Source organism: Notamacropus eugenii, chromosome 5, assembly GCF_028372415.1.
Source record: "Notamacropus eugenii isolate mMacEug1 chromosome 5, mMacEug1.pri_v2, whole genome shotgun sequence".
NCBI classification, from domain to species: Eukaryota; Metazoa; Chordata; class Mammalia; order Diprotodontia; family Macropodidae; genus Notamacropus; species Notamacropus eugenii.
In genome coordinates this window covers 146,990,043-147,062,131 of record NC_092876.1, presented here as the reverse complement: position 1 = coordinate 147,062,131, position 72,089 = coordinate 146,990,043, and the positions used below count along the sequence as shown (strand labels likewise).

At 38.0% G+C, this 72,089-nt stretch overlaps 1 protein-coding gene and 1 long non-coding RNA gene across 2 annotated transcripts; one reads left to right on the top strand and one right to left on the bottom strand.

Moving 5' to 3' along the window:
- Positions 1–9,696: 9,696 nt before the first annotated feature.
- RAB39A (RAB39A, member RAS oncogene family) lies at positions 9,697–28,273 on the top strand. Its single transcript, XM_072611196.1, has 2 exons — positions 9,697–10,112; positions 27,436–28,273. The coding sequence occupies exons 1-2, from the start codon at positions 9,886–9,888 to the stop codon at positions 27,860–27,862; spliced, it is 654 nt and encodes a 217-aa protein (XP_072467297.1). The 5' UTR covers positions 9,697–9,885; the 3' UTR covers positions 27,863–28,273.
- Positions 28,274–43,464: 15,191 nt separating this feature from the next.
- On the bottom strand, positions 43,465–60,865 carry LOC140505325 (uncharacterized). The gene is made up of 3 exons (XR_011967449.1): positions 46,903–60,865; positions 46,168–46,368; positions 43,465–44,014 (listed from the first exon to the last, which is right to left on the bottom strand). It is a non-coding gene; the product is annotated as an uncharacterized lncRNA (long non-coding RNA).
- Between the last annotated feature and the right edge of the window lie 11,224 nt (positions 60,866–72,089).

The following is a 72,089-nucleotide window of genomic DNA, read 5'->3' as shown; positions in this document are numbered from 1 at the left end:
AGGAGAGAATAGAATAAATGGAAGATGGGACAGGATAGAGGAGAATATAATTAGTTTCTCATAGCATGACTGTTATGGAAGTGTTTTGATTGTATAACTATATCAAATTGCTTACCTTCTCAATGAGGGTGGGTGGGGAAGGGGGATGGGAGGGAATGTGGAACTCAAAGTTTTAAAAATGAACATTGGAGGTTGTTTTTACATGTAACTAGGAAATAAGATACATAGGCAATAGAGTATAGAAATCTATCTTGATCTACAGGAAAATAGAAGGAAAGGATATAGGGGAGGGGTGATAGAAGGGGGAGCAGATTGGTGGAAAGGGTAATCAGAATATACACTGTCCTGAGGTGGGGGGAGGAGGGAAATGGGGAGAAAATTTGAAATTCAAAATTTTATGAAAGTGAATGTTGAAAATTGAAAATAAATAAATAAAAAATTTGAAATGACAATAAAAAATAAAGTAAGATGTAATTTTGACTTTTTTTATTGGTTACTGGAGGTATAATAAGCTTCTCTTGGCTTGGCTACATCCTACTATTATGTAATTGCTGCATTTATTGAAACATGGCATTTCTCAAAAATCTGAATGCTATTGAATGTGTAATTGCTTGTTGTATGTTGATACATGAATGAGTCATGGGTACTGTGTTAAAAGGAAAACTCTTTGTTCAGCCTTTTGCCATGATTAACAAAGCAAAACTCAGGAGAAAAAAGAATTAAAAGTTCGTTAAAAAAATATATCAAAGCAATAACACATTTTTGACTGGGTGATCACTAGAGATCAGCCAGGGATTCAAGATGGAGCCAGCTTTTATTGATAACTTTCATAATAAGATAAAGACAATTCTGATGGGTCAACATCAACAAAAGGAGATAGGTCATTGCATCTTAGCTCCTCCCCAATTTCCCATCATAAGGAAATGAGATTATAGTTAAGGGGAATGATCTTCCATGTGTTGGATAATAGGAAGGGGATGACCTTCTATGTGCTGGAGAGCAGATAATACAAAAGTTGTAGGTTAGGTGACACCTCCCCCACAGATCCTCCCTCACCAGACCTTGTCCCAACATTGATTAACAAGTACCCAGAAAACCAACCAGAGTAGAGACAATGGAAATCCCCATAAAAATTTTGATAACTAACTCTTCTTGATTTGAATTCATGTCTTTTTCTGTATAGTTTAAGCAAAATATATTAATCCAATAGATCATCGTTGTTGTAATACTGTATATTTGTATTATTATTTTTGTATTAATGTGATCACACAGGGAGCTATCTCTAGAAAAGATGAGAGTTGAGATAATTGAGGGGTACTGTCTTGCTTTTTCAGCTGAAAATTACTAAATTATTTAGTACTGGTTAAAAATAGAGGGGTAGAACAATGAAACACAATAGATAAACAAGTGCCAGAAGGAATTGAACAAGGTAGTCCAGTAAACCCAAGAACTCAAACTGCAGCAGGAAAGAAGCCTTTATTCCACAAGAACTTCTGGGAAAAGTTAATTGGCAGTGCCAACCTCCAGAGTTTGGTCTAAGAAAGACAAACAGAATTAGATTGTATGTGTGTTTATTTTTCTCAAAGCAGCAGCAGGCATGTATGCACACATGCATGTGAAGCTGCAGTCATAACTGAGCTCACTTTGGGATTAGGCTGCACAGATTATAAAAATAAAGATAAACCCAAAGCTGGGTGGGAATGACCATGTTGTGGCCCAGTCAAATACAGCTACTGTGGATTTGAATTTCCCTACTGTGTCATGGTCCAATAAGGTACTGCCACATTCCCTTAGGTTCAGTTTTCATTTCCCATAGAGGGGCCATTTTAAGAGATCGTGAGAAACCCACATGGAACAAGAAAGAGGGTCAGGCTGAAAAGTCCCTACCTTGGAGGAACTAGGCTGCTTGAACTAGTTCTGTCCATTAGAGCTGTTATGAATCAGCTTAAGTCAGTTTCTGTGGTCGCCCAGCATGGTAGAGGGATTTCCAGGTTCAGCAAGCAAACACAGCAAAGGCTCTCTGTTATACCAAACTTAAAGGATGCTCAATCCGTCTCCTGATTGGCTGATTCTGATTCCCAGGTCAGTCTGGCCTTCTCTGGACAATAAGGAAGCTCAATTAAATCAAGGTGGTTAGTAAAGTCATTTTTCACATCAGAAACTAGTTTTAGACTAAAGTCTCGCATCTTATAACATAAATGAGTTCCAAGTGAATAACTGACCTAAAGGTAAAGTGATATCATAAAAAAATTAGGGAAGGAAAGGAGGTATTTTCACAACTGTGATTAGGAGGAAAATTCTTTTTATAAAATTTTATTTATTTGCTTATTTTTAGTTTTCAACATTCACTTCTATGAGATTTTAAGTTCTAAATTTTCTCCCCCTCCTTCTACTTCCCCTCTCCAAGGAGTGCAATATAATATAGGCCATACATGTTCAATCATATTAGATATTTCCACATCAGTCATGTTGTAAAGAAGATTTAGAACCAAAAGGGAAGACCACGAGAAAGAAGAAACACACACACACACAAAAGTGAAAATAGTATGCTTCAATCTGCATTCATATTCCATAGTTCTTTCTCTGGATGTGGATAGCATTTTCCATCATGAATCTTTTGGAATTGTCATGGATCACTGTATTGCTGAGAAAAACTAAGTCAGTTACTGTTGAACATCACACAAAGTTGTTATTATTGTGTTCAATGTTCTCCTGGCTCTGCTCGCTTCACTTAGCATCAGTTCATGTAAGACTTTAGGAGGAAAATTCTTAATCAAGTAAGAGATACAACTGATCATAACAGATGAAACATCTGATATTGATTACATAAAACTAAAAAGCTTTTGCACAAATGAAATGATTTTTGAGAATATGAAGAGAAAGTACAGAGTGAGAAGTTTTGTACTAAATATCTAAGATGTGTAGAATTGACACAGATATATTAGACCAAGAACCATTCCCCAACATGTGGTCAAATATTATGAATAAATATTTTTTAAAAGGATAATTATTTTTACAATGTTTTTGTTATTATAAAATTGTTCTCCTGATTCTAATAATTTTTATTAGTTTATCAGAGTCTTAAAGATTGTTTGTTTTTATAATATTGATGTTATAAATTGTTTTTCTGGTTCTGTTCATTTCACTCTATGTTAGGTTATAAAAGTTTTTCCATGTCTTTTTGAAATCGTCTCTTTCCACATTTCTTACAACACAACTATTGCATTCATATACCACAATTTGTTTGGTTATTCCCCAACTGATGGGCATTTGCTTAGCTTCCATTTTTTGTCACCATAAAAAGAGCTTCTACAAATATTTTTATGGAACTTTTTCCTCTTTTTTTAGATAGTTTTTGGGTGTAGATTTAAAGATGGTATAGCTAGGTCAAAAAGTATGAATTATTCAGAAACTTTTGGGATGTAATTCCAAATTGTTTTCTGAAATGTTTGGGCCAATTCTTTGAAAGCTGTAAGAATGTTAACCTATTGGATCCATGATTCCAGAGGACCAATGATGACCATGGATGCTATTTACCTCCTGATAGAGAGATGAAAGATTCGGGGGATAGAATGAGACTTTTTTTAACATGACCAATGAGGGGATCTGTTTTGCTTAACTATGCATATTTGATACAAGAAGTTTGTTTCCACTACCACCACCATCTAACCAATGGGGTAGGGATGTAGGGGGGAAGAGAAAAAAAGATTTCTATTTATTAAAAAGATTAAATTTAATTTAAAAATAAGAATTATATGCTATTTTCAACTACATGAAAACTATTTCAAATTACTTATTATAAGAGAAATGGAAATTAAACAATTCTGAGGTTTCATCTCACAAATGTGAAAAAATTATAAAATGCAGAAATCTCAGTGTTGGAGAGGCGGTAGAAGTCAATACACTTGGCTGAGCTGTGGATTTGTCTAGTCTTTCTGGAAAACAATTTGGAATTGTGTGAGAAAAGTTATCAAATTGTTTATATCTTTTGATCCAGAGATTCAAGAAAACCAAAGACAAAAACAAACACTCCACATCTATCAAAATACTCTGAGTAGCACTTTTGGTGGTAGCAAAAAACTGGAAACACAGTGTATACTCATAGATTATGGAACAGTTAAACAAATTACTCATATGAATGTGTGTGGGATGGCTCAGGTCCCTACATAAATCAATTACTTAGAGGCCTCTCAAAGTGATGACAGAAAAGAGATTTATTCGATTCTCGAGAAGCGGGGCTCACCTGTAGGAGTAGGAAAGCCGAAGACAAAGAAAAGGACAGTGATTTATATAGACCCTAACGCAAGTCCCTCCTCCCCCACTGACCATTATTCTCATTAGCTAAGAATATGATCTTACATTCTAGACACGAAATCTAACCAATACCTTTTGAAATGAAGACATTGAAGAATTAGGTAAACTTTATCCAATCATTGAGACCCTAATGTACTACATAGTTTTATATCCTTATATGGAATTATTCTGTTCTAAAAATATAGTAACCTTGAGCCTCTCAGTCTTACCTCACCCCTGGGAGAAGAATTACAATCTGAGAAGTCTTCACTAAACCTATCCCACTCAAATGTGAGGGAATGTTTTTGTACCATAAGAAATTATTATTATGAGGGATTCAGAGAAATATAGGAAGACATTTATGAACTAGTACAGAGTAGTTATTGGAACCAAAATATGCACAATGATTACAATAGTGTAAATGAAAATAACTCTCAAAGTTAAATATAAGCACTCTGAGAGCAGGACTGTCTCATTTTTGTATTTATATTCCTAGTGCCTTCTACAATTCCTGGCACATAATAGGAACTTAATAATTGCATTAAAAAGTGACAGTCAAATTCTGATTAACTGTAATGACTATTCAGATGATGAAATATCCTTTCCTCCTCCCAGAAGAAAGGTAAAGGACTATAAAACGTAGTATATCCTTCTCAGCCATGTTCATGTGGGAAATAAAGGAAAGAGTTCTGTTTCCACAGGGTAAATACTTCCCGCTTTGGTGGTGATAGTTAATCAGAGTTGTGACCTAGCATGGTCATGTAAAAAAGTCAGCAACCTGTGCACAGGCTTGATGAGGTGTTTGAGGGAAAGCTTATCAGAGAGGAAAACATGAAGTCCTGTGGCCAATGGATGGTGTGGCGGGAAGTCCAAATTGTGGAACAAAAGGGTTTGCATTGGTCTGAACAAATTGTAGTCTTCCTGTAGCCTTATTTGGAAGCTAGAATGAATGTAGAAGGCACTCCCTCCACCTGAAAAGAGGGGTGAGGTCCACTTTGGTCAAAGAGTTCAATTCCTCTGAACTCTGCTGCAATAAATTTTCCTTGATATCTTTTTGTGTGTCAAGCATGTTTCTAACTTTCGCATTTTGGAATGGCTTTGCTTACCTATTTTTTTTTTACAAGCTAGATATCAGCCTGGTTGCAGGTGTATATCAAAAAATTACTGCATTAAAAAAAATGGCACCAACAACTAAAATGAAAAATAGAAGAGGTGCCAAGAGACTAGGATGAGTTTCTAAAAGAAAGGAGGTAGGTACTTTAGGCTATTTCCCTGATAAAACTAGGATATTATTAAAGGGAAAGTTTAGAAAAGGAAGATTTCATCCCTAAGAACTAGCATTCAGAAAGGCATAATGAAATAAAACTTGAATTTGGAGTCAGAAGACTTTACTTCGGTTCTAAATCAGCTACTTATTTCCTATATTAGATGGGACAAATCACTGTGGTAACTTCTCTTGGCCTTAGCTTTTGAAGCTGCAAAATGATGGTGTTGGACTAAATGATTGTATTAGTAAGCACCCCAGCATACACAAGGGGGCCCTGCTATTACAGGTTCTTTGATCTGCATTTCTAAAAGGAAAGCAACTTTTGAGGGGTCAACAATCACTTTAATCAAATACATGTATCATTCACTTAGTTCAGGGGAAAAAGTCAGTACCCTGAACTTCAGCGAAAATACAGAGAAATCAAAGGTCAACAGACATGCTTCCAAATGTCTGACAGATCAACAGACAGATCCAACTATTTGACTATAGTTACCAGAGAGAGAAGAACCCAATACCTGGGTTTTCAAAGGTGGGGGAGGTCCCTTAGTGGCTTCCCAGAGCCTCTGTTTGGCCAGACAAACACTTCCAGTCAGTAAGCCCCAAAGCAAAATGTCACCCTCAGAGTATTTATGCATTTTTTAGAGCCACAGGGCATCACAACCCTTGAGAACCAGCACCTCATGAACAAAAGGTGTGGGCCTTCCTATAAATCTTCCCAACCCCAATAATGGGGTTCAATCACATTAAAATAATTAACAGTACAAATACATACACTGTTTCGAGTTAAAGAAACTCTTGCTTCTGTACTTTACTCCTTGTGAAGACTCTTGGTTGATAAAGGCAAAATTCAATCAGAGGCACGTTATACTAAAACAAAAACAGAAAAACTTTGCTTGCCTTTACAATGATATTTAATGTTCCTTCCAATTCCAAATTCTATAATCCATGTCAAATTAGCCAAATTTCTTCTTTTGACAGGGTTACTTAACTAGTGGATGAGAGAAATTCTCTGAGTATGTACTTGTAAACCAGATGGTGATTAAAAAGTTTGTTCAGTTAGGTGAATTTGGAGCTGCTTGGCTAAATAGATACAAATTGCATTGATTAAATAATGGATGTCAATATGTAGTAGAGGGCTCCAGAGCTCTATTCTTGGCCCTATTCTTTCAACACATCTATTCAAAGATATGGATAAAGGCATACTGCAATCTTTCAAGTTTGTTGATGGCACAAACATAGGAGGAGCAGCTGATAATACGTTAGAAGTCAAGATCAAAAAAATATTTCCAGCAGGCCTAAGTTGGGGTTAAGACTAGAAACATAAAATTTAATAGGGATAAATGTGAATATATTTTGTGAATAAAAGTGAATAAATTTTGATCCTGTACATGGGATCAAAAAAAAAAATCAGCACAAGTACTTTTCCTTCAAAGTTCAGATTAAGTACCACTTTCTAAATGAGGCCTTTCTTGATCTACATTCCTCTCCAACTTTAAGTACCTTCTTCCCTCACACATGCACACACACACACACACACACACACACACACACACAAAATTACCTCATATTTATTTTGTATATAGAGATGTATACTGGGTATGGGAGCACATTCTGGGGAAACATTTATATTGGTCTTTCTCCTTCCCCTTAGGGAAGCTGGTTCAGTCTTTATGCACACCAATACCTATACATATATCTATATCTATATGTGTGTATGAGCATGTCTGTAAACAGTATACAGACATATATATGTGTGCATATATGTGTGTGTGTGCATATTGTCTCCTCCAATAGAATGTGGAGTTTCTTGAGGACAAGGACTATCTTTTTTGTCTTTGAATACCCTGTTCCTAGCATGATGCCTGGCACATAGAAAGCATTTAATAAATGCTTTTCAATTGGTTGATTGGTTGGCATAAGGAAGGCATAGCCAGAAATCAGCTCATAGGAAAAAAGAACTGAGGGTTTTAAGTGTTTGGCAAGTTCAATCTGAGTAAACACAGCTATGTAGCAGACAAAAAAAGCTATGAGATCATAGTCTGCATTAGTAGAATTATCATGTGCAGAGTAAGGGAGGTAACTATTCTATTGTACTCTGTGCTTTTCTAGTGCATTCTATCCAATTCAGGGCACTGCATTTTACAAAGGAGCTGGAGCACACTCAGAGAAGGGTAAATAGGATGGTTAGGGGATTAGAAACCATTCTATATTAGGATCAGTTGAAAGACCTGGAGGAAACATAGTTTAAGGGGGATTTGATATTTGTCTCTTGAAGGGGATGTATATTTAATCTTCTTGGACCTAGAGGGCAGAACTAAGAAAAATGAGTGAAAGTCACTGGGAGGCAAATTGCAACTTAACATGCTGGCAACTTTTCTAATGCTAAAATCTGTCCCCAAATGGAATATGTGTCCTTGTAGGCAGCGAGGTGCCCATCATTAAGGATCTCCAGTAGAGGCTAGAATGCCCACTTTTGGAAGATTTGTAAACATCATTAATTTTTTGCATAGGAATTGGTGTAGATGGTTTCAGAGGTTCTGTTAAGTCAGATTCTGGGCTCTCAATATTTCATATTCTCTCTCCTCCCTTTCAGGGTAGTATTATCCCCCAGTGCAACTGGATCCACTAAGGCATACATGACTTTGACAAAGAAGAGTTTGAGGTAAGTTTGGAGAGAGTAGAAGAAAGGTTAAGAAATGGATCCGCTGAATAAATGATCATCTGCTGGGTAGCTAGCCATCTAGAAAATACATTCATTAGATACTTAGTTCCGGGCAATCCAACTCCAAATGCAAGTAATCAAGGCAGCCCTCAAGCAATTTTCTTTCTAAGCGAACGTAGAATAAAGTAGAGGAGGAGATGGGTGCAGGAGGTCAGAATTTGTAAATGTGGCCAGAAAGAAAGTGGAGAGATACTTTATGCCAACTAACACCTTGTTTTTCATCCTTCTAAAGCACTTTTTTTCCCTTCCCAAATCAGTGATCTTATTAGCAGGCAATTTCTGATGAGGTTGATACCTATTCTGCTGTTTACTGTCTTGACAAAGTTGACTGGATGTTGCATACGTCAGAGGGAGGATCTTGAACCAGGGGTCTTACTGTCTCCAGCGTGCTTTTTTTTTTTAGAACCAAAAACTTAAGTAAGTCCCCGGTGAGAAAGACCTTAAATAAGAAAGAAGGAAGGAAATTGGGACAAGAAGAAATGAAAAAGAGGAAGGAAATAAAATCAGGGTTAGAGAAATTTGTTGGGTACGCTTGCTCGGGGATCCGTGCAACAATTTTGTTCCTTATTTTGTTGACATACAGGACTTTAGTACCTAAGCTAGTGTGTGTGTGTGTGTGTGTGTGTGTGTGTGTGTGTGTGTCTATCCACTGTGTTTCCTGGGTACAGAACTTGGCGAGCTTCCCGTGTGTGTGTGTGTCTGTGTGTGTGTGCCTGTGTCTGTGTGTGTGTCTGTCTGTCTATCTCCTGTGCTTCCTGGGTACAGAACTTGGCGAGCTTCCCCTCTGTGTGTGTGTGTCTGTGTCTCTGTGTGTGTCTGTGTCTCTGTGTGTGTGTCTATCTATCCACTGTGTTTTCTGGATACAGAACTTGGCGAGCCTCCCCTCTGTGTGTCTGTGTGCCTGTGTGTGTGTGTGTGTGTGTGTGTGTGTGTGTGTGTGTGTGTGTGTGTGTGTGTCTATCTCTCTCCTGTGTTTCCTGGGCACAGAACTTGGCGAGCCTCCCCTCTCCAGCACGGCTCGCAATACAGCCTCGTCAGACCCTCAGGGCTGCGCCGCCGCTCTTGGCCAAGGCCTCCCAGAAGCCTCACTTTTCCCTGGCCCGGCTCTGCCTGGAGCCGCCGCCGCGGCCCGCTCCTCTTTGGTGATCCCCGCTGTCCATCTCCCGCCCACATCCAGGTCTCCGCCTCGGGCCCCTCCCGCTTCTCCCTCCCCGAAGGGGATGCCCGGTGTCTCGGATGGCGCGAGGTGAGCGGTCTCTCGCTTGGGGCGTCTCCCGGTCCAGCTCGGGCTCGGGCTCGGGCTCGGGCTCGGGCTCCCGCTCAGGCTCCCACGTCGCGCCCCGCCCCGAGAGGGTGTCCTAGCCGCCCCCTAGCGCCCGCCCCGCCCTCGCCTCGCCCAGGGCCCTCACCCCGCGTCTCCGGGGCGGAGACCCAGGCGGCGGAGCGGGGAGGAATGTGCTGGAAGGAGGCGGCGGGGAGGCAGTGAGGCGGTGCTGAAGGGACAGTTCCCGCGGGGAACCCTGCGCCCCCGGCCCAGGCCACGAGGCCACGCGCTCCAGTCCCGGAGCTCCGGAGCCTGGCCGGCACGAGCGGGATGTGAGCCATGGAGGCCATCTGGATCTACCAGTTCCGGCTGATCGTAATCGGCGACTCCACAGTGGGCAAGTCCTGCCTCCTGCACCGCTTCACGCAGGGCCGCTTTCCGGGGATGCTGTCCCCAGCCTGCGACCCCACGGTTGGCGTGGACTTCTTTTCCCGCCTGCTGGAGATCGAGCCCGGCAAGAGGATCAAGCTGCAGCTATGGGACACAGCCGGGCAGGAGAGGTTCAGGTACGGTCGCCCGTGCCAACCTCCCGGGCCGACCCTGCCCCGCCCGCCCCTCTTCCGCTTTCCCAAATTCCCCTGTCAACTTGCCGGGCCCCGCCCATGTCCCGGCCGTGCCCCGGCCATCCAAAAGCTTCTTCCCCTTTGCCCGCTCTCGCTTCCCTCCCCCATGTCCTTGCCTTTGCAAATGGGACCCGCCCCCCAGGGTCACTTCTTTCTTCCTCCACTCCCCACGCCCCAGACTCACTTCTCTCGTTTGCCCACCTTCCCGTCTCCCTCCTTGCTCTTCCACACCGCCCCCACCCCCACCCCAGCACTCTCGCCCACGAGCCCTGGCCCCGACTTGACCTTCCTAACCCTTCATCCCCTGCCCCCTTTCTCTTTCTCCCATATTGCCCATGAGTCATCTGCCAGTCTCCTCCATAGACATCATAGCCCAGTCCTTTGAGTACAGGAGGCTCGGATTTACAGCAAATGCTGTTCCAGCCCAGTTTGGTTGTATGAGATCATTGAGCATCGTCAGGAGGGAGATGAATGGGATGAGGGTAGCTAGGACTCCACTCAGGACTTCAGAAGGTGCTGTGCTGCGGTGAAAGGGGACAGAAGTGGGTTCATATCCTTCCGTAAGATACATGTCACATACATATCACATGTGTGACCCAGGGTAATTCACTTCACTTCTCTGGGTCTTAGTTTTGTCTTCTGTGGGATGAGGGGGTTGGGACTACACGAACTCCTGAGGTCCCTACCCGTTCTAGATCTATAAGCGTGCTGTGACCACCGGTATAGATCTGACTGCCCACTTCCTCAAAATTGGACAAAACATGAGAGACGGAACAGCATAGCCTGGAGCTTTTTAAAGGGGTGAATTCCCTTCAAAACTTTTCAAGCACTAAAGTGAGGTGCAGTATAGGGAAAGGAGAAATCCAGAGATTTCTCAGGAGTTGTTTTGTTGTTTACTTGTATTGAGTATTTAGTATTTAACTTTCTTGGGTAAGTGGTAGAGTGTTAAACCTGTATCCTCACTTATTATTATATAAAAGAAAGGATGAAGAAAAAACTGATTTTTCATGCTTACAATGAAAGATTTCAAAAAATAATGACCAACATTTATATAGTACCTACTCTGTGCTGGGCACTGTGCTGAGCTCTTTACAATTTATTGTCTCATTTCATCCTCACAACAACTCTGGGAGGTAGGTGCTATTATTATCCTCATTTGACAGATAATAAAACTGAGGCAAACAAGGGTTGAGTAATTTGCCCAGGGTCACACAGCTAAAATTCTCAGGAATTAAAAAGTAAACAAGATTTTATTTCTTTTCTTAATATTACAAAGTAATAAGGTTTTAGAATCATAAGAGACTTTAGAGTTGATCCAGTCTAACTTCCTTACTTTATGCACATGGTCCAGAAAGGTTAAATGTGTTGCCCAAGGTTACAGCTAGTTAGGGCAGCTAGGTAGAGCAAACAATCCTGGAGTCAGTAAAACCTGAGTTCAAATCTGCCCTCAGACACTTACTAGCTGTGTGACCCTAGGCAAGTCACTTAATCCTGTTTGCCTCAGTTTCCTCATCTGTAAAATGAGCTGGAGAAGAAAATGGCAAACCACTCCAGTATCTTTGCTCCAAATGGGGTCCTGAAGAGTCAAACTCTACTGAACAACAGTTAGTTAGGTAGAATCATAAACCAACTCTCCAGACCAATCAAGCAGCCCCCACCAACAAAGATTTTTCATATGCCTAAAGTAAGCCACTAGCTCTAGGATTCACTGAAAGGCCACACTGGGTAGGGGGATGCTTGTAAGAGAGAGATACCTTAATGTTGCTTTTTATAAATGTACTTTTTTAATGCCAGAAATTCCATTCATTGGGGCAAAAGTGCATCATGGTAGAGTGTTGGTGTATGTGGGGTATGACATCTTGGCTTTGAATAGTAGTTCTGCTACTTAATGATTGTATGACCTTAGGCGAGTCATTTTAGCCTATGTGGGTCTTAGTTTCCTCATCTTTGCAATGAGTGGATTGGACTGAATAATTAATAAACTTGCTTTCATCTTGAATATTCTTTATTACATTGAAGGTTCAAAACCTCCGATAGAGAGCAACAAACTAAAGGTGCAATTTTCTAAGCCTGCCTAGGGCTTTCTCCTATCTGAGCTTCTGACTCCTAATCCATAGCTCTTTGCATTGTACCATTCTACCACTTTAAACAAATGGACCAACATTTTTAACATTATTAGGATAAGGGATTTTTTTGAGAAGAAAGAAATGAAGAGAAATGGCTGGAAAGTTTGGGAAAGGGAAAGATAAAACATCATTGATTGAATTCATAAAAACAGATACTTTGTTGTGAGTATCATGTATTCAACTTCATAATACAGTTTGTAGGAGTGGAATTTTCCAATGATGTATTTTTTTTTTAACCTCCCTCCCAGTAGACCATCATCCTCTGGAGTTTTAAATGATGCCTTTTTTTTTAACCTCTTTCTACACCGTCATCCTCTATGCTCAGATGAGATCAGCTTCCATATGAGCACACTAGGCAATGATTCAAGGTTTTGCTTTATATTCTCCATTCTGAGGCTGAAATGTAGAATATATACATTACTCCTGCTTCATACGCTCTGCACAATAGCCAAATTGACCTACTTGCTCTTTCTCAAAGTTTGCATTCTATCTCTGTCACCTAGAGTGCACTATCCTCACTTCTGCCTCTTAGAATCTGTAGTTTCATCTAATGGTTAGCTCAGGTGTTCCAACCTACAGGATGCCTTTCCTGATTCCCAGCTTCCCAACCCCACCACCTCCCCATATTCTCCCCGGCTTCACACTCCTCATATTTTGCATTTACATGTTGTATCCCCAAATACAATGCATACTCCTTAAAGGTAAAAACTGCTTTTATTTTTGTACCCACAGTGCCTTGCACTTGGGAAGTGCTATTGAATTGAAATGAATATGTGTGCATTTTAGGTATATACGTAGGACTATACATATATATACGTATATTTGTGTGTGTAAATATGTGTATATATGCACACACATATATATGAATATGTGTTTGTTGTTCAGTTGTTTCAGTCCTCCATGACTTGATTTTAGAGGTTTTTTGACAAAGATACTGGAGTGGTTTGCCATTTCCTTTTCCAGCTCATTTTACAGACAAGGAAACTAAGGTAAACAAGATTAAGTGACTTGCCCAGAGTCACATAGCTAGTAAATGTCTGATTTGAATTCAGGAAGATGAGTCTTCCTAACTCCAAGCCCATGCCCTAACTACTGGGCCACCTAGCTTAGTCTTTACCCTGCATAAATGCCAGACCTTTGGCAGGACTTTCTAAGCAAAGAATACTGACCTAGGTGGCAGGAGATCTACATTCTAGTTCTAGTCTAAAGCATTTGGCTTTACCACTCTGAGCCTCATTATAGGATTTTTAATATTTCTTCCATTTCTAACCTGCTATAAATTATTAGGAGTGATTTATGCAGTGCTAATAACTCATTGGAAGAAGTGTTACAGCCTTTTCAGCACCAGTTTCTCAGTAGTTGACATGGTAATAATTTTTTTTAATTTCTCCTAAACTTTTAGCATTATGGGATAAATTGCAGATACACAAAGCAGAGTAAAATTTTTAAAAGCCCACTTCATTTTTGACATGAAGACAAAAGAGTGGTTAAATGCTTTGATTTGATTTCTTAGTTTTTCAGTAACCAGGCCTACCTTTTTCCAAGTAAATACTTGATTGAGACTATTTTATTAACATTTTATTAATCTGATATTTATTATGTGTATTATCTTAAAAATATAATACATACATATTTGAAGAACTGGTTTCAAATATTTCATTCACTCAAATGCATTAGCTATTTTCATGCTAAGAAGGAATAAAATCAAAATGAAAATAATTACTATGAAAGCATTTTCTATTTTATCGAAGAAAAGTTCTTAAGTTATAGATAGGAGTGTGAAATTTATTCCAAGGGAAGGTGCTGAGTTGATGAAAAATAGATTCCAGCTATTAACCATAAAAAAAACTCTTGAAGGATTTACTGAAGCTGACTATCATGTCTGACAGTTTATTAGCAGTTATAATCAATTTTAAAATCAGTCTAACATGAAAAACCTAAAAAAAAAGAAAGAAAACTTATAGGGGAAAGTTCATGATGTGAAAATGACTCACTTTTTTATAGTGCTTAAAAGCAATCCTATAAGGTAGGCGATAGAAGTATTTTATTATTCATATTTTGCCTAAGGCTCAGAAAGGAGTTTGGGGGTGGCAATAGACTATTTCATTTCTCTGGACCAAGGAGACACTAAGCTTAATGTTCACCCTAGGAAGCAGGGTCATCAGGTCCTTCAGAGTTTGGATGCAGTGAAAAATGCTGTACACCTTTCAGCACAGAAATAAAACAATGAACTTACTTATACAGCCTTGGTTCATTCTAATTAAGTAACACATAATGCTCCACAGCTGGTTGATCCTTAATTAGAATGAGATATTGCTGTCTTTGGCTTTTCATACATGATTTTCCACAATTCTCCCGGCAAGCACATGTTTTCAGGTCCTCTGTGGTCTTGTGCCAACATAAAGTGTGTGTCTTCCATGGGGAAATGCTACATATGATGACTCAATCTTTGTGCCTTTATATTTCAGAGGTCCTGTTTCAAGGGTCCTATCTCTGGGGTTCCCTGCTTTTTAATCTCTACTTTGAACTGTCCAGCATTTTAATTGATGAGGAGACAAGCATCCTCTTTTTCCTCTATGTGACTTCTAGGTTTTTGTATTTAAAATCTTAAATATCTTAATTGATGAGAGGTGATGGAGAATGTGATTAGTGATTAGTGCATATGTTGAGGAATCACTTGCATGGCCTTACAGATGACATTATTGTATACATACATGTAGCCTGGAGATAGGGGTGGAGGAGGGAAAGGAAGAGATAGTTGAATAGTGAGGCCACCTTACAGAATTCAATAATAAAAGAAGCAAGCAAAACTGTCACTCAACATGCATGTATTTATGGATATCTATTCTTTATTGAAAACATTTTTCTCTTTAATTGAAAACTCTTATATAGGGGTATGTGCTTACATTTACATCATATACACGTAATCAGAACCTGAGGTTGACAACTGTCAGTCACCTGGGGCAGAGGAGTTGAGGAACAAAAATTTGTTAAGTGCCTATTATTTGCCAGGCACTATGCTGCACACTTTACAATATTGTCTCATTTGATCCTCATAACCCTGGAGGTACAGTTATCATCTCCATTTTACAGGTGAGGAAACTGAGGCAGCAAAGGTTAAGGGACTTCCCCCCATAGCTAGTAAGCGTCTGAGGCTAAATTTGAACTCGGGTCTTCCTGACTTCAGACCCAGCACTCTATCCACCACACTACTTAGCTGCCTCTAGGCCACATAACAGTCTTATTTCCAGTATAAGAAATTATGACATGCTCATTGTCACACAGCTAAGAAGAGTCAGAGCTAGTATTCAACCCCAAGTTGACTAGACTTCAGACTCAACTCTCCACTATTCTCTGTTGCATCCTTAACATTTGAAAGCAGAAATAAATACACTGTAAGATAACAGTACAATGATTCTTTTAAAAAATTAAATAGAAATTCCATGGTTTCCTAATTTAAGTTTAAATTAATGTTATTGGAAACAAGAACTTGCGTAAAAGAAAAAAATTCAAATATGAGAAAAGCTATTAAAGAAGAAGATTTAGGAAAGAGAACAAGAAGGTTGTTTAGGACAAATAGGCATGTAGGAAGGCCCAAAAACATGTAGATTATCAGATATAATAATATAATACTTGACTTTTTCTTATAGAAAGCTAGGAAAAATGTACATATTAAGGAAATACTAAAGATAAAGTGAGACAAAAAATTGTTACCAGAGACTAGAGCTAAGATGAAGAATTTGTCCTCAGGGAGCCATGTGGGATGATAATGTTCTCTAGTCTACTGTCTCCTGCTGTAGCCCAGCGAAGAACACCGATGCCTGGAGGATTAGAGATTTCACTGGTCTTAGTATATAGTATTAGAAAGTTGTTTGAGTCTTAAAGAAATTAAGTGGCTTGATTACATGTCAAAGAGAGAATTTGTACAGGACTATAACAGAAGGTGCCCAAAGAATAAATTCATCTTAATAAGCTACTGTGGTTAACCCCTTCTGAGTATAGATTCCAAACTATTTAACATTAGAGTGGTAAACGATGTATGAATTCTTGCTAATCAACTTTCCAAAGAGTAGTAAATAGTAAATGATAACAAGCTGAAATCTTAGCCTAATTGACCAATCGGCTATGACCTCCAAATAATACTTCCCTCAAAATCTGATTTTTTTTCTCCCTGCTGTCTACACATCTTTCTCTAGCCTTTTTCTTTCCCTCTGTCTCTTTGTGCATATCTCTCCTTCTATGTCTTTGTCACTAATACTGTTTTTTTTATTGTGTCCCATGCCCCCCTGTCACTTTCCATCCTTCACCTTTTTCTTACCATTATTCTCATCTTCTATCTCTTTCTCTACTTGTTTCTTCAATTCTTTCATATTCTGTGTAACATACCTCTCTATCTGCCTCATTTATTTTATATCCCCTCAAGGACGGAATGTAAGCTTCTTGAGGACAGGCAATGTCAAACTTTTGTATTTGTACCCCCATTGATTAACACATTGCCTGGCCTATAGTTGATACTTAATCAATGCTTATTAATTTATTCATTCATCTCTTTCTACTAATTTATTAAATGTCTACTTTGTGCGTAGTCTGTTGGGAGAGATACAGATATTCAAGTATGATTCAAATAGAAGGTCATTCTGAATGTTAGGCCATATCACTAAAATGAATCCTTTTTAAAAAATGAAGTGAACTCTCTTTAAAAGGAAAAAATAAGTGTACTTAATTCAGTACTTCAAGGATCTGCTACTTTCCACCTTAGTGATCTTGGGCAAGTCACTCAGCTTTCTAGAGCCCTAGTTCCTCATCCATAAAATGAGAGGTTGAACTAGGTGGTTTCTAAGGTTTCTTCAAAGTTTAAATCTATGATGTGATTTTTTTTTTTTGGTGTAGATTATACAATGGAGGTTACAAGCCTCTCTGCTCTTTTTTTTAGTAAATTGTCTTCTCCCCCAGCTCTGATGAAGAGCGTCCAAATTTAGGCTTATCCTTCAATTAAGGACTCACAGTTTTTTATAGTTAGAGCCCTTCTAGCTAAATAGGACCTTTTAGAACCTGCACTGCTTGTACAGCTTTTGAGAACTCTTGATGAGGCATTGGTGTAAGATTTTAGTAGGAGATAGAAGCAGATATATGTTGAAATTTTTTTTGCTACAGTATCCCAGTTTAGATACATGGTACTTAGAAATTCACAGACTTTTGTTACTCAGGAGAAAGCTAATACCAGTAAGCTATGCTCATTTTCTCTCTTACAGCTTCCCCTCTTCCTCTGCTCTTAGTAGCCCATTACTCATTTGCAAAGCCTGTAAACCCCTCTTCTGTCTATCTGTTCTTCTTCCTTCCCTTGCCTATTTGTCCACCACATCTGCAGCTATGAGAAGTAGAGATCCCAAGTCCACCACATCTGCAGCTATGAAAAGTGGAGATCCCAAGTCAGGGATTAAAATTGCAAGCTCTTGGGAGATCTCCCATCATCCATTCCAGCCTAGGAAGAGTCCACAAGATCCTTGTTTCTGAGGTACTAAGGGCAGAGATTCTGGCAGTCCCCCAAAACATGAGAAGATAGAAGAGATAGGTCTCCCTTACCTTTTAGTTTGAACAGCCAGAGCATTTGACACAGGCTTCCCTAGCTAATGTGTGCTACTGAGGAAGTAGTTGCTATGGTTTCCGGTGCTGCTGGGAAACCAAGAAGGATTAAGTTGTATCTTCAGCACTAAGAGCTTGATTATAGGCTACACTTGAGTTTTCCAAGTGCCAAATTAAGTATGAAAGCATGGTCTGGATTTGGGTCTGTCTTAAGGCCAGTGTAATAAGAATTAGTGTCATATCCTTAAGGATATACTGTCTCCTCTTTTCTGTCTTTCTCCTTTGATCTCACTGATTTTATTATGATTACTACTAATAATAATAGCTCAATTTAATAAACATTTATTAAGTACTTCATATGTGCAACCCACTATTATAATTTTAACTTCAAAGGATCTATGAGTTCCAGCCTTTGGCATCTGGATATTTTTTTAAACCCAAATGTAAGATTCTATAGCTATCCCTATTAAATGTCCTCTTACTCAATTCAGGCCAATGTTCTAACCTATCAGGTTCCTTTTGGATCCTGACTCTCATTTATTGTGTTGGTTATCCTTCCTGGCATTGTATCATCTGCAAATGTGAGAAATTTGTCATCTATGCCTTTCTCCAAATGTGTTAAAGTACAAGGCAGAGCACAGATAACTGAGCCACTCCACTAGAGACCTGAAAAACTGACATCAAAGCATGAATGATTACTATTTGGCTCTAGCCATTCAACCAGTTCCAAATTTACCTGTACACAATATTATCTAATCAACATCTTTCCATCTTATCCATAAGAATAGCATGAATGCCATGTTCAGATATAATTTTGAAATCTAGGCATACCATATATGAATATAGCACCCTCTTGTCTACCTAGTCTAGTAACCATTTTCCTTTAGGAGAGAACTCTACCATATATGCTGAAAGGTAACAAACACTCTCCCTTGGAATTCTTCCTTTTGGTCAGCTCTCTTGGCTGAGAAATTTTTAAAAAGCTGAGAACTGGATTCCAGTCTCATCCACCAGTGATATAGCAACCTATTCTGAAAAGAGAATATAAAAGAACCACAGTGGAAATGTCATTTCCTTTCTTCTTTTCTATAGTTTTCTCCAAGGTTCAAGAGGGATAATAGAGGCCATTGGGTGACAAATTTAATTATGTATATCCTCTCTTGTTCCACACAAAGGATCATATATTAAAAGATGGAAGGGACCCCAGAGACTGACTAATCCCCATACTTTACAGTTGAGGAAGTTGAGGCACAGAGAGGTTAAGTGACTTGTCCAGTGTTTCAATCAAGATTTGAACTTAGGTCCTCCTGACAACAAGTCACATGATTTTATATGGAAAGATTCCCAATTTATATGCTTCTCTTCAATCTCCTCCCCCCATCAAAAAAAATTAGCTCCTAGGCTTCACCAGAGAAAGAACATAGTTTGCTTGTGGGAAGGAGAGAGATAATTAAGTGGACTCTCAACCAAGATATCTCCTGCCTATTCAGTAGAAATTAATAGGGAAAATGAAGATGGAGTAAAGGAGAACTTCTCTTTTTTATACCCAGTTTGAGCCCTCTCCCAATAACAGTCCAAAGGAAAAAATTGATGATGAAGTCTACTTCCTGAAAGAAAGGTAATGGACTTGAGTTTTAGAATGTGATGCCTGTTTTTGGACATGACAGATATGGGAATTTGTTTTTCTTGGCAATGCATATTTTACACAGGTTTTTTTTCTTCCTTTCTTTTTTTGTATTGGGAATGTATGGGAAATTGTGGGTAGCAAGGGAGGGATTAGGGTAGGTAGGAATAGAGTTGCACCCCAAAGAAAGAAATAAAAGAGGGTTATTGAAATATATTTTTGAAATACACAGAAGAGAAGAGAAAGAAGGCCAAAGGGAATCCCAGACAAGCAGGACAACTTTGGAAGTTACATGTTGAATTTATTATACACTTAAAAGAAAAAAAGAAAGCTATATGAATATAATGGGAAATTGCAGCTTCATATACAATCTTCTTTGTTCTACTTTGTATATGAAAGTGTTCATTTTAAGTGATATTTGCCAAGTTCATTCTGATCAACATGGAGAAAAATAATTAAAGTGAATTTCAGCAAAGCTGGAAATATGTTGAAATTAACACAATTTTTTTTCTGACCTGTAGATGAACCATGTACCTTAGAAAGTAGTGTTTTATTATTGATAAATCACGAAATCTATTTTTAGTACATGTAGTACAGACTGTTCTGTCTGCTCACAGATACTGAGAGTTTCTGAGGATTCATTTTATTATACTAACTAGCTAATCTATGCATTCCACAGGTGGAGAGTTCAAGAACCATCAGATTTAGGATAGATGTAGTTGGGAAGAAATGTTGTATTTAATTAGTTAAAACCAATGCTATTGGGCATGTTTGACCCTTCAGCTAACTTTTATTCCCTATTAAGACTGAGAGAAAAAAGTGAGAGAGGAATACAGGAGATGGCTATTATGAGTCAGTATTAAACCTAAAAATCAGTCAGAGAAAAAAGTATATAGTGGACCCCAAACCATCAGAGACATAAATCAGATTTATTATGGTTTCCTTTGCTGAACCATTCTGTACCTGAGACCTACCTATTCTGTCATCATTCTGTTTCATCTTCCATCTCAAAGGTTTTTCTACTTACTTACAACTCAGATCTTTAAATCTTCTGACTAAAACCTTCTCTCCTCCTTAGTGATTCTTTTGAGAAGTAAGATAAGCCCACACAAACCATGTGTTTGCTCTCTCACTCCATTTCATTATAAGCCATGCAGACAAAACTGTTTGGGGAAAAGATATATTTAAACATATTAAACTGTATAGTTTTGTTCCCTAAGCATAGTGTAAAATTCTTTGCCTTACTCAAATTTTTTTAGGTACAATAATGAATCATACACTAACTGGAAAAGAAGACAACAGCAAATTTCACTTTCTAGATAAAAATAATTTTAAAAATTTGATCAAAGATTTTTTGATAATAGAAATATGACTGTTGATAATAACTGAACTGATACTAATATGGTCCTTAATGGTGCTGGTCTAATATCTACTAGTGGTAAGATTCCATAGGAAGTTGGCTGTCTATGTAAATATGATAAGGCTAAACTAGATGTCTAGCTTTAAGATTCAGGGAACTGAAGGGCTGTTCTGCCTCTAGGATTCAGAGTACCAGGCTCTCTTGCCAAAGAGGGAAGCAGATAGAGAGTAAATTTTATAAGGCCTTCTAATAGTCTTTGGTTGGGCTTGATTGCATCTAGTTGTGAAATTATTTATCATTAATTTGGTAAACATTTATTCATAGAAGATCATGGCAAAATTTGGTTGCCCAAAGAAGTTCATCAATATTGTACATCATTTTCATGATGGAATATTTTCATAGGTTCTGGATAATGGATCTTGTGCTTTCCCAGTCACCAGTGCAGTGAAGCAAGGCTATATGCTTGCTCCCATGCTTTTTAGCATGATATTTTCAGTGGTGTTGTGGGACATTTTCATTGAAGATGAAAATGACATCAAGGTCAGCTACTACACTGATGGTAAATTATTTAACTTGAAAAGGCTACAAGCCAAGACTAAAGTGGAGGGGAGAGTTGGTGTGTGACTTTATGTTTACAGATGACTGTGCACCCAGTGCAGCCTCTGAGGCTGAGATACAACAAAGTATAGATTGATTCTCTGCTGCTTGTGCTGTTTGGCCTGACAATTAACACCAAGAAAACACGGTTCTCCACCAGTCAGGACCACACCATCCACACATGGAACCATTGGTTACAGCAAATGGAGAAATTTTGAATGTTATGGATAAGTTCACTTAACTTGGCAGTATACTTTCCAGAGATGTACACATAAATGATGAGGTTGGTGCACATATTGCTAGAGCTAGCTTAGTGTTTGGGAGACCATGAAGGAAAGTGTGAGAGAAAAGAGGTATTATAATGACAGCCTACCAAACTGAAGGTCTACAGAGCCATTGTACTGACCTCATTGTTGTATGTCTGTGAATCCTGGAAAGTCTATCAGCATCATACCAGGAAACCGAATTACTTTCATTTGAATTGTCTTAGGAAGATTCTGAAAATCATCTGGCAATATATGGTATCAGACACTGAGATCCTTACTTGAACTGAACTGCCAAATATTGAAACTCTCCTGCAGAGAGCGTAACTCTGATGGGCTGGCTTGTTTGAAGGCCAAATGTATGTTTACCCAAAAGGTTATTTTACAGAGACCTCACTTAAGGCAAATACTCACATGGAGGTCTGAAGAAGCAATACAAGGAAACTCTCAAGGTCTCTTAGAAGAACTTTGGAAACAGTTAGGAGACATGGGAGACACTGACACAGGACCATCCAGCATGGAGTGCTCACATCAAAGAAAGTGCTGTGCTTTATGAGTAAAGCAGAATTGCAGTAGTCAAAAGAAACATGAAGTGTGCAGCTTTAGAGACATCTCCACTCCATATGTTCATGTGGACTATTTGTGCCTGACCTGTGGTAGAGCTCGTATTTGATCTGATTAGTCAGTCAAACACCTTGCCCCTTGGCCCCAACATAGTGATGTCATTTTGGTCCCCACTGAACACAAAGGACAGCCAACCAATCACAACGTTGTTTTTTAGTTAACAACTAAGAGCAACTAAGTCATTTTTACTTTCCTTAATCTTTACCTATCAAGTTCATCTAGGGGATTTTAAGTATTTTTTTTAACAATTCCTTCAGATCAGTTTATTCTATGTTTAAATACTTTGTTGCCTTTTTATATCAGAATCATAAAGGACTAGAAGGATAAACTAATTGCTTTTCCTTATAATCTCCTCCTTCCTTCTACAACTAACATAACTAGATTCAATGAATCATTGAATCACAATTCAAATTTGAATTAGGGATTCTGTTTAGTTCAGCAAATTTATTAAGCTACTTACTATGTGCAAAATTCTATGCTAGGCTCCAAGGATAAGAATAGGAAGTAGTACCTGAGTTCAACCTAGAAGGAAGACATAACAATGATCAGGAATGAGTGCACTCCTGCCATGGGGGCAGCTTGTGCAAAAATACCAAGACAGGAGATGGAATGCCAAGGTTCAGGGAATAGTAAGCAGATCAGTTTTGCTGGATTGTAGAGTGCATGAAGGGTTGTAATATGAAATAGATCTAGAAAGATAAATGGGAACCAAGTTGTGGGAAGCTTTAAATACCAAGCTGAGGAGTTTATATTTTAACCTGGAGGTAACAGGGAGTCGTTGAAGGTTTTGAGTAGTGGGGTGATATGGTTAGACCTGGACCTTAGGAGAATTATTTTGGCGGCTTTATAAAGAATGAGTAAATTGCCTTTGAAAATTCAGGTAAAGTGAAAGGCAAAGTTTTGAGCATGATCAATTTATTATCTAGGCTAGTAGTAGTTAGGTGGCACAGTAGATAGAGTCTCAGGCCTAGAATCAGGAAGACCTGAGTTCAAATCCAGCCTCACACATTTAGTAGCTGTGTGATCCTGGGCAAGTCACTTATCCTTGTTTGTCTTAATATCCTCATATGTAAAATGAGCTGGAAAACTATTCCTTTATCTTTGCCAAGAAAACCCCAAATGGGGTCACAAACATCAGTCAAGTAGTGTGTGAGGTTACAAAGATAGACAATATAGGGGTGGAGATTCAGTTGTTAATCCTTTCTTGGCTATTTCCCTAACTTATCACTCACTTATTTGCAGATTGGTTCCACAGGGGCTGCTCATTTGTATTCAAAGGATGTTCTTGAGTCCACACTCTTAAAACTGCAGCTCAAGAACTCCCACCAATGAGCTTACCATTAATAAACAGCCATTGGGTACATTACCTCAAAACAAAGGCATTTATTAAAATGACTTTTAAAAGTACCTAGAGTATTCTTTCTCCCTCCCCTCCCAAAATCTGAGTCTCACTTCATAAAGTATAATAGGGCATATAGATTATCATGTTAACTTCTCCTTTTTTTTGTCATCTGCCCCCTTCTGTGATCACATAAAATGAGTGGCAGGGGAACCAAATCCCCCTAGTACATTAGTAACCTTGAAGAAAACAATTATCATTAAGTCAGACTGTAAGAAGTTAGCAGGAAGTGGAGGCAGCAGAGTATAGACTATTCTTCTGAGCAGTTTTTGAGGAAAAGAGAAAAGAAATATAGGATGAGGCCTGTGGAGTCCACAGTGGAGTCCAGTGGAGATTTTGTTTTTTTAAAACAGGTAAGACCTGGGAACAAATAAAGACCCTACCTATAGAAAAAGAGAGATTAAAGGTGAGAGAATGATTGGAGAAGCAAGCTCCAGGAAAAGATGGGAAGGGTTTAGAATAAAGGCAAAAAAATAAAGGGACTTTAACAAAGAGAAAGAGATGGATGAAAAGGTTTTTATGTATGAGGAAGAGAGGAGTTGCTTACAGCAAGAGGGCCTGTATTTTCTCAGCCAAGTTGGAGGTAAGTGTATCTGTTAAGAGAAAAGGAAAATATTATATAGGAAGCTTGAAGAGAGGTATGCAATAGGCCCTGGGATAATGCTGTTTATGCTTTTTATTCAAACAGGATTGGCAAATAACATACCCATGTACGTAAGCTAAACAAAGCAGAAGTTGCTAAATTGCCTGGTAAATTTGGGCTAGTTAAGTAATTCAGATGAAAGTGAAATGTGTGGCCTGTGCTATGGATTGAATACATATATATATTCCTCGGATCCACCAGAATATTATGCAGATGTCAGCTCCACTTTTCATTTTGACTGGGTGCTATGTCCACGGTTTTTCTATGCTGCCCGCATTGTTATGCTAGGCTATAGCATTCCATTCTGTTCCTGAAGCTGCCCTAACAAATAGAAACCAAGGGGAGGACTAAGGCATCTGGGCATTAGCCACATGACTTCCCCTACTTCCAACTCCACTACATGCAGAAGTACTCAACTTATATTCCAGAAGTTTCCAACAAAGTGAAGACCTAACTTGATATGTTTTTTCATTTTTTTATTATTTTGTTTTTAGTGTTCTACAATCACTTCCACATATCTTATATTTTTCCCCCTCCCTTCCCTTCTTTCCCCACTACCTCCCCCCTCCCTCCCTGAGACGGCATGCAGTTTTATATAGGTTCTACACATACATTCTTATTAAATGCATTTTCACCTTAGTCACTAACTTGATATATTTTTAGGGGCCCAGAGGGCTCCCTCTAATCCTGTTCCAACTTCCCTGCTATTGCCTCTCTTTCTACACATTTCTTCTCCCATCATTGGCAGTCCTCCTCCTTTCCTTGTTTTCATTCTGTTCAAATAAAACACATAAATATCCTTTGGATACAGAGTTATAAGAAGTTATTTGCAGGGCTATATTCAGTGTGTTAGTCACGTCTTGTTCCCAACTCTGGTAATAAAGTATCAGTAATGGCTCTCTGTTTATAGTACACACACACACACACACACACACACACACACACACACACACACACACACACACACACATACACACACACACACACACACACACACACTATACTATACTATACTATACTATACTATACTATACTATACTATACTATACTATGACTGTAGCCTAATATAGTCCCTATGTCTTTCCAAAATTAAAAACGTGGACAAAATATTGGAATTGCTGCTGTATGTTATACCTTTGTCTAAGATGCAAACAGTTGTAAAAAATGTGCCTTTTAAAGTTGCTCTCATGGCAAGTTATTTTTTTCACAGACTGTGGTGAATAGGTTTAAGCTTTCAGTTTCATGAAATGGTCTTATCTAGCTTTTCTAAAAAACTACAGATCTGCCTAGATTTACATAGAGATACATTATGATACAAAATATCAAGTTATATTTAATACAAAATTAAAACTCCACTGTCTTATTTACAGTCTGTTGAAGAGAATGAAAAGATCTTTCTTGATTGTAGAGGGGTACCATAGTTTAGCAATTCTTGATCTCTCCCTCCCCCTAAAAAAACTAACCCCTTACTTTGGTTTGTGCCTTTCTGCAGACACTCTGAAATACAAATGTGCGTTAGAAAGAAGCAAGAGTAATGGTGAGAATCTGGGGTATTTTCTTCCCTACCTATCAGAACAAAGAATTTGTGGTCCAAGGGCTTTGACAGTGAAATCTCAGTGAATGTGTTAAAATTTGGTATTTCCGAAGAGTTCTACCTGTCTCATATCAAGATTTTGGCAGCTTGGGTTTGCAGTAAACCCCTACATATAGTGGCAAATTAATTTTTTAAACTTTTCTTTTAATGGTTAGAATGGTAATGAGAAAGTGAGGCCATTAGCATAGTGTCTTTTTTGCACCATCACTTTCTAAGAAGATAATGATCACTCCTGTTATTATCTTGATATACTAATTAGGACAATTTCTGACTTAAGGAACAAGTAAGGTAATTATGCCCCAGTTTCTCTATATGTCAGCCTCTGATACGTATGTCTAATTTTACACTAATGGAGAGGGGTTCAGGGGATTAAAAAGAAAAAGAGACTTGGTGATTTTGAAGTCAGTTAACATTTATGAAATGCCTATTATGTGCCAGTCACTATGCTAAGTACAGTAGATGCAAAGAAAGGTAAAAGATAGTCCCTGCTTTCAAGGAGCTCACAGTCTACTGAGATGACATGAAAACAGCTATGAAAAAACAACCTACATACAAGATAAATTGGAGAAAACACAGAGGGCACTACAATCAAGAAGGACTTAGGGAAAGCGTCCTGTAGAAGGTGGGATTTTTACCTAGGACTTGAAGGAAGCCAAAGAAGTCAAGAGATGATGATGAAGAGAGAGAGCCTTCCAACCATGGGGAACAGCAAAATAAAATGTCTAAAGCCTAGAGATGGAGGGTCTTGTTTGGGAAGGACTGAAGAGGGCAGCATCACTGGATTCAGGTTATATGGGAGGGTGTAAGGTATAGGAAGACTGAAAAGGTAAGGGGAAGGTGGAAGAGGGAGCAGCTTAGGAAGAGCTTTGAAAGCCAAACAGAAGATTTTATGTTTGATGCTGGTGGTGATAGGGAGCCACTAGATTTTACCGAGAATAGGGAATCATGGTCAGACCTGTGCTTTAAGAAGATCCCTTTGATAGGTGAATTAAGGATAGATTGAAGTCAGGAAAGCTGAGGCAGGAAGACGCATTTGCAGGCTATTACAATAGACCAGAATGATGTATAAGTGCCTGCACCAGGGTGGTGATACCCCGTCAAAAGAGAAGTGAATTTGGATTATTCATCTTGGTCTTTCTTGTTAAAGTTAAGAATAGGCAATCTGAAGTGAAATTACCATGCAAGTACTTGTTAATAAGAATCTGTGTTGCCATTTATTACTCCTTCAAAATTCTATCAGTTTGCAACTAACTCACCTTCTGTTTTACCTCATAGAATATGTTTTTCTTTAGTTGAACTGACCTGTCTTCGATGATTAAATTCCCACCCATCCTACTTGTACCACTTTTCAGCTTTGACATCAATGCTGCATTTCTTCACACAAACACATTGCACTGTTTGGAAATGCAAAGGAAAAATATGTTTTATTTACAAGTTTCTATTCATTTTTCAGATCAATAACTCGATCTTATTATCGCAACTCAGTTGGTGGATTTCTGGTATTTGACATCACAAATCGGAGATCTTTTGAACATGTGCGAGATTGGTTAGAAGAAGCCAAAATGTACGTGCAGCCATTTCGGATTGTATTTCTATTAGTGGGACATAAATGTGATCTTGTGTCACAACGTCAAGTGTCAAGGGAAGAAGCTGAAAAAATGTCAGCAGCCTGTGGTATGAAGTATATAGAAACTTCAGCCAAAGATGCTACAAATGTTGAAGAATCTTTCACAATCCTGACAAGAGATATATATGAACTTATTAAAAAAGGAGAAATCTGCATTCAAGATGGTTGGGAGGGAGTTAAAAGTGGCTTTGTTCCAAATATTGTGCATTCTTCGGAAGAAGCAGTAAAGCCTATGAAACAGTGTCTTTGTTGAATTTATAAACAGCTCCAAAATGGGTATTTGTTTGAGGACAAATATGATGTGATAATTATGGAAGCATAAAAATCATTAATTTGCCTGGATCACTAATCATTGTTTTTGCATCCTTTTATAAGATATTTAATTTAAAATACTAAGGCAGTAATGTAATAGTTAAAGCAGAAAATATATTATTTTGAAGATATTGATATTTGTAAACAGAAGTGCAATATTTACTTAGCAAGTTAACATATCAAAGATTTTGACTAGGACTAAAACTAGAAGTCCATTTTCAAGGGACCAGATTTTTCATGCATTCCTATGTTTTAACAAGTATTAAATGTGAAGAAATTATATATTATATTAATATTATTTTCCCTTATTGATTCGCTGCTTCTGAAATAAAGTTTTTATGTTTTATAGAGATAGCTGTGGTTACAGTCAAAATATTATATTCCCAATAACTTTAAAGAAGGGAAATTAAAGAATTATTCATAAGCAAGCATTTTGATAATATATTTTAAAGGTCCCCACACTCATGAAATCACAGATCTACCTGGAAATTTCAAAAAGGAAGTTCATGTGATCCACATCCAGTCTGTTGTCTGACTTGTCAGTGTAAACAAATCTGAGAGGCAGTGTGGTAGAACGGCTCCAGAGTAAGCCTGGGAGTCAGAAAAACTCAGTCAAGTCTTGTCTCTGACATACACTGGCTGTGAGATTCTGAGCAAGTTATTTAATTTCTTAATGTATTCAGTAACTATTCTAAGACTAAAAACTGCCTAGAAAATACCAATCTGCATTGAGAGAGAAAGTTCTTTATTAGAACTATGTGGAATGGTAAAGTAAAATTGAAAACAAAAAGAAATGAAATATGAAATATTTTGGTCATAAATCCTAATTGATTCAACTTTTAAGCTTAAAAAATATTTGTTACAGCGTCCAAGAATACCTCATTTCTTCAACAAAGATGTAGAAAGGGGTATTTACCTAATAAAATAGTATATCAATACAATGCTTCAAACTAATTCGTAGAAAAGGAAGCTGTTTAAAACATTTGCCATTCAAACTTTCCAATATCATTTGGAGGAATTTTGATGCACATGTGTGTATATATGTATGTGTATACACACACACGCACACACATTTACATAAAACAATTACTTAGTTGTCTTTCTGTGGCTCATTTTCAAGAAGTGCGTTTTAGTCATAATTAGAAATTGTTTACCTTACTGCATTTTTACAACCATTTCTACAGTTAACTAGGAAGCAGTGACAAGTAAAAATGATTTCTTTCAGCAATCCTAATTGCATTCTTGTTAAATCGCAAGTTATTTTGCGTATTAAGTACTTACATGCATATCATAAAAAAAAGTTGAGAATCATGTTTTCTTCTGTTTTTCCCAGTCCCTTCTTCCTCTTCCCCCTTTCCTACAGATAGTACTAATTGGTAACCCTTATTGGGTTTCATATTATTTGGGAATTCCTTGGCACTGAAGTTTCCCCTCTGATTCAGGCTTTCTGTAGTGAAAAACTGCTTCTTAGTAGTAAAAGTGATTGACAGAAAATCCCAAGAGAACTTCAGGTTAATTAGAAGCCCTGACTGGGACATGGTATTTAAATCATTGAACCACTTGACTAAATTATTGCAAATCTTCATCTTTAAAAGTTTTCTTAAGACTACAACAGGGTTTTTCCTGACAAGAGCGAAACAACTCCATTGGGGATTTTTCCAACTAGTTTCCATATTGTCAGTTTATCAATTAGGAAGGCCTGACACCCATTGGCAGACTCTTTCTTATGATGAATTATCAAACAAAAGATAGCTTTTATTCTCAGCCAAATTATCTGGATAATTGCCTCAATTACCTATTCCTCTTTACTAGTTCAGATATAGTATATAAATGTATTAATTAATTCATTTTTCTTTAGAGGTTGAAAGTGTTTTTTTTCGTGTCTTCAAGATCTGTATTTGCACATACTTTGTACATTTTCTAGGCCTATTTAAGTATTCTTTTTGTAACGGCTTATAGAGAGAAAGGAACATAAATTAAAATATAACAAAAAGTTTTGGAAATCTCTATATCTACATTCCATTGATATCTATAAGTTAATTATGGTTGAAGATGCGCTTTGATCACTTATGAAACTGAACACTTAAGAAAAATACAAGACCAGAAAAATGGCAAGTAAATATAGTTCAATCTATTTTGAATATTATGTTATTTTAATTGTGTGTTCATGTAATTTACTTGGTACAAGTTCATCTATTGAATCTCTATCAACATTTTAAATTAATGATGTCATCTCAGAGTACACTGCAGAGGTCTAAGTTTCCTTAGATGAGCTGCCAAAATACCAAAGTGCTTTTGATATATAGTAAAATACATATATAATGCTGGCTTAGAACTGGATTTAGAGCTATGATGTAGTATTGCATTTAGAACAACTACACAAGCTCCAATCTTTAAGATCATCCAATTCAACAGATAAAGAAACTGAGGTCTTGACAACTCAAGTGACTTGTCCAGGCTCATACATGGTTGTTAGTTAGTAACAGAGTCTGGATAAAATCCTGGGGGTGAAAGGACACTTTTGATTCTACCATGATGCTTCTTGTGGTATCGGATTTGGTACATGATATATCAGCAACAGTGCAATAACAAGCAGGTTAGAATAGGGTTAAATTATATGCTGATATAATAGGGTAACACTTGTAGTCAGACAGTAAGATACAATATAATGTAAAGAAAAGGACTGAGAATTTCAGTTCTAATTCACTTCTATATGAGACAAGCCTAAAAAACTTAGTTGTATGTGTGTGGAAAATGCTCTTTTCTTAAATAGCATTAGCATGGATGTGGTCAGTAAGGTCATGCCAGAGAAGCTTTCTGGTTCAGACAAATTACTTTGCCCAGTAGTTTCTTGGAAGTCAGCCATTTCTTTTTTTAAAAAAATTTAAATAATGATGTCCTGATTACTAAATGTGATAGATCATAGAGAAAGGAAGGAAAGAAGGAAGGAAAAGATATTCTGGTATTACCTGTGTAGTAATAACATATTCCCGGAGAGTTAACTGCTTATATGGAGGTGCATTAACTCAGACCATTGTGGTAGCATTTAATGACATAAGAGTTCATTTAAATGATATATTTGAGCCAAAATGACTATACATTGCTATAAAGATTTGTAAATATGGCCCTTAAAAATCTATATGCATACTTAGTAGCAAGAAGGTTAACACTTCAGAACTTCTTATAAACACATTGTATGGTTTCAAAAACTCTTTACCTCAAGCATGCCCTGAGTGGACTTCATTTTGGGAGGGAGGAAGTGAGTGCTAATGAAAATAGTCTTTTCTATTTGGGTTAAAATAGCAGTTTCCTAAAACAAAGACTTTATCTAACAGACCTTTGAATAATTCTAAAATCAAAGGTTTGAATCCACAAAACTAGAAGTTTGACCGGAGGTTTGTTTTTTTATTTTTTATTCCAACTTTCATAGAGCTTTTGGTATACATTCAACTACAGACCCCCGATTTACTTCAAACTGTGCACTATACTGAGCTGATACTTTGAGTATGAAGTAAGATGTTCCAGGTCTGTAACAGTCATACACCAGTACCTATCCTGGTCTTTTATTAACAAAGAACTGTGCCTTTATATGTAAGCTTGAGACATATCCAGGCTACTTTAACCACTATAGAGTTAGACCCTACTATTTAAAATAATGGAATGCAATACAAACTAAAAGCCTATTGGCATGACACTTCACATATGCAAGCTGTCTCCTCTCCTTCAAAAACCTCCTCAAAATTTAGTTCATTCCAGAATCCTTCACTTATAAAGTGGAAGTGAGCTGCAGCTCTCTATTGGATCTTAAAATAACTAGCAAACCACACCTTTGAGCCCAAAAGAAAATGCCAAAAGAATAAACTGCATCATGACTGATGTTTTCATTTCAACAATTTTAATAACTGCCACAGATCAGCATTATCGATTCAGCTATGACAATCAATACAGATAATGAACTGGACAGAAAAAAATAAATTACCCACATGAAAGGAAAGGAAAAGAACTAGAATACAGAATAATTTAAAATGTTTCTTATTTGTTTGATCTCTGTTAAATTATAAGGAGAATTCATGTCTTCTCTTGAATAGTGCCTAGGATAGTGTCTTACATGTATAGACACTGAGTTAAAATGTTTGATCATAATGACTTTGAACCAATACTATTAAATTCAGTTTCCACAGATTCAGTTTTCATTGCAGATATCCTATAATAAAAGATGTTCTGTTATAACCAAATTTTAGCATTTTTGGAAGATGATAGTTGACTAAAAAAATTGCTAAGAGAACGTATGGTATTAAACCTCTTTGAAATGTGTTGTAAATGTTATTTGTAAAAAAAAAAGTTAATAAAAAGAATGTAAAGAAATCTTGTTGTCTCAGGGCGATTTTATGTTATCTATGATAGCTTTTATAGATGGTAGATTTCTTTTTTAAAGGAAACATTCATGTTAACTGCAGCTCTAATAGTTTGAACAGAAATTTCTCAAGGTGATTGAAAATATAATGTAATCTAATTCAGGAAATACTTATTAAGTGTCATCCACATGCAAACTACTGTACTAACACTAGTAACACTAGTAGTATTAAGATGTAAAATACCACAGTTACCGTTTTCCAGGAGCTTATAAACTAATAGGGTAGATAATAACATAAATAAGTATGATAAAAGGTAAAATACAACAAAGACAAAGGAAAGATCCAGATAATTTTGTTTAATTGAGAAGAGACATATCATATTCATCTTCTGGGGGGAGGGGTAGAGGGAGGGAGGTAGAAACAGAAAAGACTTGGAGAGGGCGGAGCCAAGATGGCGGAGTAGAAACACACAAATACGCTAGCTCTGAACCTACAGCCCATGAAATATCTATAGAAAAGAGCTGCCAATAAATTCGGGAGCAGGAGAAGCCACAGAACAGCAGAGCGGACAAGATTTCTGTTCAAGAGAGCCTGAAAACCTTTCGCAAAAGGTTCTTCGCACTGCATATGCAGAGCAGAGCCCAACCCTGCATTGGCCGCCCAGCGCCGAGAGGAGAAGATCCGAGCAGGCTTCAGGGACAGAATCTCCAGCAGCCGCGCGGGTCCCTCCACCCACAGGTGACAAGGGTCGGTGAGAGGGTCTCTTCGGCGGGTCGAGAGGGGAGTGGGGAGCCCCCATGACTCAGGGCCCTTTGGGAGGCACCAGCGGAGGTGGGAGCAGACCAGGGCTCCCCAAGCAGGCAGGAGCCTGGATCCATTGTTGAAGGTCTCTGCATAAACCCCCTGAGGGAACTGAGCCTGTGAGGCGGCCCTGCCCCCACCCAGGCAGCTGAACTTGATCTCACACTGAATAGCAGCCCTGCCCCCGCCCAAAGCCCTGAGGCTGGGAAGCAGCATTTGAGTCTCAGACCCCAAGCACTGGCTGGGAGGATCAGGAGGTGAGGTGGGTGTGAGGAGAATATTCAGAGGTCAAGTCACTGGCTGGGAAAATGCCCAGAAAAGGGAAAAAAACCAAGACCAGAGAGGATTACTTTCTTGGTGAACAGGTTTCTCCTGCCCTCCTTTCTGATGAGGAAGAGCGGTGCTCACCATCAAGGAAAGACACGGAAGTCAGGGCTTCTGTATCCCAGCCCACTCAATGGGCTCAGACCTGGGAAAAACTCAAAAAGAGCTCAGAAAATTTTGAAAATTATGTTAGAGAGGTGGAGGAAAAACTGGGAAGAGCAATTAAAGACATGCAAGCAAAGTATGAACAGCAGATCAGCACCCTGCTAAAGGAGACCCAAAAAAATGCTGAAGAAAATAACACCTTGAAAAATAGGCTAACTCAATTGGCAAAGGAGGTTCAAGAAGCCAATGAGGAGAAGAATGCTTTCAAAAGCAGAATTAGCCAAATGGAAAAGGAGGTTCAAAAGCTCACTGAAGAAAATAGTTCTTTCAAAATTAGAATGGAACAGATGGAGGCTAATGACTTTATGAGAAACCAAGAAATCACAAAACAAAACCAAAAGAATGAAAAAATGGAAGATAATGTGAAATATCTCATTGGAAAAACAACTGACCTGGAAAATAGATCCAGGAGAGACAATTTAAAAATTATGGGACTCCCTGAAAGCCATGATGAGAAAAAGAGCCTAGACATCATCTTTCATGAAATTATCAAGGAAAACTGCCCTGAGATTCTAGAACCAGAAGGTAAAATAAATATTGAAAGAATCCACCGATCACCACCTGAAAAAGATCCAAAAAGAGAAACTCCTAGGAATATTGTGGCCAAATTCCAGAGTTCCCAGGTCAAGGAGAAAATATTGCAAGCAGCTAGAAAGAAACAATTCAAGTATTGTGGAAATACAATCAGGATAACACAAGATCTAGCAGCTTTTACATTAAGGGATCGAAGGGCATGGAATAGAATATTCCAGAAGTCAAAGGAACTAGGACTAAAACCAAGAATCACCAACCCAGCAAAACTGAGTATAATACTTCAGGGGAAAAATTGGTCTTTCAATGAAATAGAGGACTTTCAAGCATTCTTGATGAAAAGACCAGAGCTAAAAATAAAATTTGACTTTCAAACACAAGAATGAAGAGAAGCATGAAAAGGTAAACAGCAAAGAGAAGTCATAAGGGACTTACTAAAGTTGAACTGTTTACATTCCTACATGGAAAGACAATATTAGTAACTCTTGAAACTATTCAGTATCTGGGTACTGGGTGGGATTACACACACACACATGCATACACGCACACACACATAGAGACAGAGTGCACAGAGTGAATTGAATAGGATGGGATCATATCTTAAAAAAAAAAAATGAAATCAAGCAGTGAGACAGAAATATATTGGAGGAGAAAGGGAGAAATGGAATGGGGCAAATTATCTCTCATAAAAGAGGCAAGCAAAAGACTTACTAGTGGAGGGATAAAGAGGGGAGGTGAGAGAAAAACATGAAGTTTACTCTCATCACATTCCACTAAAGGAAGGAATAAAATGCACACTCATTTTGGTATGAAAACCTATCTTACAATACAGGAAAGTGGGGGATAAGGGGATAAACAGGGTGGGGGAGATGATGGAAGGGAGGGCATGGGGAGGAGGGTGCAATTTGAGGTTGACACTCACGGGGAGGGACAGGATCAAAAGAGAGAATAGAAGTAATTGGGGGCAGGATAGGATGGAGAGAAATATAGTTAGTCTTATACAACACGACTATTATGGAAGTCATTTGCAAAACTACACAGATTTGGCCTATATTGAATTGCTTGCCTTCCAAAGGGAAGGGGTGGGGAGGCAGGGAGGAAAAGAAGTTGGAACTCAAAGTTTTAGGAACAACTGTCGAGTACTGTTCTTGCCGCTAGGAAATAAGAAATACAGGTAAAGGGGTATAGAAAGTTATTTGGCCCAACAGGACAGAGGAGAGGATGGAGACAAGGGCGGAGAGGAATGATGGAGGAGAGAGCAGATTGGTGATGGGGGCAATTGGAATGCTCAGTGTTTTGGGGTGGGGGGAGGGGACAAGGGGAGAGAAAATTTGGAGCCCAAAATTCTGTGAAAATGAATGTTAAAAGTTAAATAAATAAATAAATTTAAAAAAAAAGAAAAGAAAAGACTTGGAGGAGTTAGTTGACAAACACTGTGTACCAGGCACTATGCTAAGTTCTAGTGATAAAAAAAGAAAGACAAAAATACCATCACTAGCCTCGAGGAGTTCCTATTCTAATAGGAGAGAGAACATGCAAATAGTTATATCCTTATAAGAAATATGCTAGGTAAGTGGAAAATAATCTCAGAGGGAGGGTATTGTAAGAAGGAAGAGGGAAGAAGGGATAAGGGAAAGCACTTCTCAAAACAAAATAAATATCTAAGCTATACTTTAAAGGAAAAAAAGGATTTCAACAGGCAAAAATGTGGAAAGAATGCATTGCAAGAATAAGACAAAATCTGTATAAATACAGAGGTGGGAGAAAACAAGATTGGAGAATGACTAGTCGTTATCTTTAGCCAGAATATAGAATAAATTGAGATATATAGTGAGGATGAAGTAGAAAGAAAGAAAGCTGGAAGAGTATTTTGGAGTAGATCATAGAGGGCCTTAAATGCCTGTCTAAGACATTTAAGGAGTTTGTATTTTATATTATCAGGCAATGGGGAACCATCAAAAGTTTTCAAGCAGGAGAGTGGTAGCTATATGAAGGATGGATTTGTCGGGGGAGGGGGATAAAAACAGGAAGAATAGCTAAAAAGAAAGCTATTTGTTTTTTAAAAATAATTATCTTATTTTTTCCCAATTACACATAAAAACATTTTTAGGGCAGAGCCAAGATGACAGAGTAGAAAGATGCACATACTCTAGCTCTTCCCCCACAGCCCATAAAATACCTTTAAAGAATGACTCAACAAATTCTAGAGCAGCAGAAGCCACAGAACAATGGAGTGGAGGAGATTTCCAGTCCATAATGACCTGGAAGACCAATGGGAAAGGTCTGTTGTCTGATGCAGAACAGAGCACAGCCCAGTCTTGGCCATGCAGCAACAGGAGGAGCAGGACCAGAGAAGGCCTCAGGGGCAGAATCTCCAGCAGCAGCAGAGGTTCTCATATCCCTCAACCCACAAACACCAAAGGCAGCTTCAAAGGTCTGTGAGAAAGCTTTTTCTCCTCAGTGACAAGGGAGCAGGGTCCACCCCTAGCCCTAGTCCCAAATGGTGGTGGTGGCCGTGGCAGCACTCATTTTAAAGATGCTGGAGGAACTGAGCACTGATCTTAATCACACACTGAAGGGAGGCCTGACCCTGGAAACCCTCCACCTAAAGCCCCTGGGTGAATTGAGCAGCTGATCTGAATCTCAGCCCTGAGCACAATCCTGGGGTAAGGAGGAGTGCTGGTGTGGTGGAGCTGGAGACACTTAAGGAGTAACTCCTCTCCCTTGATTAAGCCACTTTGGAGGAAGTGAGAAATTACAGGTACCCAGAGTATACCCTGCTCTTGACAAAAGACTCAAAAGTCAAGTAACTGGTTGGGAAAATGCGTTTAAAAAAGGGAAAAAATAAGACAATAGAAGGTTAATTTCTTGGTGAACAGGTATTTTCTCCCATCCTTTTGGATAAGGAAGAACAATGCATACTGTCAGAGGAAGTCAAGGCTTCTGTATCCAATACCTCCAAAATAAATATGCAATGGTCTCATGCCATAGAAGAGCTCAAAAAGGATTTTGAAAACCAAGTAAGAGAGGTGGAGGAAAAATTGGGAAGAAAAATGAGAGTGATGCAAGAAAATCATGAAAAGTGAGTCATCAGCTTACTAAAAGGGGACCCAAAAAAATGCTGAAGAAAATAACACCTTTAAAAATGGGCTAACTCAATTGACAAAAGAGGTCCCAAAAGCCAATGAGGAGAAGAATGCTTTAAAAAGCAGAATTAGCCAAATGGAAAAGGAGGTTCAAAGTCTCACTGAAGAAAATAGTTCTTTCAAAATGAGAATGGAACAGATGGAAGCTAATGACTTTATGAGAAACCAAAAAATTACAAAACAAAACCAAAAGAATAAAAAAATAGCAGATAATGTGAAATATCTCATTGGAAAAACAACTGACCTGGAAAACAGATCCAGGAGAGACAATTTTAAAACTATGGGACTACCTGAAAGCCATGTTCAAAAAAAAGAGCCCAGACATCATCTTTCATGAAATTATCAAGGAAAACTTCCCTGATATTTCAGAACCAGAGGACAAAATAAATATTGAAAGAATCCACTGATCACCTCCTAAAGAAGTTCCAAAAAGAGAAACTCCTAGGAATATTGTAGCCAAATTTCAGAGTTCCCAAGTCAAGGAGAAAATATTGCAAGCAACTAGAAAGAAACAATTCGAGTACTGTGGAAATACAATCAGGATAACACAAGATCTAGCATCTTTTACATTAAGGGATCAAAGAGTGTGGAATATGATATTCCAGAAGTTAAAGGAACTTGGATTAAAACCAAGAATCACCTACCCAGCAAAACTGAGTATAATACTTCAGGGGAAAAAATGGTCATTCAATGAAATAAAGGACTTTCAAGCATTCTTGATGAAAAGATCAGAGCTGAAAAGAAAATTTGACTTTCAAACACAAGAATCAAGAGAAGCATAGAAAGGTAAACATGAAAGAGAAATCACAAGGGACACTCAATTTTGGTATGAAAACCTATCTTACACTACAGGAAAGTAAGGGAGAAGGGGATAAGCAGGGTGGGGGAGGATGATCGAAGGAAGGGCAAATGGGAGGAGGGAGCAATTAGAAGTAAACACTCTTGGGGAGGGACAAGATCAAAAGAGAGAATAGAAGAAATTGGGGACAGGATAGGATGGAGGGAAATATAGTTAGTCTTACACAACATGACTATTATGGAAGTCATTTGTAAAATTACACATATATAGCCTATATTGAATTGCTTGCCTTCTCGGTGGGGATGGATAGGGAGGGAGGAAGGAAGACAAGTTGGAACTCAAAGTTTTAGGAATAAATGTTGAGAACTGCTTTTGCGTACAACTGGGAAAATAGAAATACAGGTAATGGGGTATAGAAATTTATCTTGCCCTACGGGACAAGAGAGAAGATAGGGATAAGGGAAGGGAAGGATATTAGAAGGGAGGGCAGATTGGTGGAAGGGGTAATCAGAATGCAAGGTGTTTTGGGGGGAGGGGAGAGATGGGGAGAAAATTTGGAACTCAAAATTTTGTGGAAATGAATGTTGAAAGCTTAAAATAAAAAAGAAAAAGAAATTTTTTACATTTTTTTAAAGTTTTGAGTTCCAAATTCTATCCCTCCCTCCCTTGCTGGTCTTTCTCTGAAATGGGAAGCAACTGGATATAGGTTATATGCAATAATACAAAACATTTACATATTTGTCATTTTGTGCAAGGAAATACATTTGTAAAAAGACAACAAAAAAAGAGTATGTTTCAGTATGTATTCAGACTCCATGAGTGCTTTCTCTGGAGATGGGAAGCATTTTTTCATCATAAGTCTTTTGGGCTTGTCTTGGATCATTGTGTTGCTGAGAATAGGTCAGTCATTTGTAGCTGTTCACTGTACAATATTACTGTTCTGCTTCCGTCATTTTATTTTGTATCAATTCATGTAAATCAAGGTTTTTCTGAAATCATCCTGTTTTCTTATAGCACAGTAAAATTTAATTACAATCATATATCACAATTTTTTCAGCCATTCCCCAATTGATGGGCATCCCTTCAATTTTCAGTTGAAAGAGGGCTGTTTCACTTGTTCTTGTGATGAGGTATTGAACCAAGGTAATGACAACATAAGTGGGTTATGGCCGTTTTAGTAGAGGAAGAGATAGATGTAAGAGATATTGTAGAGATAGAAATGACAGGATTTGGCAACTGACTGGATGTGGAAGATGAGAGAGAAGAGGTAACTCAGATTTTGAGCTTAGGCGACCAGAAGGGGAGTGGTGATAACAATGGAAATAGGGACACGTTTTATGGAATGGTGAGGTTTTTAGCAGGAAGATATGTTAGTTTTGGAGACATGTGGGTATATTTACTGTCTAGCTAACAGCTGAAAATATGGGAAAGATTCAGACAGAGTCACATGTGGAAATCCTCTGCATAGGCACACATATATGTATGAATACATATGTATGAATAGAAGCAGGAAAAAGTAATGTCAATGAAACCAAGGGGAAAGACAGTATTATTAAGAAGCATGAAATAGGATCAATAATAACAATTGCTGCAGAAAGGCCAAGGAAGATAAGGATTGAGAAAAAAGCCTTATATTCTGGTATGTAAGGGGTCATTGGTGACCTTGGTAAGAGCAGTTTGGCAGAGATGGGGGAAAGCTGAACATGTCTGTAGTCAGGGATGAGAGTTGATAAGGAGAGACTGAAGATGAAAGAGCAAGGTCCTAGAAAAATTAGAAGAGGTTAGATTTGGCAAGGGAAAGGACCATCTTATTATCTGAGGTTAAAAAGGAGAAAAGAATGGGTAAAAAAAACCAGATTTTGAAGTGTGGACAAGGCAACATGAGGGAATTTATAACCAGAAGGAAATCAGAGTATTGTGCTTCAGAGTTATCTCATAACTTGATTGTGGCATTCTGTTTTAAATAGGTTTTTTTTGTCCCAGTTCATCTTATTATATAACTTCTTGGGTGTAATACTCATACATTTCATGTGTGTGTGTATACCTACACATGCATGCATATACATACACACATACACATACACACACACACATATCTCCACTTTAGCCAGCGTTGCTCAGGAGCCCAGTTTTACTAGTAGAATATGAAAGTCTAATTGTTGGCAATGTCATTTTGATATTTACTAGTATGTGGGATGATCCCCTTAATAAAATTAGAGTCTTGACCAAAGGAGTTAAAAAGGAGAGACATTTATTCAGCTTTCTCAAGAAAGGGCACGTCTGCCTGCATTCAAGATGGTGATGACTGAGGAGGGTAAGGGTGTGCCTGGCACAGCAGTTTTTATACCCCCACCCTAATCCCCTTCCTCTTAACTCATTGTCTAAGCCTTGAGGTTACAATCTATCCATGGAAAATCTACTCCAGCAACAAGAAATAAGTATACAAGAAGCATTTTTGGCAAAGGGGGTTAAGGAAGTAAGCAATTTCTGTCAAGGACTGTCACGTAACATAGGGTAATGTCTGGGAAAGAAGATAAGGGAGTGAGCAAAGGTAGTCTGAGAGTAAGAAAAGAAGTCTCTGTTAAGGACTATCTCATAACACAAAAAGAATTTTAAGAAAAAAACAGGATCTCTATTGTTTGGTTTCTCAGGGCTGGGTGAGACAAATGGGTCTGACACAACGGGCCCCTGAGAGGTCTTCACTAAATATATCTGTTCCACTCAATCCTTCCTCTTTTCTTTTTCTTTTCTTTTCTTTTTTTTTGTGCCTTCATGTGGGTATGAGGCTGACTGATGCATTGACAAATTACAAGGGCAGGGTGGGGGGGACAGTCCCCTTCATGAGATTTCACTAAAGAGTCAATAGTAGTCTCCAGCACTTAAAAAAATATACTAAATAATCATTGTTAACACAGTACATATCACATCATAAAATAATTCCACCTTCTGGTCATGTGATGCTTCTTCAAGCTGTCTTCAGCACAGCATAGCAGCATCTTCTTTCCTTTTTCTTCTTGTGGAAATCCAGATGTCCACTCTCCTACAAAAGTGACCTTAATATAATACAATTTTAGTTGACCATTCCTGAAATTTATACACATTTCACTCTTACAAAATCAAAATTGGAACTTTGGCCAATTGTCATGTTTAAGAAATTCACATTAACCAGCTGAGACAAAATAATAACTAAGTATGCTAACCTCACAAGCCCTTGACCAGACTGTCTCCATACAATTACTAAGAATTAAAGGACCATAACTTATTATTGTTGGTCTAAAATCCTAAGTCTAATAGTTTAATTTTTGGACTTAACCTCAGATGTTCCCCTACCAACAATCTGTGTGTGTGTGTTTATCCTTTGCTGCCGAAGAAGACCATGCCATCAGAGAAATAATGACATGACTTGCACTTGATTTTGTTGAGTGAAGGAGGACTGTGCAGGTCACCAGCCTTACTTCTCCTCCAGAGCCATCTGAATCCAGTGACTAGATATTCATCAGGATGACTGGAGATGACCCAGGATGAGAAAATTGGGGTTAAATGACTTGCCCAAGGTCACACAGCTAGTGAGTGTCAAGTGTCTGAGGTGAGATTTGAACTCAGCTCCTCCTGACTCCTGCACTGGTGCTCTATCCACTGCACCACCTAGCTGACCCACCAACAATCTATTATTTAATAGATCTGGTATTATGCTTAGAAAACTTTTGATTATAGGAAATTGCCACTAAGAATAGGGACATTTCAGGGGAATATCTCCCTAATTTCATGTCAATATCAGGCAGAAGTAGATAGTCAATTGGCATCCAGCCAGGCTTAAAAGTCTGCCAGGTGTCAGTATGGAAATTGAGTCAGGAAAATCCTACCTCAGCCCAGGCTGAACAGTTGTTTCCCCAACCTTCCCATGAGATCACTTTTGCTGTTCATACCAGCATTTCACAGGCTCACTGGCATCATGGATCAATGGTTCACATGGTCTTTTTTGTTATTCATATCTGGAGTTAGACTCAGAAGAAGTCAGTTAATAGTCCCATTGAATCTTAACATAACAAGCTCTAATAATCAGTTCCAGATGTGATTATAATTTCACATTGGCTAAGGAACATCTTTTGAAGCAAGTCTTAAGTAGCTTGCATGCCTTTCTATACATGTTCTAATTCCTGATTAAATAACAATCAAAATCAAATTTATCTTTAAAACCGTGTTATTGCTCTAAATATACATGTTTCTCAAGCTTCTCTATACTTTTATAACCCTGCTCAGTCTAAAAGAATGAGCTGCACATATAATAAGTGCAAACACTAACTTCAACTTATGTTCATGAAATGAATTCAAATCAAAACAGAAACATTTAATTTTTCATTAATGCCAAATATTATCAGGGGTTACCTGCCTCTAAGAAACTACACAAATCCTTTTCCCCTAATTAAAGAGGTCTCTGATTTAGTCTCAGTAATTTGATTCAGTCTATTGTTTTAATACCAATTGCTTTTACATCATTTTGTAATAGATAAAGACCTTATTACAAATTGGGGCTTTTATCCCTTACTCCAAAGGAGTTCTAGTCCCATTTGTCTAAAAGGGCCCTGGAAAAACCTCACCTTTAAAGCTCCTTAGATTTATTTACTTGATCTCACTCTCTAGAGGCTCATAAATTTTTCCTTATCATTATGGCCAAATCTCTGTTCTATTTCCCATCTTTGATCCTATCAATCCAAATCTCCAGGTTACTGGCCACTCCTATTCAAGACCATCCCTGGAACCCCCAGAACACCTGGGGCCACTCCTGGACTCCTTCCTCAGTCCCTCTGTAGATAAGATAACAAACTTTGACCTTCTTTAGCTGAAAGAAGGCTTGGGTTGAATTCATTTGAATAGAACCCAATGTGTCACAATTTGTGGGTTGCAAGCACCCCAAACCTCAACAATTCCATATCATTTCAGTTAACTTTAAATCTCAGTATTGCTCTATGGAACAATGATACAACATTACATCTATACTTTGGTTTTCTTTCTTTTATCTAATTATTCCTATAACGTTCAGAAAGAATGTCCTATTTATACCAGAGTACCAATCTACCCAATTAATTGAAAACAACAAGATTCCAATACTTGTCTTGTGCTTACATCTTAAACTATCTGCTTTGATTATTGAAACATGCTATGAAGATGAAAAGCAAGAGCTCAGTTAGATATCAACTCCACTTTACAACAAGACTCAGAAATAGTCATTCACTAGAGATCATTTCTTTACATATTCAAATTCTCACTAAAGCAAGTTCTTTATATCATCTCCTCAGCTGCCAGGGCTGTACTTTTTGACTACCCTGAGGACTGCTCCTTTCCACATATATATATATATATATATATATATATATATATATATATATATATATATATATATATATATATACACACACACACAGTATTCCAGCTTTAGGTTTTAGCATTAGAACTATAAACAGCAGACTTACAATTTTCATAAATAATAAGCAAATTGTTTTAGCTGTGAACACAAACAATAAATTTCAGATGACATCAATTGCATTTCATATCATATAAAAAAAATTTATTGCGAAAAGGATGGGCTGTCTTACCAAGTACAGACAGCAACTGGCTGGCTTCTCCATCTTGACCCATCCCCCTTCACCCTCTATCCATGGCTGTGGCTATGTGCTGAATATAGATATTTCCAGGTTGTAATTTTTCCACTAGAAGTAGGTACTTCCCTCAGAGGAAAAAGTCCTGAGGGCCCTGTGGGGATAGGAAGTTCCACTTTTGTGAGGGAGGGACTGGGGAATGCTGCTAGGTCAAGGGATCAGGGTGGCAGTGGGAAAGATCTGCTGAGGAAGAGTAGGGGTCAAAGGGGAGATTCCCCAGAGAGTGCTGTGGGAGCAGGACCTGAGGCCTAAGCAGGTGTCACATCAGGAGGAGGGGCTGCAGAGAGTCACACCTCAGCAAGACCTGTGGCTGGGCTGGGGGAAGAAGAGAGGGCCAAAGTCAGTTGACCTTCATTGCTCTTTTGGGGGTGAAGTTCTAACTACGAGCATCTCACAATCTCTCCTGACAACAGGGTTCTGAGAGCTCAACAAGGGTTATTATGTAGGAAACTTCTACCCATTTTCCTTCTAGGCTCACAATACAATTTTAACTGTAAGAGAGTATTTATTTTTAAAGTCCCCAAAACGGGCCATGCTTCATGGCCCTCTGATACTTTGGCCAAACAATGTTGCAAAAAAACATGAGATTTTTCTTTTTACGTTATTTGGAGAAACTACATTTTCCCCAATTTTATAAAAGACCAACTTTTGGGAACTGAACAAATTAACTCATCAGTACAAATTGGGTAGGCCTTCCAAAAATCATACAAAAGATTTTACAAAGCATTTCTTCATACAAAAAAAAAAATCTTCCTCTTTTAAGAACAGTTTACAAGGTATCACAAGACCCTCTTAACCTAATTGGCAAAAATTACAAAAGAACTAAAAGCCAAGGCCTTTTCACATTTGCCCCTAAGCTTCCTTTTACAAACATACTTTTGTAAATGCTTGATTCATAGCAAAAACAATTCTAGTTAAAACTTCCTTCTTAACAGCAGAAATAAACTTTTTAACATACTTAATACATCCTTAGATGGAACAAGCTTGAAAATCACATACACACACACACACACAGACACACACACACATATACATATATATGTATTTTTATTCAAGGATCCTCATTTTCTCAATAGGAACTCTACAACACAGAAACTCCATACAGAATTAATAGCAGCTTTAAAAAAAAAAGCAATTCATCATTAATTTAACAGTGCAATTCCTAATATAACCACATTTATTTTTACTTAAAAAATTTAAAACTATTTAAGTTTACTTAAAACTTTTTAAAAAAGCCATTAACCCATTCAGGTGAATGCATTTCCACATCACCTTGCACAGTAATTCATTTCTTTACCACCATGTGGTCATACTCTATCACCTGATCAGAGAGAGTCATCTCAAATTTGATTGAGCTATTAATTATCCAATCAAGTTATATGATTTTTTTGTCTCCTTAAAATTCTTCCTCACACCCTCATCACTTACTGATACCATCTGAAACTGACACAAAGGTCCAGAACAACTATCTAGGGACAAGAGGGGTTTGAATAACCCCCATTTGTTCCCAAAGCTTAGCTGCCTTCCATATTTTCAATCAAATCTTTATTCATCTTTCCAAATCTCTCAATCCCATTACTCAGATTATCCAGCTTTCCTTTATATTTTAATTGTAAGACAAGATAGCTCACAAGTTATTACTTTTCATTTAAATTCAATCTAAATAATCTTTCTCCTTTTCTGAAAAAGTTTACAATGTGCTTAAATTAACTATCTTTAACTTAGGAAAAAGAGATCTTATTAATTCTGAACCAGCGTTAACTAAGTGGGCTTGACTTACCCTCCAAGGAGGAAATTTACCAATCACAATAATTTTCTGTTGATTTTCTAATCAAGCAACAAATTTTCATTTTCTCAACATACTCAAATCTTCTGAACTGATATGGCGGCTGAAATCACATGGGCCCACTGCTCCCCCATCTCCTGTTTTTCTTTATACCATTCTTTTTTTCTGCCTTTACTTAGACTACCTTTATTCTCCTTTATATTCCAAATAAAAATAAAATGCCTAACAATTTTGTCCTACCTCAAGTCTTAAAAACTAGAAGGAGTCAAATATCTAACAAATTACATACCAAGAAAGCCATATTTCTTCCCCTCCCCCTCTGCAAAAATAAATAAATGAAATAAAGTCCTTTTTCCTTATCCTAAAGTGATCACTTTGAAAAAAAAGCAGAAAAACCTCTTATTATTATTTATTTATTTTTGCCGCCTTAAACACATTGTCTGTTATCAGATATATTGACTTAATTTGAACATAAAGTACCAACTTTAGCTTCAAGACCTAATTAAACCTAAATTCAAAACTCTCAACCCTTCCTCTAAGTTGCCTGCTTGAGATCTTTTGTTAATCTTCCACTTACTTCCATTAGACTTTAACAACTTCTAACCTATCTTAAACATTAATTTAAGAGCGACACATTTCACTTATTCACAATTTCAAACATAACCAGAATGAATTCAATTACCTTTCTGTTGTGTCCCATTACATAAAAATTTCTCCTTTGGGTGAGGCAGGAAATGGTTAAATGCTGGTTAGCTTTTCTTTCTTCAGTCTGAGAGAAAAAGATAAATTCCATCCTCCCTATCCCTCCACCCTGAGAGGGTTGAAGAAGAGAAATAGCAGGAATTTCAAGGACAGTCCAGCTCAACTTTTCTGCTCCTGCAACCTTAGAAAGTGTCAGATAAAACAGAGACATAGACTTTCATTCACACAGAAATATCAACACAACATATACAGACAAAACATCTAACAAAATAGAATAGTACATATAGGTTTAAATTTTTGGCAAACCCAGTCCTTGGAGGATTTGTACTTTGGCCAGAAGACATTTCCCCCAAGCTGAGTGCCTGCCTAAACTAAACAACAATACTTAGTCATTTTCTTCTTATCTTTTCCCTTATATTTTGGTAGTTCATTCCAATTACTAAGTGGAGACCCAAGAGAACCATCAGCTGACACATCAGGTAACTTGCCACCATTTTCCTTGGAATTAGTCTTCCCCATCTTTATGGACTCTAACCACTTAAATGGGAAACTAAACAGCCCTTACAGACTCTAACTGCTTAGGGCTATACCTACCCAAACCTTAGACTCTAACCACTTAGGTGGGAGGTGAATCCAGGAGCTCACTGGTCTTGGCTAGGCAAATCTTACAGACTCTAACCACTTAGGGTTCCCAAGTCTCACAGGTCTTGCTTACCTGGGAGGGTTTGTGCGCAGAAACTCAAGTGACCAAGCTGATTTCACTTTGATCTGGTGGCCTTGATGACTTCTTTGTTACCTCTGGAGTTCCGCTGTTTCATTTTTACTGGGTTAAGGACTCTCTCCAGAACTTTCCTTTCTCAAGGAGGATTCCCCAGGCACCAGGTTTGCAAGCCACCAGGAAAGCTGGTGTGGTGCCTGTCCCCAAGTTGGTATTGGAGAAATTCCAAGGAAAAGGGAAATTTCCCAGCCAATGCACCAAAACTGTGTGGGACAACCCCCTTAATAAAATGAGAGTCTTGACCAAACAAGTAAAAAGGAAAGATACTTATTCAGCTTTCTCGAGAAAGGGCACTCCCACCTGCACTCAAAATGGCAGTGGCTGAGGAGGGCAAGGGTGTACCTTGCACAGCAATTTTTATAGACCCTGACCACAATACCCCCACCCTAACCCCCTTCCTCTTATCCCATTGGCTGAGCTTTGAGGGTACAATCTATCCATGGAAAATCTACCCCAGCAACAAGGAATAAGTGTACAAGAGCCATTTTTGGCAAAGGGGGTTGAGGGAGTAAGCACCTTTTGTTAAGGACTGTCACGTAACATAGGGTAATGTCTGGGAAAAGAGATAAGAGAGTGCGCAAAGATAGACTGAGAATAAGCAAAAGAAGTCTCTGTTAAGGACTATCTCATAACACGAAAAGAATTTTAAGAAAAAACAGAATCTCTATTGTTTGGTTTCTCAGGGCTGGGTAAGACAAATGGATCTGACACAAGGAGTCCCTGAGGGGTCTTCACTAAATATACCTGCTTCACTCACTAGTAAATTTCATTAACTGAAAGAAGAGAAGAAGAAATGTTTTAGAGTTGCCAGAATCCAAAATATAGATGATGTCACTGCTACAATCTATTAATACACAAAAGAAGTATCTTCAACATAGACTAGAGGCAACAGTGGCAGTAAAAAAGGAGAGATGAAAATAGTGATACGTTCCTACAACGCAACAAACAATCATTTCGTGAGTGTGGTTTGATTAACAACTGCTCTTCAGTGTTGATCTTTGCAATCACAGCTACATACATAATCATGTTTTGCATGAGCTCTCTTAGTCAGAAATAATCTCTTCCTCCTATGAACTCCTAGTTACTTCCTCTTTTATGTTAATTATCTCTGTATTATGGTTCTTTGTTTATATGTATTATCTTCTCTAAAATTTTAAATTCCTCAAAGACATATCTTTTTCTTACTTACCTTTGTTTCTTCCACAAAGCCTATGTTAGGGATTCATTCACTGATTTGGATGGTTTAATTGTATCCACATTTCACTCATTTTGGACTTGAATTTTTTTCTTTGTTCTGCAAGTCAGTCATTCTTTTGTTTCATATATTTTACTTACACATTTTATCTGTGTTATGAAGAAATTGGATTTCTATAATATCTATATCAATTGGTATGATGTCTAATGACTATATTAATCACCTAGATTTGCTGGAGCTTCCTTACTTTCCAGGGAACCCTGACTTGGAAGCTAAGACTGAAACTGAAGTAATCAATCAGGCCCCTTCACCCGTTATACATACTAATGATCTCCTGCCTTGTAACTTCCACACAACCAGAATTAGGGGCCCTTCTGTTGTGCAAGAGTGAAAAGCCCCGATTCTGTACTTCACTGAAAAACCACAAGGTTCAACAACTTAATGACTCTGAGAACTGTTTACCCAGGAACACCTGTGATTTCTCTGTGGTTTTCATGCTTAAATATCCTACCTCTGCTGTATGCAGGCAAGCCCTCCATCTTAGGAATGGAAACTCTACTTGCAAGCTTTTTCCTCATAAAGAAATAAACTTCTGCTGTTGCTGTTTAACCAACTAGTCCTGTGCTCTGTTTGGCTCTGGCCTCTGAAGACTGGTTGTCCATTTCAGTTTGGTGTGTATATATATGTGTATATGTGAATGCTGGAATAGCTAAGGGTGGTAATTACCAGATGAAATCTTGCAAAATCTGGTTATTTATATTCTGTTATTCTTATGGGGCACAGCCTCCACTGAGGATATTTGAATATACAAAGTATCTATGATTCTGTCACTGTCAGGAACTTGTACTCTGGGGATTTTTTTCTACCAAAACAGTAGTTTATGACTTAGATAAATCTTAGGAAATTTCCTGGGAGATGTAGAGGTTCAGTGTCTTCCTCAGAATCACATAGCTAATAAGTATTAGAAATGGGATTTGAACTTGTCTTCTTTTTTTAAAAAAATTTTTCCACAATAGTATTTTTTCCCAATTACATGTAAAGATTAAGCTTTCTATATTAATTTTTATAAGATTTTGAGTTCTAAATTTTTCCCCCTCCCTACTCCCCAAGACAGCAAGCAATCTACTATGTTAAATATATTCTCAGGTTTAGTACAGAGCCAGGACCCGACCAATGAGGGGAGCAAATTCTAAGGTAACAGAAAAGGAGAAGAATCCCCAGGACAACATTCCTTCAAACAGACCTTTGAGAAGGATGTTGGAAGATTGGGAGAACACTCCCAGGACAAAAGAGAAAAACCAAAGGAAAATAATAAGATATTGTTGCCATCATGGCACCCTCTGTATTTTGGCCTAAATTTGGATCAGATGAGGACTGGGTTTGTCAATTATTAAACTTGTGAATTATTAAACTATATGTGAATATTAAGAAAGGTACTTCTGAGGAAGAACAGGATTATACAGGCCGCTGGATCTTGAGAACATCATCCCCAACAACAGCTGGCATATTTCTGACTCAAGCAAAAGGGAAGAAGGAAGAGGAGAGGACAAAAGGATCTTCTCCCTCCAAGTGGGATCCCCTTCTTGCTCTACCTCCTCCTCTTTACCCTGCACGCCCCGCTCCTGCAACCCCTGTTGCCTCCTTCCCTTGCTACCCCTGCTGTAGCCAAAGTTACTACTCACACGCCTAATCAGGAAGTAGAGGGGAGGGCATACTCCAAATTGAGGAAGTAACTGGAGCAATGTAAACAGGGTATTCAAAATTTGCCCTTTCAGGTCCCAACAAGAAATAAACTGAGACCTTGACCTTTATATTTCCACTGAGAGAGGTTCCTATGGGCAGACAGGAAGGGGGAATAGGGTTTGTAAATGCTCCTCTTAGTACTGTTGAGGTGAGGGCATTCAAAAGAGTAATGAAGTCATTAACAGAAGATCCAGTGGGGATCTCAGAACAGCTAGATCAGTTTTGGGCCCCAACATTTATACCTGAGGAGAGCTAACATCAATCCTAAATACCCTTTTTACAGGAGAGGAAAGAGGAAAGATTAGAAGGGCAGCAATGGAGGGATGGGAGAGAAGACCCCCTCCAGCCTCAGGAGTGTTACCAGCTGAAGTGAAATTCCCTGAAGCAGACCCCTGATGGAACCATAACAATGAGGCACACAGGGTCCATATGCAGGACCTTAGGGAGCTAATAGTGGTGGGAATCAAGGAAGCAGTACCTAAATCACAAAATCTGAACAAAGCTTTTATGGTTCATCAAAAAAAAGGAAGAGACACCTTCTGAGTTTTTAGAAAAGCTGAGAGAGAATTTTAGGAAGTTCTCTGGGCTAGGCCCACAAGACCCAATAGCAGAAGGGATGTGTAAAGTCCATTTTGTGACCAACTTATGGCCAGACATAAATAAGAAACTTCAGAAATTGGACAGTTGGAACACCTGGCCCTTAGAAGAGTTATAGGAAACACAGAAGGTATATGTGAGGAGGGAGGATGAGAAACAGAGACAGAAGACTAGGATTATGGCAAAGGCTGTTAGGGAGGTGGTGAAGTTTGAAGGAAAGAAGAGTGAAAGTCAGGGACCAGGGCCCCAATTAGAAAAAAGATTTAGAAGAAAGGAGGAGAAGAATGGGAAATACGCAAATAAGAATGAATGTCACAGGTGTGGAAAGACGGGACATTGGAAGCTAGAATATCCTGAGCAAACAAGAGAGGAGAGGGCGGCCCCCCCCTTATGACATTCAAAGAGGAAGAAGACTAGGGATTTCTGGGGTTCTTCCTTCTTAAACCTGACCAAGAACCATTGGTTAATCTAAAGGTCAGAGACTCCAGAGAAAAAAAATTACCTTTTAATGGATACGGGAGCAGAAAAATCATCAGTGAGCATTATCCCAGAAAGGATGAAATTATCCAAAGATAAACTTAAAATCTCTGCGGTAAAAGAAGATTTTCAGGTACCAATATCTGAAGAGGTTCCAGTGAAAAGAGAAAAGTTTAAAACAACAACTAGGTTTCTGTATATATCCGAGTCAGGGATTAATTTATTGGGAGTGATCCATTAGTATAATTAAGGGTGGAGGTCAGAGTTGAGGAAGAACAAATTGTTGTGAGCAAAATGCAAACCATGAAGGCTGAGACCTATAATGAAATAAGGGCAGAAGTGTGAATGAGAGAAGGAAAAAGAGGAGGCATGAGGATAAAACCTAGAGAAATCAAATTAAAGGATCCATAAGCTGTGGCATGTGTGAGACAGTATCCCATCCCAATAGAGGAGAGAAAAGGACTACAACCAGTAATTGATCAGTTACTCAGAGATTATTAAAATCCTGTATGACCCCTTCAACACCCCCATCCTCCCCATCCACAAGCCAGACAGCACATATAGATTAGTCCAAGAACTAAGGCAGGTTAATTGGTTAAGGCAAACATGCCACCCTGTGGTCCCCAACCCTGATACCCTGTTGAGTCAAATCCCCTCAGATCTTTGCTGGTTTACAGTCTTTGACTTGAAGTATGCATTTTGGGGAATGCCCATTAGATAAGGGATGTAGAGACCTTTTTGCTTTTAAGTGGGAAAATATGGAGACAGGGAGAAAACAACAATATAGGTGGAGGGTTCTGCCCTAGGGGTTTACTGAGGCTCCCAATTTATTTGGGCATGTACTAGAAGAATTATTAGAGACCTTTGAGCTTCCACTGGGAATTAAATTGTTACTGTATGTGGCTGATCTACTACTGTCAGGGAAGAAGAAGCATGATGTTACACAGATCTCAGTGAAACTTCTAAATTTTCTGGGAAGTAATGGGTTGAGGGTATTACCAAAGAAGCTGTAATTCACTGAAAGGGAGATAAAGTATTTAGGGTACCTAATCAGTAAAGGGGTCAGGAGAATTAACCCTAACAGGATAAAGGGTATTGTAGAATTGACCCTCCCAAGGACTAAGAAGGAACTAAGGAAGTTCCTGGAACTGGTGGGATATTGTAGACCATGGACTGACTCATATGTCCAAATGACAAAAGAACTATATAAGAAAATACTCGAGAGTGAGCCTGATCAGCTAGTCTGGACAGAGGAGAAAAAAGGGAGGGTGAAGCAGGTTAAACAAGTCTTGATCTTGGCCCTGGTATTAGCCTTGCCAACATCAGATAAGCCATTCTATTTATTCATCACTGTTGAACACAGGATGGCCCTTGGGGTCCTGACCCAACACTGGGCTGGACAAAAGCAGCCAGTGACCTTCTTATCTCAACTACTGGACACCTTTTCAGGAGGTTGGCCAGAATGTGTCCAAGGCAATTGTCTCAACTGCCCTGTGTTAGTAGAAGAAAGTAGGAAATTGACCTTTGGAGGGGCTCTGGTGGTAAGCACTGAACCAGAAGTATTCTGAACCAGAGAGCTGGTCGCTGACTCACGGATTCAAGGGTCCTTAAATATGAGTCAATTCTTTTAGAGAAGAATGATTTGATTCTCAGTGCTGAAAATTGTGTAAATTCAGCTGCTTACCTCCAGAAAGGGGAAGCAAGTAGAGAGGAAGTAAAATGCTGCTGTCAGGATCTCATAGATAATCAGACTAAAGTTAGGCAAGATTTCAGGGACACCTCTCTTGAGACCAAGGAATGATTATTCGTTGATAAGTCCTCTAGAGTGATAGAGGGGAAAAGGAGGAATGAGTATGCAAACATAAATGGGGGAAACTGGACAGTGTAGGAATCTGGGTCACTACGTAAGAATTGATCTGCACAAACTTGTGAGCTTTATGCCCTGAGCCCAGGCACTGAAGGAGATAGAAAGGAAAGAGGGAACTATTTACACTGATTCTAGATATGTATACCTGATAGTACACACCTTAGGAAAAATCTGCGGGTGAAGAGGTCTGATTAATAGTAAAGAGAAAGACTTAGCACATGGGGAACTAATTAAACAAGCACTGGAAAATCTGTTGCTGCTTACACAAATCTCAGTTGTCCATGTGAAGAGACACCAGAAAGGAAATTCATTTGAGGTCAGTGGAAATCAGCTAGAAGATAAGGAAGTAAAAAGGTCTGGACAGGATGAATGGGAGACTCCTGTGTTAATCTTGATTCCCCATATGAAGACTCAAAAACTGTCCCCTCATTCTCTGATAAAGAAGTTAGGGAGTTGAATGAATTAGGGGTGATAAAGGGAGAGGGAGGATGGTGGATCCTCCCAGATGGTAGAAAGATGATAAATAAACCAATAGCCTGAGAGACAATGGGTTTTTACACAGGGGAAGTCACTGTGGAGTTCAAGCCTTGGGGGGGATATTCTTGAAATATTTTGGGTGCATGGGAATTTATATAGTTGCTAAGCAAATTACTGAAAGGTGTATGATCTGTCAGAAAGTGAATCCCAAAGTCCTAAGGAAACCAGTGAAGGGGGGAAGAGAGATTTCCTTACCAGCCTTCCAAAGTGTTCAAGTGGATTACACTGAGATGCCCCATGCAGGAAAGCTTAAGTGTCTACTAGTGGTAGTTGATCATTTAACTGGATGGGTGGAGGCATATCCCTTAGTCTCTGCCAAGGCATCACAAATCAGCAAGGTACTCCTTGGACAGATTGTTCCACAGTTTGGATTAGTAGAAAGAATAAATTCAGATAATGGGACACATTTTATGGCTAAAACGTTATGAGGTGTTTAGAGATAAAGTGGGAATTCTACAGCCCCTTGGCATCCACCCTCCTCAGGGAGGGGGGAGATGATAGACCAAACACTGAAACAACAGATTACTAGGGAAAGCTACCATGGCCTAAGTGTTTACCCTTGGCTCTGCTAAAGATAAGGGCAGCCCCCAGAAGGAATCTGGGAGTATCACCTTTTGAATTATTATATGGCATACTACTTCCAGGAGGAAGAAAGGAGATTCCATCCTTCCAAACCAAGGACAAGTTTTTAAGAGACTATTTACTGGCAGTGTCCTCCTCCAGAGTCAAAGGACTTCTGGCCCAATCACCACCACTCAAATTCGTGATTCATTCATTCAAAGCTGGACAATAAAGACTTGAAAAGGGGAGAAGCTGCATCCCAAATGGGATGGACCATTTCAGGTCCTGCTGGCCACCAAGACCACTATAAGGACTGCTGAAAGGGGATAGACTCACTATACTAAGGTAAAGGGCCTGGTGGAAGGGCTGCAGGATTGGATTGTAGGAGACCCATCCACATTGAAGATTATCATGAAGAAGAAGACTCGAACTTAATGGTGGGGAGGGGAATTAGACTGTGTAATATTCACTCTTGTGTTGGGTATTGTCATAATAACTTTTTATTTTTTGTCATACAATTGTCTCCTCTTGGGTGGTTGGAATCATTTCAGGTCTCCTAAATAGTGGTTGTCTACATGTTACTCCTACCCCTGGACAATTCTGAGTGGACCTTGGAGTATAGGTACTTGAGACTTTTTTACTGGTTTTTTGACCCCTGGTGCCTCAGTGTGGACTGGGAGATTAAATGGACCAGGTGAAGCTGGTTACCCTGGGGCAGGGATCAGTTGCAAACTCAAGAGACCTGCTGGGACTCTCAGGGACCATTCCCAGATCCTGCTAGGTTCAAATTGATTGGTATAAAGACACAAAACCAGTTCTGGTTCTGGAAAATTTTCAGATACAACCCAGGGGAAGAGGTAGAGGTGAAGTAATCACTTATCAGAAAGCCCTAACATGGCCCCTGGGGTGGCAGCTACCCACCTCATTATTCTCTTAATTGTGAGTCTTACAATGAGTACCCAAGCAGCCTGTCCTGGGTATCTAATATATCAAATCGTACTCAAAAGGAATTCAGGAGTACAAATAGCCAAATTTGACACCTGTCAGATAGTAGCTTGTTTCCATCTTAACTATCAAAAGGCAAGAAGAAACTATGACTGGTATTTGTGCCCAGAACTGAATTATCAACATGAAAAAGATAAAAGGAAGAAATCATGCCCTTACGGGGACAACGTATGGTTCCTGACTTCTGGCTGATGATCTAGTTCTGCCCAGAAATATGATGATAAGGGACTCACTAGTAAGATAGTTTTCACCAAAAGACAAAATAGAATTTATACTATCTCAGGTATGCTATAAGTGTCTATGTTTCTAGGGCCATTTTTTTTTTCAAATTTATTTGTTTTAAATTTTCAACAATCGTTTCCATAAGTTTTTTCCACCTCTCTCTCCCTCTCTCCCCAAGACAGCATGCAATCTTATATGGGCTCTACACATACATTCTTATTAAATACATTTTCACATTAGTCATGTTGCATAGAAGAATTAAAATGAATGGGAGAAAGCATGAATAAAACTGAACAAAACTAAACATAATAGAGAAAATAGACTGCTTCATTCTGTGTTCTAACTCCATAGCTCTTTCTCTGGATGTGGATGGCATTTTGCATCAGGTTTTAGGTCCTTGACTTGCTGTGGAGGATTAAAGTCTATCAAAAACAGTCCTTCCACACTGTGGCTGTTACTGTGAATCCTGTTTTCCTGGTTCTGCTCACTTCACTCAGCATCAGTTCATATAAGTCCTTCTAGGTATTTCTGAAATCTTCCTGTTCATCACTGCTTATAGCACAATAGTATTCTGTTACATTCATACGCCACAACTTCTTCAGCCATTCCCCAATTGATGGGCATTCCCTCAATTTCCAGATCTTGGCCACCACAAAAAGAGCTGCTATAAATATTTTTGTACATGTGGATCCTTTTCCCATTTTTATGATCTCTTTGGGATACAACCTTACAAGCAATACTGCTGGGTCAAAAAGTATGCATATTTGTAGCCCTTTGGGCATAGTTCCAAATTGCTCTCCAGAATGTCTGGATCAGCTCACAGCTCCACCAACAATGAATTACTATTCCAACTTTTCCACATCTTCTCCAACATTTATCATTTTCCGGTTTTGTCATATTAGCCAATCTGATAGATGTGATGTGGTACCTCAAGAGTTATTTTGATTTACATCTCTCTAATCAATAGTTATTTAGAGCATTTTTTCATATGACTATAGATAGCTTTAATTTCTTCCTCTGAAAAGTGCTTGTTCATATCCTTTGACCATTTATCAATTGGGGAATGACTTGTATTCTTGTAAATTTGACTCAGTTCTCTATATATTTCAGAAATGAGGCTTCTAATTTTTTCCCAGTTTTCTGCTTCCCTCCTAATCTTGGTTGCATTGGCTTTGTTTGTGCAAAAACTTGTCAATTTAATGAAATCAAAATCATCCATTTTGCATTCATAATGTCCTCTATCTCTTGTTTGGTCATAAATTCCTCCATTCTCCATAAATCTGACAAGTAAACTGTTTCTTGCTCCCCTAATTCATTTATACGCTTTTCTACCTAGATCATCTACCTATTCGAACTTTATTCTGGTATACGGTGTCAAGCATTGGTCTATGCCCAGTTTATGCCACACTATTTTCCAGTTTTCCCTGCAGTTTTTGTCAAACAGTGAGTTCTTATTCCAAAAGCTGTGGTCCCTGGATTTATCAAACAGCAGACTGCTACAGTCATTGACTACTGTGTCATGTGTTGCCCAACCTATTCCACTGATCTAGCCCTCTATTTCTTAGTCAGTACCAAGTGGTTTTGATGATTGCTGCTTTATAATATAATTTAAGATCCAGTATGGCTAGGCCACCTTCCTCTAGGGTCATTTTCTTAAACTACCATAACTAATGAATTAAGCTGATCTCAAAAACTTTATGGAAAAATTAAGGTTTCTAGTGAAATTTAGAAAAGGCCTAGGTCAGGGTGGGGAACCTGCAGCCTAAAGCCACATGTGTCTCTCTAGGTCCTCAAGTGCAGCCTGTTGACTGAATCCAAACTTCACAGAACAAATCTCCTTAATAAAATGATTTGTTCCCTAAAACTTGGACTCAGTGGAAAGGACCTAGATTGCCACAGGTTCCCCACCCCTGGTAGGTGGCTGCTACTTCACCAGGACTTCACTTTTAGCCCTGTCAGTATAAAGGTCGAGCTCTGGTACATTTTCCATAGCTATAATTATGACAGTGAGAATAATCAAAATAAGATGCTTCAAATTTGTAGAGCACTTTTTGGTCTGCAAAGTGCTTCCATGTCTTCTTCATTTTTGTTTTTTTCTTTTCCTTTTTGTTTTTTTGGTTTTTTTGGTGGGCCTTGGTCTTCCTGTCTTGCCTAGGATATAAGAACAACAGTCACTCAGCTCAGTCTAAAAGCCAATTTAGAAGCTTTAACATGCTCCATTTTTCTGAGTTGGGCTGGTTTGCCCCTTTATTCAATGAACTTGTCCAGCTATTTTAGAAAGCATTATGAAAATGTGCCCCAGAAGTTATCAAGCTATGACCCATTGATGCCACTGACAATAATAAAAGCTACCATTAATATAGCACTTTAAGGTCTGCAGATTTTTACATAAAGTATCTCATTTGATCTTCACAACAACCATGGGAGGTAGACACTATTATTATCTTCATTTTATAAATAGAAAACTGAGGTAGATAGAGGTTGTGACTTATGCTGGATCATACAACTAGTGTCTAAGGTGGATATTAACCCAGAACTTCTTGACTGTAAGTCAAATATCTCCAGTGCTTACTATTAGCAGATGTGAATGAAGGTAGAAAATTAAAAAATACTGAATAAAAGTTTATATTAATTATAGAATTTAGTCCATTGTTAATTCTTCTTGAGATCTCATTTTTTAAAAAATGCAAAGTGAAATTTGATTTGATCAGTAATCAAAATACCTTATATTTGTTTATAATTGAAGCATTTTCAAGGTGCTTTTATAGCCATTATCTAATTGGTGAGTCATCTATGTTACCATTTAATTTGCTCAGAAACAAACAAAAAAAATGGGCCTGCAAAAGAGACTGGAAATTTGAAAGTCCAGTACAGCTTATTAGAGTTTTTAGGAGAGAAAAATTCTCTGGATCCAATTTAGTTAAGGGTGCCAATGGTTATGAAAACAACTGAACAAAAAAAAGTTACACACATACATACATACATACATATATATGTATATATACACACATATGCATATATACATATATCTCCTGTATATTTTCTGTTCATATATCTTTCAGAAGTCAACAGATCTAGAGCAGGAGATATTTTGATATGTAGATATATATATATATGTATATGTATATATACACATATATTCACATATATATTATGACCAAAAATTTTTTTCAGAAACTCATATATAGAACATATACAACTCATATATGCATATATGGGTATCATACTAAGTGACAAAAGTGACAAAAGCATATATTTGATTCTTGGGATAAGTTTAAAAAAAGTTAAAAGGGAAAAACAAATCTCATTATTTCCGAACAGCTACTGAAAAAGTAATAGTATGGGATTCCAACACAAACTCTTGTTATTTGAAGTCAAGAAAGACTTAGTAGAAGTCAGAGTTGTTAAAAAGATCTACTAATAGTTTTCATTAGGTAAAGCATTTCTGAACTAAAAAGGTTTAATTAAAATTAAGGGAACTGCAATTAGCTAAATGAGTTTTTCATTAGTGCTGCAACCAAGATGTGGCTGATGGATAAATACCCACCTAAATTCAGGGTATGATCAGCCTGAGATTTTTAGCAAAAAAAAAAAAAAAAAAGTAAAGAATCAAGTATGTAAGCACAGACTATGTGCCAATCACTATGCTAAATATTTTATAAATATCTCATTTGATCTTCACAACAATGATGGGAAGTAAGTGTTATTATTATCACCATTTTACAGTTGAGGAAACTAGTTAACATCTGAGACTGAATTTGAACTCTAGGCCCAGCACTTTATTCACTGTTCCACCTAACTGCCTCATGTGAGCGAGGAAGCTAGTAAGTCCTACCTATCTTTCCCCTGAGCTGCTGCCACATTTGAGGTTTAGATCCATTTGTAATGGTTTACAAAATCAAAAAACAAACCAACACACAGTCTTCACATATGGATTACTGATCATGTGGTCCACTATTGAAAAATCTTGGTTTATTTCAGACCTAACCCTTTTAACTACTTACTTGACTCATTAATTTCCCTTCCTTTCCTTGTTTTTTCCTCATTTCATTTTTGTTTTCTTCCATCCCCCTCCCTTTCTTCCCTGTTTCCTCTCACACTTTCTCCAGAATAAAATCCAATTTTACAACAGGACTGGAAAGGTAGTTCACGTCTCCAAGAAGAGCTTTTAAATCTTTCTCCTGGAGCAGAGCCAAGATGGCGGAGTAGAAAGACGCACATACACATAGCTCCGAACCCACAACCCATAGAACATCTGTAAAAAGGAACTCACGGCGAATTCTGGAGCAGTAGAGGCCACAGAACAGTGGAGCAAAGGAGATTTCTGCTCCAGAGGGACCTCGCAAAAGGTCCTTCATGCAGCGGACTGGGAGCCAAGCACAGCCCTGCCCTGGCCGTGGCACCGAGAGAAGCAGATGTGAGCGGGCTTCAGGGACAGGATCTCCAGCGGCCACGTGGGTCCCTCCACCCACAGGTGACGGGGGTCGGTGAGAGGGTCTCTTTGGCGGGTCGAGATGGGAGTGGGGTGCCTCCATAACTCAGGCCCCCTCGGGAGGCAGCAGCTGAGGCAGCGGCAGACCAGGGCTCCCCAAGCAGGCAGGAGCCTGGATCCATTGTTGAAGGTCTCTGTATAAACCCCCTGAGGGAAATGAGCCTGTGAGGCGGCCCTGCCCCGACCTGAGCACCTGAACTTAATCTCCCACTGAACAGCAGCCCCGCCCCCCCAGAAGCCCTGAGGCTGGGAAGCAGCATTTGAATCTCAGACCCCAAGCCCTGGCTGGGAGGATCAGGAGGTGAGGTGGGTGTGAGGAGAATATTCAGAGGTCAAGTCACTGGCTGGGAAAATGCCCAGAAAAGGGAAAAGAAATAAGACTATAGAAGGTTACTTTCTTGGTGAACAGGCATTTCCTCCCTTCCTTTCTGATGAGGAAGAACGATGCTTACCATCAGGCAAAGAAACAGAAGTCAAGGCTTCTGTATCCCAGCCCACTCAATGGGCTCAGGCCATGGAAGAGCTCAAAAAGAATTTTGAAAATCAAGTTAGAGAGGTGGAGGAAAAGCTGGGAAGAGAAATGAGAGACATGCAGTCAAAGCATGAACAGCAGGTCAACACCCTGCTAAAGGAGACCCAAAAAAATGCTGAAGAAAATAACACCTTGAAAAATAGGCTAACTCAATTGACAAAAGAGGTTCAAAAAGCCAGTGAGGAGAAGAATGCTTTCAAAAGCAGAATTAGCCAAATGGAAAAGGAGATTCAAAAGCTCACTGAAGAAAATAGTTCTTTCAAAATTAGAATGGAACAGATGGAGGCTAACGACTTTATGAGAAACCAAGAAATCACAAAATAAAACCAAAAGAATGAAAAAATGAAAGATAATGTGAAATATCTCATTGGAAAAACAATTGACCTGGAAAATAGATCCAGGAGAGACAATTTAAAAATTATGGGACTCCCTGAAAGCCATGATGAGAAAAAGAGCCTAGACATCATCTTTCATGAAATTATCAAGGAAAACTGCCCTGAGAGTCTAGAACCAGAGGGCAAAATAAATATTCAAGGAATCCACAGAACACCGCCTGAAAGAGATCCAAAAAGAGAAACTCCTAGGAACATTGTGGCCAAATTCCAGAGTTCCCAGGTCAAGGAGAAAATATTGCAAGCAGCTAGAAAGAAACAATTCAAGTATTGTGGAAATACAATCAGGATAACACAAGATCTAGCAGCTTCTACATTAAGGGATCGAAGGGCATGGAATAGGATATTCCAGAAGTCAAAGGAACTAGGACTAAAACCAAGAATCACCTACCCAGCAAAACTGAGTATAATATTTCAGGGGAAAAATTGGTCTTTCAATGAAATAGAGGACTTTCAAGCATTCTTGATGAAAAGACCAGAACTAAAAATAAAATTTGACTTTCAAACACAAGAATGAAGAGAAGCATGAAAAGGTGAACAGCAAAGAGAAGTCATAAGGGACTTACTAAAGTTGAACTGTTTACATTCCTACATGGAAAGACAATATTTGTAACTCTTGAAACTTTTCAGTATCTGGGTACTGGGTGGGATTACACACACACACACACACACACACACACACACACATGCACACACACACACACATAGAGACAGAGTGCACAGAGTGAACTGAAGAGGATGGGATCATATCTTTAAAAAATGAAATCAAGCAGTGAGAGAGAAATATATTGGGAGGAAAAAGGGAGAAATGGAATGGGGCAAATTATCTCTCATAAAAGGGGCAAGCAAAAGACTTACTAGTGGAGGGATACAGAGGGGAGGTGAGAGAAAAACATGAAGTTTACTCTCATCACATTCGACTAAAGGAAGGAATAAAATGCATGCTCATTTTGGTATGAAAACCTATCTTACAATACAGGAAAGAAGGGGATAAGCAGGGTGGGGGGGATGATGGAAGGGAGGGCATGGGGAGGAGGGAGCAATTTGAGGTCAACACTTGTGGGGAGGGACAGGATCAAAAGAGAATAGAAGTAATGGGGGACAGGATAGGATGGAGGGAAATATAGTTAGTCTTATACAACACGACTATTATGGAAGTCATTTGCAAAACTACACAGATTTGGCCTATATTGAATTGCTTGCCTTCCAAAGGGAAGGGGTGGGGAGGGAGGGAGGTAAAGAAGTTGGAACTCAAAGTTTTAGGAACAACTGTCGAGTAATGTTCTTGCCACTAGGAAATAAGAAATACAGGTAAAGGGGTATAGAAAGTTATTTGGCCCTACATGACAAAAGAGAAGATGGAGACAAGGGCAGAGAGGGATGATAGAAGAGAGAGCAGATTGGTCATAGGGGCAATTAGAATGCTTGGTGTTTGGGGTAGGGGATAAAAGGGGAGAAAATTTGGAACCCAAAATTTTGTTGAAATGAATGTCAAATAAATAAATGAATGAATGAATGAATGAATAAAAAGAAATTAAAAAAAAAATCTTTCTCCTAAAGCCACCATTAGCTTTTGTCTTTCTGTCCCAATAACCCCTAAATGCTTCCTCTTCCCCACTAGTAAGCAGAGAAAATGCTCTTTATAGCCTTTGCTTTCCCATTCCAGTTTCTTAGCCTCTAAAGGTAAAATAGGAGGGGGTAAGGTGAACTTTTGATGGCTTTCCCAGCTTTCCTGTTCACTTGAATAATTGCTTAGCATGGGCTTTCCACCCCTTGTGCACAGAGTGAATCCTATAAACCTTTGATATCCAAAACTGACACTAATGTGTAATTTGTTTATTTGCAAAATACATATAAAAATGTCACTGAGTGTGAGAGTTAGGAAAGAGTTAAGTCTCCACAGATGTGGGTTCAACACCCATCGGTGTTTTCTAGAGCAAAGAAACCATATCCTTGCAGGTGCCTATAGTCAATCAAAGTAGAGTTAATGGTTTGCCCAATCTCAAAATCAAGATATAGACTGATTGGGCTCAAACCAGTTAGGGCTAACTTGGTAACTAGGTCAAACTGCAACTGCTCATGCTTAATGAACTTCATGAATATTAACTGACACACCTTAAGGGTAGAGATTACTGCCATTTTTGAACCTGCCATGTATGATGAGGTGGGGGTTACATGCTTACACGTACCAAGGAAGCAACATGGGAGGAGGGTTTAAGGAAGTCTGTAACCTGAAAGAAACAAGACCAATTTGGTGACTGAAGGGAGAAACCTTGCCAGCTAACCACTTAAAAGCCTTTTTGCTTCTGTACTCAATGCTCACTCCTCCCAAAGAGGAGCAGAGCCTGCTTCTGGCCAGGAGTGTCCATCCTCTGGACTTACTCAATAAAAATCATCTTGAGACTGAAATTAGGTGTCAGGTGTGTTTCTAACACTCAGTTAACACGTTTTTGCTTTTTTGTTACTTTTTATTTACTCGTTAAATTCCCTCTTCAATGGAAAACTATAATTCTTAACCCTAAATTTGGGCATTTGATGATTTTTCGGAAAAGATTTTTTATTACAAACTACCAAACTACAAATCTGCCAGGGTTCTTCCTTGAGATCAGAAGTTCCTAACCTTCTTTTGTATCATGAACCCCTTTGGTAATCAGGTGAAATTTCCAGGTGCCTTCTCAGAATAATATTTTTAAATGGTACCCCAAAACTCATAAGCTCACAAAGGAAACTAATTATATAGAAATACAGTTATCAAAATATAGTTTTTAAAGAGCTCATAGGCTCCATGTTAAGAACACACTGCACTAAATCTCTTGATGTTGTTGTGTTCATCCTTCATTGCCAAAGAAGACCACGCCATTAAAGAAATGATGACATGACTTGCCCTTGACTTTGTTTTGAGTGAGGAAGGACTGTGCAAGGTCAACAACCTCACTTCTCCTCCAGAGCCATCTGAAACCAGTGATCAGATATTCATCAGGATGACTGGAGATGGCCCAGGATGCAGTGAGAGACCTTGGCCCCTTTAGGCCAAGGGCTATTCAGGTACTCACTTAGGGTGAGGTAAGCCCATTCTAGAATCAGCTAAAGAGGAGCAGACCATAAGAATATTTGAATTTTCTCCTTACAACTGGGTCCACCTACAATAAGCCAATAGTCTAACTGGAAGGCCAAGACATGGTCACTAGGAAGTAATTAGTTAGTAACATAGTATTACATGTACCTTTGTTTTATATATTGAGGCACTAAAAAAACAAAATATGTGGTAAAGATAATAAGTACAAAAAGTATTGGGGAAATACAAGACGGGCTGGAAAAATGCTTTAACCTGAGGCCTCAAAGTACATGTGGCCCTCTGGGTCCTCAAGGGCCACACTTGAGGACCCAGAGGGCCACATGTGACCCTGAGACTATAGTTCCCCATCCTTGCTTTAGAGAAAAAAAGAAACCAGTAGACTGGTTTCAGCTGGGCACTGAAGGATGCAGACAGGTGGAGAGCCCAGAGGGTGTATTTCAGGTAGAGTGTACTATGTGATGGTGGAAGGGAAGGAAAGACACCAGCCCACAAACCCCAATAAGTAAACTAGGCTGAAGTTATGGAGGGTAATGAAAGCTAAAGAGAGATCTCCACAAGTCTTAGTACAGTTTTACTTGACTGGGAAAAAAAAGCCTGCAAAACTTTGGGAATATCCAAGATCTATCAGCCCTTTCAATATGAGGGCCTTTTCTGATATCAGTAGGAGGTATGACCAGAAAATAGGCTAGTCATGCAGTAAGAGCAAGGGATAACTGATGGACCCATCACTGCTCCACTGTCATTAATGCAATATAGGTGTCTACATAATAATAAATTAATAATTTATATTATATATGTAATAAAATAAAGTATTATTTATATTATATATAATAAAATAAAGTGAAGTAAAAATACAATATATGTAATAACCTCATCATAGTAATTGCTAGTTTTGTACAACAGGTTTAACCATGCCCTAGCCTGATATATAGTAGGCACATAATAAAAGTTTGTAGAATGAATAAATATGCTTAATGTTTATGATAATATTTAAGTTCTCTCATAAAAGCAGTCATTTTAAAAGTCAAACTAAATTTCTGTTATTCTAGTAGTAAAATCTAGAGCACCTTAATATACTGCTGCCTTCTTTTTTCTAAATTTTCTAATTTGAAATAATTTTACAATAAAATGACTTAATTAAATAATTATTCACTTGTATATGAGACCTCCAAATAATTGCTCAAATCAAAAGTTCGTTGCAAATTTCCAACAGCTGCTAATTTTAATTTCTTCTATTTAATGCCAATTAGATGAGGTTAAAAAGTTCTTTTTATAGTATCAGAGAAGTGAATAATTATTTGCATAATTATACAAGATGAAATTAATTAGAAACCACAAATGCAGTTTTAGGATGGAGGGAGGTCAGGGAGTAAAAAATGTAAACATAAAAGGCCCAGGATCCAATTCTCTACCCAAATATAATAAGAACTATTTAATTACAGTGTCCAGGGCAGAGAGAAAAACTTTAACTTCAAGTTTAACCAGACAAGATATAGAGCTCAAACTAGTCAGACCATAAACCCAAAACAACTGGATTTAGATGACAAAATCAATTCAGTGTTTTAATTATGTCCCTCATTTCAATATCATTGGCCTATTTTTTTAACTGAATAGTACAGTATTCAAGAAAATGAAAACAGAAAACTAAAAAATACTTTGAAATAGGAAAAAGATGCTGGATGTGTTTTCCTATCCAACTCTAGCTGATGTTGCCAGACAGAGTTATGGTTGTACAGGTAGTTTCCTATATTTGGAAGTAACATGTGGAAGAAACTTTAAAACAAAATGATAAAATGTTAAAAAAAAAAAAAGTAGGCCCATAAAACTTTAAAAACACTCTATGTTCTATCTAAACTATTACTGATCCCATCATGCACAGTCCTGCTTCCAAATATTCACAGAAGTACAATGCATGGTCCTGGCTCAGGCTGGTGCCCTATTAATTTAGGTTCAGTATTAGAATGAAATGAGAAGCACTTACAGGTCATTCAACAGTTATAACAAAAGGAGGCTTACTTAACTACTGCATTTTGCTTGGGTAGATTCTGTTCTCCTCACCTTCAAATGAAAATGCTTCCAGTTAGCAGCATGAACCTTAGCACAACTTCAAATCTGCAGAGCCTCTTTTCCATGTAGGTGAGCTTTTTTATGTCCTTAGGTGACCAAGAAGCCAAGTCAATATAGCCAGAAGCCACCAGAAAGCCAAGTCAAAGGAGCCAAGGCTTGAGCCCTAGCTACCTGAGCCAACATAGTCCTAGGGACAACTTTGTAACATTTCATTGAAGAAACTAGTCTAACCTATATGGGTGGGAGAGGGGAAATTCCAGTAGATAATAACTCTAACCCACACAGGTCACCTACCCTCATGTCTAGAATATTCCCTTGTCTCATCTCTTCCTATTGAAATATTTTCCTTGTTTGTAGAAATTTATGGCATTACAAACTAACTGGAGACTAAAATTGTAACTGAAATGTATCTTTACTGTAAACTTCCAAATTATGGTTTAAAAGTTTTGGCAAATGAGAGGATTCTGAGAAGATGACAGAATAAGGCAGGAAATTACCTGGCTCTCCCAAATTTCCCTTCCCCTCCAAAAAAATTTAAAATAATGCTTCAAAGTAAACTTCAGCACAGCAGAAGTAATTAAAAGTCAGAGTAAAGCAGTCATCCAGTCTAAGGCAACTTGAATGCACCTTCGGAAAGCCTGACCACCTGGGATGGCGGCCTGGTTAGATTAGAATGTAGATACTGTTAAATCAGCAAATAAGCCCTAGGGGTAGCTGTGTGGCTTGCCTCAGCTTCCAGAACTTTCACCCTATGGACAGTGTGGGAGTCAGATGGCTGATCTGAGGAATATTGCAAGGCCTTCTACTGGTGCTAGATACAGAACCCAGGTGAATTGACCAGACTTGGTTCCAAGCAGTTGCTACGGGTGAGGAAGAGCAAGAACACTCTGATGAGTGTGGTGGCAGAAGGGCAGGGGTCCTGTTGGATGTGGTCATGTGCAGAAGTGTGGGAATCCCTGGTTTTTGTTTCAGGGCAGAGGAGTGATTTGAAACAGTCAGCCAGGGGAAGGAAAGCAGGGAGTAAGAGCATTTGTAGTAACAGCATTGCTGGTGACCCTTGTTCAGGTTCAGAGGCAAAGAGGAGTACCTAAGGTCAGGCCTCCAGGTAGAGTTCAAAAAACAATAGCATGAAATACCTGTACCTTGAGACATAATAGAGCCCAACTCCAACACAAAGTTAACAGCTAAGAAATAATCTGCTTTTTATAAAATGAACTAGTAAAAGTAAAAGAACCTGACCATAGATAACTACTAAGGTGATAGAGAAGATTTGGGTTCAAACTCAGAAGAAAATAGTGAAGTCAAAACAGCTATTTCTACTTCAAAGAAAAATGCAAAATAGTCACAAGTCCCAAAGAGTTATTGGTAAAGTTCTAAAAGTTTTTAAAAATCATAAGAGAGATTGAGGAAAAATTGGTGAGGAAAAGAGTAATGCAAGAAAATCAAGAAAATTATGAAAAGAAAGTCAACCTACTAGAAAAAAAGACCTAAAAACTTATGGAAGAAAATAACTCCTTAAAAATTAAAATTGGACAAGAGGAAGATAATGACTTCATAAGACACCAAGAAATAATAAAACAAGATCAAAAGAATGAAAAAATAGAAGAGAATATGAAACTTCTCATTAGAAAAATAACTGATATGGAAAAAGTTCCAAGGACAGATAGTATAAGGATTGTTGAACTATCTGAAAGTTATGATCAAAACAAGAAAGTAGACACTATCCTTCAAGAAATCATTAAGAAAAATTGCCCCAAAGTTTTAGAACTAGAGGGTAAAATGGAAATTGAAAAAAAATCTCCCTGATGGCCAAGAATTGGAAATTGAGGGGATGCACATCGATTGGGAAATGACTGAACAAGTTGTGGTATATGAATTATAATGGGATACTGTTGTTCTATAAGAAATGATGAGCAAGTATACTACAGAAAAATCTGGAAAGACATACATGAACTGATCCTGAGTGAAGTGAACACAGCCAAGAGAACATTGTACACAGTAACAGCAACGTTGTGCAGTGACGAACTTTGATAGACTTCAATCTTCTCAGCAGTGCAATGAACTAAGACTTTCCAAAAGACTCATGATGGAAAATGCTATCTACATAAAGAAAACTATGGAGTCTGAATACAGATCAAAGCATACTATTTGTTCTTTCCTTTTCTTTTTTTTTGGCTTCTTCTTTGTCGTGGTTCCTCCCATTTGTTTTAATTCTTTTTTTTTATAACATGACTAATGTGAAAATATGTTTAATATGAATGTGTATGTAGAGCCTATATCAGATTGCATGCTGCCTTAGGGAGGAGAGGAAAGGGAGAAAATTTAGAACTCAAAATCTTATGGAAGTGAAAGTTGAAAACTAAAAATTCATAAAAATTTTTTAAAAAAAGAAAGAAAAAAATACTTGAAAGAGATCTCAAGATGAAAACTCACAGGAAGATTATAGATAAGTTTCAAAGCTCCCAGGTTAAGGAGAAAATACTATAAGCAACTTAAAATAAATACTTTAAATACTGTGGTATTACAGTTAGGATAATTCAAGATTTACCTTCTACATTAAAAGGCCAAAGGGTATGGAACAGGATATTCCAAAGATGAAAGGAACTGGGTTTACAACCAAGAATAACTTATCAGAAAATGTGGGTGTAATACTCATGGGAAAAAATGGATTTTTAATGAATTAAATGACTTTCAGGTATTTGTGAGGAAAAGACCAGAACTGAATAGAAAATCTGACCTACAAGAATTGGGAGAGATACAAGAAAGTAAATATGAAAGACCAATGATAAGGAATTTAATAAAATCAAACTGTTTACTCTTACATGGGAAAATGTAATGTTTTAGAATGTCATCATTACTAGGATAGTTGAAAGAGTATATATAGATAGAAGGCTTAGGGTAGAGTTGAGTATGATGGGATTATCCTAAAAAATAAAAATGAATAGGAAAAGGTCAATGATGTATGAGTATTTATCTCATACAAAGAAGGTATGAATGGAAGACCTATTACAGCGGAGGGCAAGAGAAGGTAGAGGGCTAGTAGTGCTAGAACTTTATGCTCATCAGAATTGGGTTAAAGAGGGAAAAACATACATCTAGAAAGTTATAAAAGTATTCTCAACTTAAAGAATGAGAGGGCAAGGGGATAAGGGAGAGACTCATAGAAGGGTAAGTAGATTAAGAAACAGGAGGGCAAGGGGAAAGAATAAAGGAAGGATTCTTAGAAGTAATGTTGATGAGGGAGATGGTGATCAGAAGTAAATTAGAGGTCTGAGGTGGGATAGGGTAAACAGAAAGGGAGAGGAGAATAAACAAGTGAGGAAAAATTGGATGGAGGGAAATACACAACCAGTAATTATAACTTTGAATGTGAACAGGGTGTACTCACCCATAAAATGGAAATGGAGAGCAGAATGGATTAAAAACCAGAATCCAACAATGTGTTTACAAGAAACACATTTAAAATGTTGTATACATTAACAGCAATACTGTTTGAAGAATAGCTGTGAAGGACTACATCATAAATACTCAAATCAACTACAAAGGACCTATGAAGGAAGATGCTATCCACCTCCAGAGAAAGAACTGAAATTTTTTTTAAAAAGTATGTATAGATGCGTATTTGTGTCTAATGGTAGACATGCAAAAAAGGTAGCAATTAATTGGTATTGTATAAGGAGAGATTCATTATCCTTAGATTCTTAGAATATTAGACTAGAACGTGATTTTTTTTAAAGAAGAGATTGACTTAACAAAAGTAATGAAGATAAAGTGAAGTATTGAATCAGAGTGTAACAAGAAAGGTGCAGTTTTGAAGTTTATTGGGCTTTAATCAAAGTCCACTGGAAAGAAGAAACAATTTGTAAAAGAGAAGGTTTAAACCAGTAGAGATCAGAGGAGAATGGGTGAATTGTAAAGAAAGGTGTAATCCCTTTTTACTGGCAGTGTTGATAAAGAGTTTGAAAGTAAAGGGTTTGGTTAAAATGACTGAAGGACAAAGTGATAGATATTGGAGGACATATGGAAAAAAACTGATAATTATTAAGTCACTGTTGTGGAACTGTGAACTGATCCAACGATCTTGGAGAGCAATCTGGAATTATGCCCAAAAAGTTATTGAACTGCCTATACCCTTTGACTCAGACATATCATTACTAAGTCTATTTCCAAAGATGATTAGGTAAGAAGAAAAAGAACCTATATATTTTAAAATATTTGTAGAAACTTTCTTTGTGGTGGCAAAGAACTAGAAATTTCAAGGATGCCCATCATGTGGGGAATAGCTGAACAAGTTGTGGTGTTTGCTTGTGATAGAATACTACTGTGCTATAAGAAATGAGGTGCTCGTTGATTTTAGAAAAACATGTATAGACCTGCAAAAAATAAAGAAAAATGAATGAACAGAATCAAGAGAATATTGTACACAGCAACAGCAATATTGTTTTTAGAACAACTTTGAGCAACTAAGTTATATTGAGTATTATAAATACTCAAATTAACTGCAAAGAACCTATGAAGGAAAATGCTGGCTACATCCAGAAGTATGTATAGAATGTTTTTACCACATGTGCACACACACACACACATACACACACACATACACACTTGTGTCTAATAGTAGCCATCTCTAGGGGGTGAGGAGGGAGGGAAGAAAAAAAGGAAAAAAATGTTACATGATAATTTTATTATACATTTAAAAGGACTAGCAAATTGTACATAATAGAATCACAGGTTCGTGTGCAATCAAATTTTTTATTCTATGTTATGGAAATGCTTGTTTTATTTCACAAATAAAAAATAAAGTAAATAAAATTTTATAAATGAAAATAAAGCATTTGGAGTTAGAAAGAGGTTTGAGACTTTTTTATTTCATTGAATTAAGAAAGATACGAGAAGCTTTTTGGAGAAATGCTTGATAACAATTTCAGATAGTATTCCATCAAGTTATAACATTTACCAAATGGAAACTATAGAAATAAATTTATAGCCTGTAATTATTTGAATATAGCATACTAAAATTCTGCCTTTGAAGGATCATTAGAAGACCATGTAGTCTCATGGGCTCCAAAAGAGAGGGATGGGAATGTGAGACTGCTGCCATAAATCTTTGAAAGTGAGCTAACTAAAAGCAATGAGTACTATAATTCTAGGTGTCAGCAATGAATGTCCCTTAGGAAAATTGAGATTTTAATTATTACCATTTGTGATTGTATATCCAGATTTGATTTGATTGAAATGTATCTTGAAACTAAATTATAATGTGATCCCATTCAAAGTGAGTTGCATTCTCCTATTAGGATAATTGTGGTAGATGTGAACTTAATGTTCTCCTATACTACTTGCTATTTGGCATTCCTTTGAAGCTGTATGGATCAGGAAAACATGACTTCAAATCCAATCTCAAACACCTATTAGCTCTATGACCTTGAGCAAGTCACTTCACCATTGTTTGCCTCAGTTTCCTCATCGATAAAATGAGGATAATAACAGCACCTCCCTTGCAGGATGGTTGTGAGAGGTTCAAATGACATAATTATAAAACACTTAGTACAGCGTCTAGCACATATTAATAAGTATATAAATGTTAACTATCATTATTATTATTATTGATTGCTTCAATACTAGTTTTTGAATGTGATTAGCACAGAATACCAAATTGAGAGGTGGATGAAATAACTTTCTAAATCAGAGAATTTGGAAACACATTCAGCTAAATTGGTGTTATTTACATATAACCACAAAGTTTTGCTATGTTTAAAAAATCCATAATATTGTTTGTTATTTTTCTCAAATTTTTAAATTTTTCTTGAATTGTGATTTTTTTGGGGAAAATAATTGTATTAAAATGCTATAAATTTTTAAAATGATATCCAGATGTTGCAATTTCATCATTAGCATATTAATTTCTTTAAAAATCTGGATTATATTAGAGTATGAAGTGAATTGTTAAAACATGTAGTTACAAAGTTTAAAACTCGTAAGTATTTAATTGGGTATATTTTGCTTTAAAATTGATAAAGTTTTGGGGGAACTTTCTATTTGGGAAGGGTCATAAAATATTATCAGTCTTGTTGACAGATGTTGTGAAGTTCTAATTCTAATTAGCTTGTTGAGAAGCTGAGATCTCCTCCATCACAAACACTCACAGATGAAGTAAAGGAGCTTACAAGTTTCTGTTAAAAAGAGTGATTTTTATCTGGTAGACTGTATGCCCATTGCTTATGAAAATTGTGAAATTGTATCTGGAATCATATGTATTGAAGTTACATCTTTGAGCCAACTTGAAATCAACAAACCTTAGATTTAGATTTTACTTTTGCCTTAGGGGTTAATGAGCAAGATGGATATTTGTTCATCTGGA

Excerpts from the sequence above, each read along its gene's own strand:
- RAB39A (XM_072611196.1), top strand. The coding sequence starts at position 9,886 with ATGGAGGCCATCTGGATCTACCAGTTCCGGCTGATCGTAATCGGCGAC. Across the intron at positions 10,113-27,435 it reads GCCGGGCAGGAGAGGTTCAG|ATCAATAACTCGATCTTATT; the intron begins GTACGGTCGCCC and ends TTCATTTTTCAG.